This window comes from Oncorhynchus masou, chromosome 8 (assembly GCF_036934945.1).
Source record: "Oncorhynchus masou masou isolate Uvic2021 chromosome 8, UVic_Omas_1.1, whole genome shotgun sequence".
In the NCBI taxonomy this organism is placed as follows: Eukaryota; Metazoa; Chordata; class Actinopteri; order Salmoniformes; family Salmonidae; genus Oncorhynchus; species Oncorhynchus masou.
This window is the reverse complement of record NC_088219.1, coordinates 24490170-24553108: the sequence shown is the minus strand read 5'-3', so window position 1 is coordinate 24553108 and position 62939 is coordinate 24490170. Positions and strand designations below refer to the sequence as shown.

Genomic DNA, 62939 nt, shown 5'->3' with positions numbered 1-62939 from the left:
CACATCCTACCATACACTTGTCTGTACATTATGCCCTGAATCTATTCTACCACGTCCAGAAATCTGCTCCTTTTATTCTCTGTTCCCAACGCACTAGACGACCACATCTTATAGCCTTTAGCCGTACCCTTATCCTACTCCTCCTCTGGTGATGTAGAGGTTAACCCCTGTAGTCTCCAGTACCACACCTATTCCCCAGGCGCTCTCACTTGTAGACTTCTGTAACCGTAAAAGCCTTGGTTTCATGCATGTTAACATCAGAAGCCTCCTCCCTAAGTTTGTTTTATTTACTGCTTTAGCACACTCCACCAACCCTGATGTACTAGCCATGTCTGAATCCTGGTTTAGGAAGGTCACCAAAAATGCAGAAATTTCCACCCCAACTACATTTTCCGACAAGATAGAACTGCCAAAGGGGCGGAGTTGCAATCCACTGCAGAGATAGCCTGCAGAGTTCTATCATACTATCCAGGTCTGTGCCCAAGCAGTTCGAGCTTCTACTTCTAAAAATCCACCTTTCCAGAAACAAGTCTCTCACCGTTTCCGCTTGTTATAGACCCCCCTCATCCCCAGCTGTTGCCTGGACAACATATGTGAATTGATTGCCCCCCCATCTATCTTCAGAGTTCGTACTGTTAAGTGACCTAAACTGGGACATGCTTAACACTCCGGCCGTCCTACAATCTAAACTAGATCCCCTTAATCTCACACAAATTATCAAGGAACCTACCAGGTACAACCCTAAATCCGTAACCATGGGCACCCTCATAGATATCATCCTGACAAACTTGCCCTCTAAATACACCTCTGCTGTCTTCAACCAGGATCTCAGCGATCACTGCCTCATTGCCTGCGTCCGTAATGGGTCCGTGGTCAAACGACCACTCCTCATCACTGCCCTGCCTTTCTAAAATCTTCAAAAGCCAAGTTAACAAACATATCACCGACCATTTTGAATCCCACCATACCTTCACCACTATGCAATCTGGTTTTGGAGCTGGCCATCAGTGCACCTCAGCCGCACTCAAGGTCCTAAATGATATCATAACCCCCATCGATAAAAGACAGTACTGTGCCGCCGTCTTCATTGACCTGGCCAAGGCTTTCGACTCTGTCAATCACACATTCTTATCGGCAGACTCAATGGCCTTGTTTTCTCAAATGACTGCCTCGTCTAGTTCACCAACTACTTCTCAGACAGAGTTCAGTGTGTCAAATCGGAGGGCCTGTTGTCCAACCTCTGGCAATCTCTATGGGGGTGCCACAGGGTTCAATTCTCAGGCTGGTGACTCTCTGATCCACCTCTACGCAGACGACACCATTATGTATACATCTGGCCCTTCTTCGGACACTATGTTAACAAACCTCCTAACAAGTTCCAATGCCATACAACACTCCTTCCGTGGCCTCCAACTACTTTTAAATGCTAGTAAAACTACATAAATGCTCTTCAACCGATTGCTGCCCGCACCCGCCCGCCCAACTAGCATCACTACTCTGGACGGTTTTAACTTAGAATATGTGGACAACTACAAATACCTAGGTGTCTGGTTAGACTGTAACCTCTCCTTCCAGACACACTTCACTCATGCTGCCAAACATACCCCCGTAAAACTGACTCTCCTACCGATTCTTGACTTCGGCGATGCCATTTACAAAATAGGCTCCAACACTTTACTCAGCAAATTGGATGTAGTCTATCACAATACCATCCGTTTTATCACCAAAGCCCCAAAAACTACCCACCACTGCGACCTGTATGCTCTCATTGGCTGGCCCTCGCTACAAATTCGTCGCCAAACCCACTGGCTCCAGGTCATCTATAAGTCTTTGCCAGGTATAACCCCGCTTAACTCAGCTCACTGGTCACCATAGCAACACCCATCTGTAGCATGTCCACCAGCAGGTATATTTCACTGGTCATCCCCAAAGCCAACACTTCCTTTGGCCGCCTTTCCTTCCAGTTCTCTGCTGCCAATGACTAGAACGAATTGCAAAAATCACTGAAGCTGGAGACTTATATCTCCCTCTGTAACTTTAAAACTTTCAGAGCAGTTTACCGATCACTGTACCAATACACAGCCCATCTGTAAATAGCACACCCAACTACCTCGTCCCCATATTGTTATTTATTTTATTATTTTTTGCTCTTTTGCACCCCAGTATCTCTACTTGCACATCATCATCTGCACATCTATAATTCCAGTGTTAATGCTAAATTGTAATTACTTCACTTCTATGGCCTATTTATTGCCTTACCTCCCTAATCTTACTACATTTGCACACACTGTACAGTCGTGGCCAAAAGTTCTGAGAATTATACATATTCATTTTCACATTGTCTGCTGCCTCAGTGTGTATGATAGCAATTTGCATATACTCCAGCATGTTATAAAGAGTGATCAGATGAATTGCAATTAATTGCAAAGTCCCTCTTTGCCATGCAAATGAACTGAATCCCCCAAAAACATTTCCACTGCATTTCAGCCCTGCCACAAAAGGACCAGCTGACATCATGTCAGTGATTCTCTCGTTAACACAGGTGTGAGTGTTGACGAGGACAAGGCTGGAGATCACGCTGTCATGCTGATTGAGTTCAAATAACAGACTGGAAGCTTCAAAAGGAGGGTGGTGCTTGGAATCATTGTTCTTCCTCTGTCAACTACAGTTACCTGCAAGGAAACATGTGCTGTCATCATTGCTTTGCACAAAGAAGGCTTCGCAGGCAAGGATATTGCTGCCAGTAAGATTGCACCTAAATCAACCATTTATCGGATCATCAAGAACTTCAAGGAGAGCGGTTCAATTGTTGTGAAGAAGGCTTCAGTGCGCGCAAGAATGTCCAGCAAGCGCAGGACCGTCTCCTAAAGTTGAGTCAGCTGCTGGATCAGGGCACCACCAGTCCAAGATTGCTCAGGAATGGCAGCAGGCAGGTGTGACGCACAGTGAGGCGAAGACTTTTGGAGGATGGCCTGATGTCAAGAAGGGCAGCAAAGAAGCCACTTCTCTCCAGGAAAAACATCAGGAACAGACTGATATTCTGCAAAAGGTACAGGGATTGGACTGCTGAGGACTGGGGTAAAGACATTTTCTATGATGAATACCATTTCCGATTGTTTGGGGCATCTGGAAAAAAGCTTGTTCGGAGAAGACAAGGTAAGCGCTACCATCAGTCCTGTGTCATGCCAACAGTAAAGCAACCTGAGACCATTCATGTGTGGGGTTGCTTCTCAGCCAAAAGAGTGGGCTCACTCACAATTTTGCCTAAGAACACAGCCATGAATAAGGAATGGTACCAACACATCGTCCGAGAGCAACTTCTCCCAACCATCCAGGAACAGTTTGGTGTCAAACAATGCCTTTTCCAGCATGATGGAGCACCTTGCCATAAGGCAAAAGTGATTACTAAGTGGCTTGGAGAACAAAACATCGATATTTTGGGTCCATGTCCAGGAAACTATCCAGACCTTAATCCCATTGAGAACTTGGGGTCAGTCCTCAAGAGACGGGTGGACAAACAAAACCCCACAAATTCTGACAAACTCCAAGCATTGATTATGCAAGAATGGGCTGCCAATGTGGCCCAGAAGTTAACTGACAGCATGCCAGGGTGGATTGCAGAGGTCTTGAAAAAGAAGGGTCAACACTGCAAATATTGACTCTTTGCATCAACTTCATGTACAGTGGAGCAAAAAAGTATTTCGTCAGCCCCCAATTGTGCAAGTTCTCCCACTTAAAAAGATGAGAGAGGACTGTAATTTTCATCATAGGTACACTTCAACTATGACAGACAAAATTAGAAGAAAAAAAATCCAGAAACTCACATTGTAGGATTTTTAATGAATTTATTTGCAAATGATGGTGGAAAATAAGTATTTGGTCAATAACAAAAGTTTATCTCAATACTTTGTTATATACCCTTTGTTGGCAATGACAGAGGTCAAACGTTTTCTGTAAGTCTTCACAAAGTTTTCACACACTGTTGCTGGTATGTTTGGGATTATTGTCAGATCTGCTCTAGAGCAGTGATGTTTTGGGGCTGTTGCTGGGCAACACGGACTTTCAACTCCCTCCAAAGATTTTCTATGAGGTTTAGATCTGGAGACTGGCTAGGCCACTCCAGGACCTTGAAATGCTTCTTACGAAGCCACTCCTTCGTTGCCCGGGCAGTGTGTTTGGGATCATTGTCATGCTGAAAGACCCAGCCACGTTTTATCTTCAATGCCCTTGCTGATGGAAGGAGGTTTTCACTCAAAATCTCATGATAAATGGCCCCATTCATTCTTTCCTTTAAACGGATCAGTCGTCCTGGTCCCTTTGCAGAAAAACAGCCCCAAAGCATGATGTTTCCACCCCCATGCTTCACAGTAGGTATGGTGTTCTTTGGATGCAACTCAGTATTCTTTGTCCTCCAAACACGATGAGTTGAGGTTTTACCAAAAAATTATATTTTGGTTTCATCTGACCATATGACATTCTCCCAATCTTCTTCTGGATCATCCAAATGCTCTCTAGCAAACTTCAGGCGGGCCCGGACATGTACTGGCTTAAGCAGGGGGACAAGTCTGGCACTGCAGGATTTGAGTCCCTGGCGGCGGAGTGTGTTACTGATTGTAGGCTTTGTTACTTGGTCCCAGGTCATTCACTAGGTCCCCTTGTGTGGTTCTGGGATTTTTGCTCACCGTTCTTGTGATCATTTTGACCCCACGGGGTGAGATCTTGCGTGGAGCCCCAGATCGAGGGAGATTATCAGTGGTCTTGTATGTCTTCAATTTCCTAATAATTGCTCCCACAGTGGATTTCTTCAAACCAAGCTGCTTACCTATTGCAGATTCAGTCTTCCCAGCCTGGTGCAGGTCTACAATTTTATTTCTGGTGTCCTTTGACAGCTCTTTGGTCTTGGCCATAGTGGAGTTTGGAGTGTGACTGTTTGAGGTTGTGGACAGGTGTCTTTTATACTGATAACAAGTTCAAACAGGTGCCATTAATACAGGTAACGAGTGGAGGACAGAGGAGCCTCTTAAAGAAGAAGTCACAGGTCTGTGAGAGCCAGAAATCTTGCTTTTTTGTAGGTGACCAAATACAGTGCCTTGCGAAAGTATTCGGCCCCCTTGAACTTTGCGACCTCTTGCCACATTTCAGGCTTCAAACATAAAGATATAAAACTGTATTTTTTGTGAAGAATCAACAACAAGTGGGACACAATCATGAAGTGGAACGACATTTATTGGATATTTCAAACTTTTTTAACAAATCAAAAACTGAAAAATTGGGCGTGCAAAATTATTCAGCCCCACTTTGTAGCGCCACCTTTTGCTGCAATTACAGCTGTAATTCGCTTGGGGTATGTCTCTATCAGTTTTGCACATCGAGAGACTGAAAATTTTTCCCATTCCTCCTTGCAAAACAGCTCGAGCTCAGTGAGGTTGGATGGAGAGCATTTGTGAACAGCAGTTTTCAGTTCTTTCCACAGATTCTCGATTGGATTCAGGTCTGGACTTTGACTTGGCCATTCTAACACCTGGATATGTTTATTTTTGAACCATTCCATTGTAGATTTTGCTCTATGTTTTGGATCATTGTCTTGTTGGAAGACAAATCTCCGTCCCAGTCTCAGGTCTTTTGCAGACTCCATCAGGTTTTCTTCCAGAATGGTCCTGTATTTGGCTCCATCCATCTTCCCATCAATTTTAACCATCTTCCCTGTCCCTGCTGAAGAAAAGCAGGCCCAAACCATGTTGCTGCCACCACCATGTTTGACAGTGGGGATGGTGTGTTGTGGTTGATGAGCTGTGTTGCTTTTACGCCAAACATAACGTTTTGCATTGTTGCCAAAAAGTTCAATTTTGGTTTCATCTGACCAGAGCACCTTCTTCCACATGTTTGGTGTGTCTCCCAGGTGGCTTGTGGCAAACTTTAAACAACACTTTATGGATATCTTTAAGAAATGGCTTTCTTCTTGCCACTCTTCCATAAAGGCCAGATTTGTGCAATATACGACTGATTGTTGTCCTATGGACAGAGTCTCCCACCTCAGCTGTAGATCTCTGCAGTTCATCCAGAGTGATCATGGGCCTCTTGGCTGCATCTCTGATCAGTCTTCTCCTTGTATGAGCTGAAAGTTTAGAGGGACGGCCAGGTCTTGGTAGATTTGCAGTGGTCTGATACTCCTTCCATTTCAATATTATCGCTTGCACAGTGCTCCTTGGGATGTTTAAAGCTTGGGAAATCTTTTTGTATCCAAATCTGGCTTTAAACTTCTTCACAACAGTATCTCGGACCTGCTTGGTGTATTCCTTGTTCTTCATGATGCTCTCCGCGCTTTTAACGGACCTCTGAGACTATCACAGTGCAGGTGCATTTATACGGAGACTTAATTACACACAGGTGGATTGTATTTATCATCATTAGTCATTTAGGTCAACATTGGATCATTCAGAGATCCTCACTGAACTTCTGGAGAGAGTTTGCTGCACTGAAAGTAAAGGGGCTGAATAATTTTGCACGCCCAATTTTTCCGTTTTTGATTTGTTAAAAAAGTTTGAAATATCCAATAAATGTCGTTCCACTTCATGATTGTGTCCCACTTATTATTGATTCTTCACAAAAAATACAGTTATACAGTTATATCTTTATGTTTGAAGCCTGAAATGTGGCAAAAGGTCGCAAAGTTCAAGGGGGCCGAATACTTTCGCAAGGCACTGTACTTATTTTCCACCATCATTTGCAAATAAATTCATAAAAAATCCTACAATGTGATTTTCTATAGATCTTTTTTTCTAATTTTGTCTGTCATAGTTGAAGTGTACCTAAGATGAAAATTACAGGCCTCTCTGAGGCTGGTTGGACGTACAACCAAATTCTCTAAAACAATGTTAGGAGGCGGCTTATGGTAGAGAAATTAACATTCAATTCTCTGGCAACAGCTCTGATGGACATTCTTGCTGTCAGCATGCCAATTGCATGCTACCTGAGAACTTGAGATATCTGTGGCATTGTGACAAAACTGCATATTTTAGAGTTACCTTTTATTGTCCCCTGCACAAGGTGCACCAGTGTAATGATCATGCTGTTTAATCAGCTTCTTGATATGCCACACCTGTCAGGTGGATGGGTTACCTTGACAAAGGAGAAATGCTCACTAACAAGGATATAAACTAATTTGTGCACAACATTTGAGAGAAATACGCTTTTTGTGCACATGGAACATTTCTGGGATCTTTCATTTATGCTCATGAAACTTGGGACCAACACTATACATGCTGCATTTATATCTTTGTTCAGTGTAAATACATGTAATTTTGTCCTTGAAGCATTTAATTGAAATACTGTAGCATTCCATTCATTCCAATGGAGAACTGCTCATACTGGGGAGTGGCTATATGGGCGACCGGTGGCTTCAAAGTCTCTCTCAAGGGCCAATACATAGCATCAGCAATATATAATTGGCTAATCTTACCTAAAAAGTGTACACCTTGTTATGTAGTTATCTCAGTGTATAATAAAGAAAATACCCTCAACACAATCTGCATATGCATGTTGAACCATTTTTAAACCTGTTCCACAACAATAATAGGCAAATTCCATCAAATACTAAATTAAATCATCAGGAGTAAAAGGCTACAGAGAAAAATAACTACGTTCATTCCAGTATGTATTTGTAACCTTGTTGATTACCTGTTTTATAGTCACTGTTGAAATGGAGCCAGAGCAATCGAAGCCAGGCTCCTGCACCTTGGGTCAAAGGGGGAGCCGAGTTCCAGCATCTTATGGGTCCAAAGAGAAAAGGATGATAAACTCTTAGGGTTATTATTTCCAAGGTGTGGACATGAAGCTAGAGTTATGGCTAGGGTAAGGGTTAAGCCAGGGTGTGGACATGAAGTTAGGATTATAATGTATTACCAGTCTCGGGTTGAGGTTGTTGCTACAGCTATAAGTACAATATTTCCAGTCTAGGGTTAAATTTAGGGTAATGGTTGGCTCTACAGCTGTACATGTATTACCAGCCTAGGGTTAGAGTTATGGTTTGGTTGTTTCTATAGCTTTAAGTACAATGTATTACTAGGGTTATGGTTTTGGTTTGTGCTACAGCTCTAAGTACAATGTATTACTAGTCTACTTTTAGGGTTGAGGTAAGGGTTAGGGTTGAACCGGGGTGTGGACATTAAGTTAGGGTTAGGATGGACATTTGCCTGGCTGATGCGACCCATGTGGTACACAGCAGACTTGGAGGAGGACTTCGAGTTTGTATCAGCCAGACTAGCTGGACATGGGGCAAGAGGAAAGTGTGGAGAGATGGCAGCTGACAGGGCATGGCTCAACCCTAATCTTAACTCTACACCTACAAATAGAGGCTCCTCCACTCCCCCTCTGAATTCCCAATCCAGTGGAGACTGCTGAGGGGAGGATTACTCATAATAATGGTTGGAATGGAGTCAGTGGAATGGTATCAAACAAGTGATTTCCATGTGGTTGATACCATTCAATTGACTCCATTACAATCATTATTATGAGCCACCCTCCCCTCAGCAGCCTCCACCCATGTTTATATTGCTACAGTACCTTGTATGGATACTTCATATCAACCACTATTACATTATGAATACGGGATACTTTGTAACATCAAGCAATTAATACTGGTTATCACAATAACCACAGCCAATAAGTAAAATTTGGCTATATCGTAAAAAATGAATGAAAGCAAAAATGTGCTCTATGATCAAACTTTAAGGTTAGGCATAAAGAAACACTGTGGTTAAGGTTAGGGTTACTACTTTGTTGTTACGGTAACATGTAACATCAACCTATGAAGACTGGAAAATGAACATTTTACCCTGCACCATCTGAAGAAACTAAGAAAATACATTAACATTAACTGTATTTTTTGTGTATAGCATCCAGAAACAGTTTTGCATTTATTTTGACATTGTCTCTTTGTAAAGAAATTATGGCAAGATATTCATTGTTTTATAATTGTTAATATTCTTGATGACTTTTGTTTGTTATGTGAGAATGTGCTGCTCGGTTTCCTTAACTATAATAAGTATAAAGAAAAAAAAAATTACCTCATAAATGTAATTGTGCTAATGGAAAATATGAATAAATGTAAATTCACTAATAAAAAAAAACATATTCCATGTTTTGTATAAGACATTCGAGCAGTACATTAAGACCACTCTACATTCTTCGAACAAGAAAGCTGTTAAAACAATCAATACGTGCGTATATTTTAAGGTCTTTGTATAATCTGTAATTTGTTGTAACCCCTTGAATATTGTATCATTGTCTTTTTGTATACTTCTTGTATGTATACAGGTGTTTCTGCAATAAAAAAAAATACAAAACATAGATCATTGACATTTCCTTTGTTCTCAAGCACTTCCTTCTTAACAGCAGAGGTCACTGTAGATCTAGGTTAACATATCTGAGGTTGTTTTGAATAAAGCTTTGGATTTGAAAGAAGCGTGGGGGTTTGTTATTAGTTCGTCGTTTGTTGTTGTTGTCAAAGCAAGCGTAGGAAAGAAGTAGCCTTACGTCGCCAGATATCGTTTTGATACTCAGGCATTTAACGTTAGCTTTATTTTTGTATAATTATTGTCGTTACGGCTATCGAATAATTTCTGGAAACAATGGCAGAAAGCGACTGGGACACCGTGACGGTTTTGAGGAAGAAGGGTCCGACTGCTGCGCAGGCCAAATCTAAGCAGGTAGCTAGCTGCTAGCTAGAGCAGCTAGCATTAGCCACTTAGCATGTGAACCTGAGAAACAACTCGATATATTGTAAATAAATATGCGATTTAATTAATCAAACCACTGAGCCCATGTAGGCTGCACACTGTCACTGGCAGGGAAGCTTGCTAATAAATCCCGGGGATTTGATTGTGACCTCGCCTCTCCCTGGCGTTTCCTGCTCGGTAAAACGGTCGACGTTGACAGAAATAGCAACTATGTGGGTTGGCGTCTAATCATTTGACTGACGTCGATGAATTGGACTTTTATCAAACATTTTCTGCGTTTTTCGTAGCCTGTGTTTTGATTCTGTGTTGGATCAGCCCCCCTGGCCTGCTTACTCGTCAGCTGTACAAGCTAACTAAATATATCCCTGTGTTATGGAACGACGTAGAGTACATTTGAATAATATGCCATGTTTTGTCTAGGCTATCACAGCTGCACAGAGACGTGGAGAAGACCTCGAGACTACTAAGAAATGTAAGCCTTGCTCTATACAGCAATCCATGCAAGGTGCAATCCACCAACTCCCCTACTGGAAAGTCAGGGACATGAAAGATTGATTTCTGAATTAAATTATGTTATGGCTTGTTTATGCTTACCATGCCAATGAATGTCTCCACAGGGTCTGCAGGGCAGAACAAGCAGCACCTGATGACCAAGAACACGGCCAAGCTGGACCGTGAGACGGAGGAGCTGCAGCACCAGCGGGTCTCCCTGGAGGTGGGAAAGGTCATCCAGCAGGGCCGCCAGAACAAGGGCCTCACCCAGAAAGACCTAGCCACTGTGAGTAATGCTACCGCAAACCCATATGACTCATTAAGATATTGGTGCATTTCTGTGGCTTCCTTGTTTCCTCTGCACTCATCTAAACACAGTGTAGCTGAAAATTATGTCCAATACTTTCACATCAGTAAATATGAGGATGGGAGGACACTTTGAAGATGCCTCCAATGTATGTGTACCTTAAAAGAGATGGCCTCAGTGATGACTGACATTTCAACAGTTTGACTGTACAGTGCATTTGGAAATTATTCAGACCCCTTCCCTTTTTCCACATTTTGTTACATTACAGCCTTATTCTAAAATGGATTAAATTATTCCCCCCCCCCCCAATCTACACACAACACCACATAATGACTAAGTGAAAACGGGTTTCTAGAAATTGTAGCTTATTTATTCAAAGTAAAAAATGGATACCTTATTTACTTAAGCATTCAGACCCTTTGCTATGAGACTCGAAATTGAGCTTAGGTGCATCCTGTTTCCATTGATTGTCCTTGAGATGTTTTCTTAAGTCCATCTGTGGTAAATTCATTTAAATGGACATGATTTGGAAAAGCACACACCAGTCTATATAAGATACCACAATTGACAGTGCATGTCAGAGCAAACACCAAGCCTAGAGGTCGAGGGAATTGTCTGTAGAGTTCCGAGACAGGATTGTGTCAAGGCACAGATCTGGGGAAGGCTACCAAAACATTTCTGTAGCATTGATGGTCCCCAATAACACAGTAGCCTCCATTTTTCAATAAAAGAAGTTTGGAACCACCAAGACTCTTCCTAGAGCTGGCCGCCCGGCCAAACTGAGCAGTCGGGGGGAGAAGTGCCTTTGTCAGGGAGGTGACCAAGAACCCAATGGTCACTCTTAGAGTTCCTCTGTGGAGAGGGGAGAACCTTCCAGAAGGACAAGCATCTCTGCAGCACTCCGCTAATCAGGCCTTTATGGTAGAGTGGCCAGACGGAAGCCACTCCTCAGTAAAAGGCACATGACAACCGGCTTGTAGTTTGCAAGAAAATACCTAAAGGACTCTTAGACCATGAGAACAAGATTCTCTGGTCTGATTGAACTCTTTAGCTGGAATGCCAAGCGTCACGTCTGAAGGAAACCTGGCACAATCCCTACAGTGGCACATGGTGGTGGCAGCATTATGCTGTGGTGATGTTTTCAGCGGCATGGACTGAGAAACTAGTCAGGACCAAGGAAAATATAAAGGGAACAAAGTACAGAGAGATCCTTGATGAAAACCTGCTCCAGAGCACTCAGGACCTCAGACTGGGGCTAGGATTCACCTTCTAACAGGACAACGACCCTAAGCATACAGCTAAGACAAAGCAGGAGTGGCTTTGGGATAAGTCTCTGAATGTCCTCGAGTGGCCCAGCCAGAGCCCGGACTTGAACCCTATCGAACATCTCTGGAGAGACCTGAAAATAGCTGTGAAGCAACACTCCCCATCCAACCTGATAGTGCTTGAGGATCTGCAGAGAAGAATGTGAAAAACTCCCCAAACACAGGTATGCCAAGCTTGTAGCGTCATACCCAAGACGACTCGAGGCTGTAATCACTGCCAAAGGTGCTTCAACAAAGTACTCAGTGAAGGGTCTGAATACTTATGTAAATGTGATATTTCCAATTTATTTTTAATACATTTGCAAAAATTCTAAACCTGTTTTTGCTTTGTCATTATGGGGTGTTGTGTGTAGATTGAGGGGGGAAAAAGCAATTTAATTAATTTTAGAATAAGGCTGTAACAAAATGTGGGAAAAGTCAAGGGGTCTGAATACTTTCTGATGCACTGTAGGTCTAAATAGAATAATGTTTTTAGGTCACAGATTTTTACTGACATCTCTTTTGGCTTTCAGAAAATCAATGAGAAGCCTCAGGTCATTGCTGACTATGAGTGTGGGAAAGCAATTCCCAACAATCAGGTCATGGGAAAGATTGAGAGAGCAATCGGTGAGTGGAATCTGGGAAAGACTCACACTGAAATTTTTCCTAATCAACCCCTATATTTAATCAGGTCTCGGAGTAGTATGCCACCTTATTCATCTGTACTTTGGATTTTACCATTGGTACTTTTTTTGTCTGACAACTTTTTGTTCACAGGTTTGAAACTGCGCGGGAAAGATATTGGACTGCCCCTGGAGGCAAAACCCAAGAAGAAATGAGGACAAAGCCTCGAAATCAGCCCCCCTTCCCCATGTACCCCACTTTCATCCCCACGTCCCCTTCCATTATCCCCACCTCCCTACTCTGCTATGACCCTGCCTCCCTCACCCCCCCTCCTCTACCTGGGCTGATCTCCACCTGTCCTGCTACAGGACCTGGTGATCCACCACGTTACAAGCTGCATATACTGACAAGTCATCACAAAATACTTCTTATAAACAATGATTGAATGCATTGTAAAACTTGCAAACCAAAAGTGCTGTGAAATGTAATTTTTATTTTGTTCGCTACTGCTTTGGCATTAACTTATTTTGGGATGTTTGAAACAGACTAGGTGAATTTTACCATGGCCATGTGCATCGATTTTACTTTTTCTTGGAGCATGTTCTTTATCCATTTCGTAAGTGCTTGTTTGCGGCCTTTTCAGGCACATTGTATATTAGGTCATTACAATATGAACATGTCCTCCTGCTGTAGCTTGGTTTTGAATTTAAAATAAAGTTTGGCAGTCTACTTGTCATCTGATGGTTATTTAGAATGTTTTCTTCAGTTTTACATTAGAGAAGGCCTTGAAATAAGATATTTTGGTGTCCTATGTTACTAACAGTAATAAAACCAGTCTGACACTGGCCCTGTACTCACTCAGGTTCTACAATTTAATGTACAACCCATTTGATACAACCAATATTGTTTTATGAGTTTGCACAAAAGCACTATGCCAAGTAAAGGGAAGTGAAACTATTTGTATGGATGAGTTGTATGGGTTAGATGTACAATGTTCGCATAGAGGTTGAACTGCATTAGAACTGTCGCAAGTGGCTCCCCACTATACCTAAAGTGGACATTGCCATTGGCTGTACGGAGTTGTATTAACAGAAATCGAATGCAGCCTTGTTTACAAGTTTGAACACTGGAACGTGATGTAATCTACAACTTGATTAGGATGCTTTTTCTATTTGAGTAATTATTTCTATATAGCCTACACTTTCTCGTTGTCAACATTAACGCGGGAGTGGCTTCGTGACAATGATCGCAAGAGCAGCTGCTCACCGATTTGATGGTTTCAACTCAGTTCCACCTAGACATCCACTATGCTGGTGTCTGCTACGGCCGGTTAACGCTAAATCTGATTGAGGGCTCTGTTCAATCTGTAAAAGTGAAGCGTTACAGATTGTGTAAGGTCATTTCCAATTAAGCCGACATAAGCAGTTTAACGTGAACGCAGTCTGCTAAAGCGGGAACATTGCCTTTAAATTTCAATCATGCTGTAAAGCTGAACTTCTGCAATGCGGATTGAATAGAGCCCGTAAAGCGGCAATAAGCAGAAGAAACAATAACAAAGCAACCTCAACTGTTGGGTACCACAAGTTGAATTAAGCTCATGAGGCATTTATAAGTTATGTTCTTTAAGAACCAATGGGTACATATTAATTTTTAAGTCCAAAAGTGGATGTAGCAACTGCTGATTGCCCCTTTAATCTAGACCTTAGTTTAATTTAACATTGTTATATTTCTTGTTGTGCCAAAAGCAAGGACAATATTGATATTGTATCTTGCTCTGTGACCTGGGGCCTGTTGCACAAAACTAGGATAAGGGATTAAGCCAGGATATCTTGGTGATCCTGGCTCAATTGATCCGTAATCCGGTTGCACTAAAGATGGATAGGGGGCAGGAGGATATGTTATGGTATAAATTACCATGGAGATTTATTCTGTGGAGCTAGCCTGCTCCAGACCAGGCTAAATTCCAGGATCTATTTAATCTCATCCCTAATGTCAGTCAGCAGTCACCACAAATGGAAACCAATAGTTATTTCACTGCTCACTATACATTGTTATCACATAACTAGACCCACTATTATTTAAACGTTTGTGATCATTAATTTCAATGATTTTGGATAAAAAATGATTTTTAGATGATGTTGCTATCATTAGATAATTTACAGTTTCCCATAGACTAGAAGGCTATATATAAAATGATAGAATATTAGGGCCACAGAGGGAAAAAAACACAAGTCATAATATTGTAACCAGTTGTTTTAAAGGAGGACAGTTGTTAAAATGACAGATGTGGGGCATTTCGTGAAATTGTACTTCAGTATGGTTTCATAAACAAAGACATGCTGATGTGCCAGAATATTAAGTATCACATTGTCATAAGTATCAAAACTGTAAAAACAAATGTAGCTTTTCTGCAGAAAGAACCAGCCTCATAAATGTATGACTTTATCCTTTTTCTTCAGTGTGGCCCTAGTACTCTGTCATATAAACAAATACGCATTCCATATGAATATAAAAACACAATGTGTAACATTATGTTCCTTTATTGAATAAGGACAAAACAGGTAAACCATCAGCTCCTTTCGAAACTGAAGTCACAGTGACTCTACAAGATGGAAAGCACAGAATCCAAGCATATTATACAAAATGATACATACACATTCAAAGGTCTGTATATAACACACCCTGCATGTCTGCACACTAAAATAAATGCAGGACAAATCCATACACATCAACTGAACAGACAAATGAATGGATGCAGTAGCCTCCCTGCAGCCTTGTATTACACACAGTATACCGCACAAACATCATAAGAGGCCAAATTCGTCAAAAAACGAACCCAAAAAACCCAAATTCCTCTACCACCGCAGGACATATTTAACCAAAATTGAAAGCACACATACTAACTAAAATAATTCAACACATATTGGTCCCTCAGCAGCCGACCACTGTCGTCATCAGGGAAGATTGCCGGATTGTCCCAGTCCATGGCTGGTGGCACTCTGGGGGCCCTCTCCTTCCTCAGGCAGGCCACATTGTGGAGGACAGCACAAGCCACAGTAATATCACATGCCCTAACAGGGCTGACCCTTAATTTGTGAAGGCAGTGAAAGCGTGCCTTCAGGAGGCCAAAGGTCATTTCAACTCTGGCCCTGGTCCTGGCATGGGCATGGTTGTAGGCCTGCTGTGCTTCCTGGGGGTCTGTGAAAGGTGTCAGGAGAAAAGGCTGGCAGCCATACCCCCTGTCTCCCAGCAACACACCAGAGAATTCACCTGTCAACACAAAATCTCATCATTACTACCTCATAAACACAGTGATATTCTTGACACAGCCATGATGGTTATAAATAGGGGTTGTGTGGCTTACCTTGTGATAGATTTCAGAGGCCCGAAAGATTCTGGAGTCATGGACTGAGCCAGGCCATTATGCCACAACATTGCTGATCACACAGTCAGCATTGCAGACCATCAGAAATCATAAGATGAGGAATATTACACCAATCAAAGCACATCACTGGCAATGCAGAGTGTTTCAATGGACAATATCAAAATGTTATGTTCACCTGAACATTAATGCTGTGAAAGGATTTCCTATTCACAAAATCGGCCTCATGGGCACCTGAGGGGGCTTTTATCCTTATGTGTGTGCAGTCCACTGCACCAATGACATGGGAAACCTGTCACACAAAGTAATGAGTATCCTACTATGTGTTAACAGTTGTCCTGTAATTTGTAGATCCTCTTACCTGCAATCCTATAGAACTCCTCTTTGATGTCACAGAGTCTTCTGTGGCCAGGGAAGGAGATGAAGACATCTGCTAATGCTTTGATAGCCAGACACACACTCCTTATTGTGCGACAAATTGTGGCCTTGTTCAGCTGTTCTGCATCCCCCACTGAGTACAGGAAGGCTCCACTAGCAAAAAGCGCAAGGCCACACAAACCATTTGCTCCACACTCAGTGCATGGCTCCGTGCAGTGCGGTGCTTAATCCTGGGACCCAGTAGTCTGCATAGATACCTGATGCCATCTGCAGAAAACCTGTATCTTTCATATAGATGGTCATCAGGGAAGGCCAGTGGGTCCAACCGGTCCCTGAAGACCCTTTCTCGCCTGAAGGCTCTCCTCAGCACAAGTGCTTCTTCATCCACCACATCTCGCACGAATGGGCATGCCATTGTCAGAGCAGAAAGGAACACACAATTTTGGGCCTTCTATAGGCTAGTGGCCACACCTGGTGCTGGGGGGTGGGCAAAAGAGGGCGATGCCTTATAACGATGACTTGGTTGTACTGATTGCTGGGAAAATAAAAAAAACCTTAGAAAGATGCCACCGTCCTGTGTGCTCACAATAAGAGCTCATATGTCATGGCTCACTTGACTTTATGAGAATATACCTAATTTTTATTTTGAGCTGTGTCATCTTCTTGGAGCTGGGGGAGGAAAGAAAAATAATGATTAATACATTTGTGTTACAGTTAGCATACAGTGTACATTGAAGGCATATCTCACCTCCCTCTCAAGTTTTTTTATTTCAAGGTCCAGTTTCCTAATTGTCCTCTTTTTATTTCGGACTCCAATGCAAGATTTTCCATCTTTTTCTTCTTGTACTGAATGTCTATGTCTGCCAGTTCTATTTGGCGCCGGAGGTGGTTGCCATACAACTTTCTGATAGCTTGTGAGCTCTGTGAACACAATACAATTAGCGCAGCTGGAATTTGGCAGGATGTGGTGTCCTTTTATTAATACGCACTATGTTGCCAGGCTGGTTTTCCCACTGTATAGCATCTGGGTCCTGTAAAATAAATTAGATTTTTTGATTTTGATGAGGACTCCTCACCATTGTAGAGTAAATAGTACTTTCACAGTCTTAACATGATACCTCATGCCTTCTGGAATCCGAGAGATGGTCTCCTCCTCATCATCGTCTCCATCATGTGCTGTTGCTGCTGCACTGGGGCCTTCACCCTATCACATTTAATCGGATTCATATTGAAGCTAGTAGACAAGACATGCCAGGCCTACAGTATGCCTTTGATGGAGTACTCACTGGATCAGCATCGTCTGGTGCTTGTGCTGGTGGCTCTAACAGGAACACAGTGCTGCCAGACACTGCAAGGCAATAGGTAAACCAAAGTCAGACAGTCCAAATTGATTCAATATGAATGTGGTTGTATCCCATGTAGAGATGGAAGGACATACCTTGAATGAAGCGGGTGGCATCTTGGGAGGAACCTATGCTCGTCTCTTTCCCCCCAGGGATCCCCTCTAAGACGGGCCTGCCTTTATTTAGCTCCAAGGCCATGTCCTCTGCTGGGGTAAGGTCAGCCTTTGGTGACCCACCACCCGTGCCTTGTCTGTGGGTATTCTTTTTCACTGCTAAAACAGTACAGACAATGTGTGAGCAGGCACCTTCTGGGTACAATATATGCTTGTGCTTTGTTAAATATTAGTCAGGGACCATACCATTCTGCAGAATGTTCTTGTATTTGATTTTGACCTGCTGCCATGTCCGTTTTGGCCCGTTCATGTTTAATCTACACACACACACACACACACACACACACACACACACACACACACACACACACATTTAATGGAGTCACACTGCAAAAAATTACTTGGTATTTTTGTCTTGTTTTCAGTAAAAATATCAAAAAAATTATCATAGCTTTATACAGTGTGATGGAGTTACTTTACACAATTTCACTCATATCTGCAGTGCATTTCAATTAAAAATTTAACCGTTTCATAATTACAGTACAACTGCATTTTTGGAGATGTGAATTAAATATTTGAATTGTAATTGTGATGTTTCAGCGGAGCGGTGAGTGTGTAATTGTGCACTACTTACGCATTCAGGCGGTCTGCAATACTTTGCCACGCTTTTTCTCTTTGCTTTATCAAGGCGGTGTTGCCTTTCTTCTTAATTATATATTTTACCTCCTCGTATGCCTCCATGAGGATTTGTGCTTCCGACGGGGAAAAGTACGCGGCTCTAGTTGCCATGGTAAATCAGTTAATCTGTGATCTGTGGCGGGGTCTATTTGAGTGAGCCGTGAGCGCGCACCTATCCAGGATTGGTTTCACCTGGCTTAATGAATCCGTGTCTGCTCATCCTGGCTTGGTCTTTGTGCAACCAATTAAGCCTGGACGCACATGTTTTGGCTTCATTGAGCTCAGCTGAGTCATTTATCCCGGATGTCTTAATTCTACTTTTGTGCAACAGGCCCCTGGTAACTGAGCCTACCTTAAGGCTAAATAATATTGATCAGGCATCATTTGGCTTCGGTGGCTTATAATGCCAGTCCTTGATTGGTTTTCAGACAAAAGGCAGCCCTGCCAGTGCCACTCTATAATGCCGAGGGATGGGAACCTAGACAGTAGGCCCTTAAAACTCAACTCTGGACCATTTTTTTGTTGTTCACCTGTAATCAGGGACTGATTTAGACCTGGGACACCAGGTGGGTGCAATTAATTATCAGGTAGAACAGAAAACCAGCAGGCTCTGGACCTCGTAGGGTAAGAGTCAGTGGAGGCTGATGGGAGGAGTGCTCAATACTTGTTCAATACTGCCCCTTGAGGGTGCTGTTCCAAGATTTGAGTTTACATTCTTTCTTAAGGTACAGCCAACAATTGGTTTTGGCCTAGGGCTCAATTAAATCAGATCAGGTGAAGCCAACATCTGCATAGCGGTTGTTTTGGAGGTGGAACTGCTTTAGAACTGTTAAATCCACAAGTGGTTCGCCACATTATACCTGATGTGTGCAATTAATTATCAGGTAGAACAGAAAACCAGCAGACTCTGGACCTCGTATGGTAAGAGTCAGTGGAGGCTGGTGGGAGAAGCTATAAGAGGACGGGCTCATTGTAATGTCTGGAATGGAAGGTGGTGGTTTCCACGTTGATAGCATTCCATTTATTCCATTCTAGCCATTACAATGAGCCCATCCTCCTATAACTCCTACCACCATTCTCCACTGGTAAGAGTTGAATAACCCCTCGCCCCAACCTGGGCTTGAACCATTCATCCTCAAAGTATTCGTTGCCTATCACTCCACAAAAGCTGCTGTCCTTGCAGAGCAAGGGAATCAACTTCTTCCAAGGTCTCAGAGAAAGTGATGTCACCGATTGAAATGCTACTAGCCTGCCTTGCTAGCCATTTCACACCGGTTACACCGACAGGCTATAGATAGCAAACAAATGCTGTTTTTTTTTGTAGGCACTAACTCCGCCATGGTTAGTTGGACAAAGCCTATGGGAAAATGAATGGAGATCTTATACATTTTATTCTTTGAGATAATCTTCATCAACTGTCACATTTTGTGAATTTTGGAGCATTTGTGTAATCGAAAAAAAGCATATCAAGGCTACATAATTCATAAAGGTCATCTTAACTAACAATGTATAGGGTGGTGCGTAATTTAAAAAATATATATAATTGTAACTCATAAAACAAAACGTATAAGATCTCCTAAGCCTCTTAACCGAGTTTATCCAACCTCCCTATTATTTCTACATTCATTTCCCCATAGGAATGGCTGAATAAACCAGTGGTAACTCATTACATTTTTTTAGGACTACAAACTGCCAAGCGCTTTTGCCATGAGGCATTTATAAGCCATTGAACAGCGGTATATCAACTATGCCATCGTATGGGAGGCCATTGAACAGCAGTAAATATAGCATATTTTACTAAACAAAATGTCTACTTTTATTATGCTATCCTAATGAACTTATTTCCCAAATTCCCCATGCTACTTGGGTGAGAAACCTGGATGCGATGTTTCACCGACCACAGATTGTCCCTCAATAATTGAAGGGCTGAATGTATAACATGAAGTAGTTAACCATTTCAAACTTAAATTAAACAGATAAACCTTTCATTTCATGTTCAAAATATATTTAAAATATTTATTAGATAGAGGGAGGCTGACCCGACACCCTTGATTTACACACAAAATATTATATTATTTCAACACATTGGAAACCCACTAGCATACAAAGAACAACAGTAACAAAAACTGGATTCTAAAGCTCCGTACAATGGTAGATCGCCCTGTTTAAACCTAACTGAGCCCTGCAAATCACATGTCCAGTCCACATCAAGTCAGCTTCTATGATTGGTCAATTTGACAGAGAGATCCTAGGTCAACCAATAGTTTCTACTGAAGAAATGGGTGCTGGTGCCACAATAGTCAAAAACACAAATTCCCTGGAAGTGACAGCATCAATGCCATACCTCACCAGTCATCATTGAAAGAATGCATGTCCACTTATTGACAGCTGACTGTCTCTTCAGTGAAGTATCAGGGACTCTTGCAGAATAGTCAACATTCATGGCAATATATAATTCCCAATATATATTACTTTGCATACCAGTATACAGTTTGTTTTATAGGAACTCTGTAGGTTCAGTCTGAAATTGCCCTTAACTCACACATTTTTTTCATGTGCAAAAAAAAAAAAAAAGCATTTAATCTCATTTAAGAAAAATGTCACTAACACCTGAAGGTGAGCCCTTATTCACTCAGATTGAAACAACTGCCTCCATACAATGTTGTATGGCTGGATAGTGTACTGTACGTACTCTCCCTCATCAACTGTCCATGCAATAGTACAGTATAGATCTATGGTGTATTCCTGGTAAAACTTGAGAGTATCCTGCATATTTCATCCAAGTCCCTTCTCTCAGGTTCTCCTCTCTTGGTTCTGCTTTTGGTTGCCCACATCATTCCCGTCACTGTATGACACACAGCTCAGTACTGTCTTGATTACGTGGATCTCCGGTCCTGTCTAAGTGTTCCTCAATGTGGCGTGTGTCATAGACTCCTTCTGGGCCCCTCTCCTGTACCTCCTCTGGGGGCAGCAGACTCTGTCTCAGCTCCATCAGAAGGTCCCGTCCCTCGCTGGACGGCAAGTTGCCTAGGTAGTACAGAGGGGCCAGCTCCACCAACCTGCACAGGAAACATTAATAGGCCAAGGTTACCAAAGTAATGCACTTAAATGCCTAGTTATCCTCAATGTAATGACATGTGCACATCTCAGAAGATTGCTATATCATATTGACCTGGTTCCAGAGAGGTTTAATGCTTCTCGTTGTGCGATCTGATCATGTGCGATCTGATCACAAAAGACAACCTGGTATGCACCACTATCCTCTGACAGATAGTACTGTTTATCAGAGGACTAGTATGCCAAAAGGAAGTAAAGACACTAGAGGTCGACCGATTAGGATTTTTCAAAGCCGATACCGATTATTGGAGGACCAAAAATCTGCTACCGATTAATCGGACAATTTTTATTTATTTATTTGTAATAATGACAATTACAACAATACTGAATGAACACTTATTTTAAATTAATATAATACATCAATAAAATCAATTTAGCCTCAAATAAATAATGACACATGTTCAATTTGGTTTAAATAATGCAAAAAAACAGGGCCTCCCGGGTGGCGCAGTGGTTAAGGGCTGGGTTCACGCCCAGGCTCTGTCGTAACCGGACGCGACCGGCCTGTAGGGATATCCTTGACTCCTGTGGTGGGCCGGGCGAGGTGCGCGCCAACCAAGGTTGCCAGGTGCACGGTGTTTCCTCCGACACATTGGTGCGGCTGGCTTCCGGGTTGGATGCGCGCTGTGTTAAGAAGCGGTGCGGCTTGGTTGGGTTGTGCATCGGAGGACGCATGACTTTCAACCTTCTTCTCTCCCGAGCCCGTACGGGAGTTGTAGCGATGAGACAAGGTAGTAGCTACTAAACAATTGGATACCACGAAATTGGGGAGAAAACGGGTTAAAATTCCCCAAAAATAAAAATAAATAATACAAAAACAAAGTGTTGGAGAAGAAAGTAAAATATGTGCTAAGTAAGAAAGCTAACGTTTAAGTTCCTTGCTCAGAACATGAGAACATATGAAAGCTGGTGGTTCCTTTTAACATGAGTCTTCAATATTCCCAGGTAAGAAGTTTTAGGTTGTAGTTATTATAGGAATTATGGGACTATTTCCCTCTATACCGTTTGTATTTCATTAACCTTTGACTACTGGATGTTCTTATAGGCACTTTAGTATTGCCAGTGTAATAGTATAGCTTCCATCCCTCTCCTCGCTCCTCCCTGGGCTCGAACCAGCAACACAACGACAACAGCCACCATCGAAGCAGCGTTACCCATGCAGAACAAGGGGAACAACTACTAGAAGGCTCAGAGCGAGTGACGTTTGAAATGCTATTAGCTCGCGCTAACTAGCTAGCCATTTCACTTCAGTTACACCAGCCTCATCTCTGGAGTTGATAGGCTTGAAGTCATACACAGTGCAATGTCTTGATGCACAACGAAGAGCTGCTGGCAAAACGCACGAAAGTGCTGTTTTAATGAATGTTTACGCATCTGCTTCTGCCTACCACCTCTCAGTCAGATACTTAGATACTTGTATGCTCAGTCAGATTATATGCAACGCAGGACACGCTAGATAATATCTAGTAATATCAGCAACCATGTGTAGTTAACTAGTGATTATGATTGATTGTTTTTTTATAGGTTTAATGCTAGCTAGCAACTTACCTTCACTTACTGCATTCGTGTAACAGCACGAGAGAGAAGCAGTTCGTTATTGCGTTGGACTAGTTAACTGTAAGGTCGCAAGATTGGATCCCCCGAGCTGACAAGGTGAAAATCTGTCTTTCTGCCCCTGAACAAGGAAGTTAACCACCGTTCCTAGGCCGCCAGTGAAAATAAGAATGTGTTCTTAACTGACTTGCCTATAGGTAAATGTTTTTGTTTTTTTATTCAAATCGGCGCCCAAAAATACTGATCTCCGATTGTTATGAAAACTTGAAATCGGCCCTAATTAAAATCGGCCATTCCGATTAAATCGGCCGACCTCTAAAAGACACCACTATGAGGATTTCCCAATGAAGTTAAAGTCGGAAGTTTACACAGACCTTAGCCAACTACATTTAAACTCAGTTTTTCCACAATTCCTGACATTAAATCTTAGTAAAAAATCCCTGTCTTAGGTCAGTTAGGATCACCACTTTATTTTAAGAATGTGAAATGTCAGATTAATAGTAGAGAGAATTATTTATTTCAGCTTTTATTTATTTCATCACATTCCCAGTGGGTCAGAAGTTTACATACACTCAATTAGAATTCAGTAGCATTGCCTTTAAATATTTTAACTTGAACGTATCGGGTAGCCTTCCACAAGCTTCCCACAATAAGTTGGGTGAATTTTGGCCCATTCCTCCTGACAGAGCTGGTGTAACTGAGTCAGGTTTGTAGGCCTCTTTGCTCACACACGCTTTTCAGTTCTGCCCACAAATTTTCAATAGGATTGAGGTCAGGGCTTCAAATCAAATCAAATCAAATTTATTTGTCACATACACATGGTTAGCAGATGTTAATGCGAGTGTAGCGAAATGCTTGTGCTTCTAGTTCTGACAATGCAGTAATAACCAACAAGTAATCTAACTAACAATTCCTAAACTACTGTCTTATACACAGTGTAAGGGGATAAAGAACATGTACATAAGGATATATGAATGAGTGATGGTACAGAGCAGCATAGGCAAGATACAGTAGATGGTATCGAGTACAGTATATACATATGAGATGAGTATGTAAACAAAGTGGCATAGTTAAAGTGGCTAGTGATACATGTATTACATAAGGATGCAGTCGATGATATAGAGTACAGTATATACGTATGCATTGTTTAAAGTGGCTAGTGATATATTTACATCATTTCCCATCAATTCCAATTATTAAAGTGGCTGGAGTTGAGTCAGTGTCAGTGTGTTGGCAGCAGCCACTCAATGTTAGTGGTGGCTGTTTAACAGTCTGATGGCCTTGAGATAGAAGCTGTTTTTCAGTCTCTCGGTCCCAGCTTTGATGAAACCTGTACTGACCTCGCCTTCTGGATGATAGCGGGGTGAACAGGCAGTGGCTCGGGTGGTTGATGTCCTTGATGATCTTTATGGCCTTCCTGTAACACCGGGTGGTGTAGGTGTCCTGGAGGGCAGGTAGTTTGCCCCCGGTGATGCGTTGTGCAGACCTCACTACCCTCTGGAGAGCCTTACGGTTGAGGGCGGAGCAGTTGCCGTACCAGGCGGTGATACAGCCCGCCAGGATGCTCTCGATTGTGCATCTGTAGAAGTTTGTGATGGCCATTCCAATACCTTGACTTTGTTGTCCTTAAGCCATTTTGCCACAAGTTTGGAAATATGCTTGGGGTCATTGTCCATTTGGAATACCCATTTGCGACCAAGCTTTAACTTCCTGACTGATGTCTTGAGAGGTTGCTTCAATATATCCACATAATTGTCCTCCCCCATGATACTATTTTGTGAAGTGCACCAGTCCGTCCTGCAGCAAAGCACCCCCACAACATGATGCTGCCACCCCTGTGCTTCATGGTTGGGATGGCGTTCTTCGGCTTGCAAGCCCCCCCCTTTTCCTCCAAACATAACTAAGGTCATTATGGCCAAACAGTTCTATTTTAGTTTCATCAGACCAGAGGACATTTCTCCAAAAAGTACGATCTTTGTCCCCACGTGCAGTTGCAAACCGTAGTCTGGCTTTTTTATGGAGGTTTTGGAGCAGTGGCGTCTTCCTTGCTGAGTGGCCTTTCAGGTTATGTTGATATAGGACTCATTTTACTGTGGATATAGATAATTTTGTACCTGTTTCCGACAGAATCTTCACAAGGTCCCTTGCTGTTGTTCTGGGATTGATTTGCACTTTTCACATCAAAGTACGTTCATCTCAAGGAGACAGAACGCGTCTCCTTCCTGAGTGGTATGACGGCTGCGTGGTCCCATGGTGTTTATACGTGCATACTATTGTTTGTACAGATGAACGTGGTACGTTTGGAGATCGAGGCGTTTGGAGATTGCTCTCAAGGATGAACCAGACTTGTGGAGAGCTACAATTTTTTTCTGAGGTCTTGGCTGATTTCTTTTGATTTTCCCATGATGTCAAGCAAAGAGGCACTGCGTTTGAAGGTAGGCCTTGAAATACATCCACAGGTACACCTCCAATTGACTCAAATTATGTCAATTAGCCTAACAGAAGCTTCTAAAGCCATGACACCATTTTCTGGAATTTTCCAAGCTGTTTAAAGGCACAGTCAACTTAGTGTATGTAAACTTCTGATCCATTGGAATTGTGATACAGTGAATTATAAGTGAAATAATCTGTCTGTAAACAATTGTTGGAAAAATTACTTGTGTCATGCACAAAGTAGATGTCCTAACCGACTTGCCAAAACTATAGTTTGTTAACAAGAAATTTGTGGAGTGGTTGAAAAACGAGTTTTAATGACTCCAACCTAAGTCTATGTAAACTTCCGACTTCAACTGTACATGGATTTTCTCAACAACAAAAGTGCACAAAACATTTTAGGGTTACTCACATGTGGGGGTGCACCTCGGAGGCGGTGCAGATGCAGTTGTCGTGGGAGATGGTGAATTCATGGTAGAGCACCCAGGAGGGGGGGTTGAGGCGCGGCCGGCGACACAGATAGGAGGAGAAGGGGTGGAGGTGAGCCACGTGACGGTGAGTCAACAGGAGGTAGTTACCTGAGCCGTCCACATCATGAGCCACCTGAAAAAGACAGGAGAGGAGAAGGGAGAAGATGAAATCGAATGAGATCGAGGGAAACAAATACAGAAAGGAGACAGGAGAGACTTGGGGGGGCGGGCAAAAGACAGAGAGACACACCAGAATGGAAAGAGAGGAGAATGTGAACATTTTGACAGACAGTAAGAGAAGGACAAAGAGAGGAGGAAGAAATAGGGGGAGGAGAAAGGTTAAGGTCTATATTTGTAGACAAAAACAAATGTTAGACACGTATAAACTAAATTACATCTTAAATGGAGAAGTGGACTGATGAGTCCTTTTACCTTGAGGAAGAACCCTGAGATGAGTGCACGCTTGATATTAGTGCAGTTGTCTTGGCAACCAAAGGAAGGAGGCGAGACGGGCAACTCTATTCGCTGCATCACCTCCAGCAGCTCTGCCCTGATCACCACAGCCAATCGTAATGAGGCGGGGTTCAGGAAGTTGGTAGTACACCAGGCATCATCCTCATTGTCTGAAATGTTAATCAGAGAAACACACATATTAATATTCAAGGAGTAGAGATAGTGTGAAATGGATGTCTGTTCCATGCCTATGTGTGTAGATCCATGTGTGTGTGTGTGGTATATGGTCTCACGCTGTATGTAGGCGTTGTAGATGTTGATGAGGGTGAGGTGGTCTCCCTCGTTGTGCAACAGGGGGCGTCTGTGAGTGGCTGCTGCCTCCTCTCTCTGGGGTGTGGGGGTCACAAAGCAGGGGGAAGCTGGGAACACACACGTGTAGAATTTAAATGAAGAAACAAAACAAAGCAATATTCTGTAATGCATGTAAAAAGGGTTAGTTAAGGCTCATTTTACAGCCAGTACTAAGTGCCTTGGACAGTGTATGTGTGTGCAGTGTGTACCTGTGAGCATGGCAGCGATGGTGAGCAGCTCATTGACACAGTCAAACTCGCAGGCAGCGATGAGGGCCTTAGCCAGAGGGGGCTCCAGGGGCAGCTCTGACATAATGATGCCCACCTCAGATAGGTTCCCATCATCATCCAGTGCTGCCAGGTAGTCCAGGTCCTCTAGAGCCTGCATCAGAGCCTCTGGAGCTGGGGGGGGGGGAGAATAAAAGAGAGAGTGAATAAAACAGAGAGGGAGGGTTGAAGAAAGTGACGGATATGGAAAGATCTTATATTTTGTCTGATATAGAATACACCTAGTAAAAACATGAATGCTACATGAATCCCATGAATGCAAGGCAGACCTGGGTTCAAATGTATTTAAAACAAATCTCAATTACTTTTACATACATTCAAAGTAAATATTCAGATATATTTTATTTGAAAAGACAAGTAGTTGAATTACTTTATGTATTTGCAAATACACTTGGAAAGTATTTGAAAATACTAAAATACACTGAGTCAAATGCATTTAAGCTAGGTATTAGAAAATAGTATTTGAAATAAGCATTTGAAAATACAATTGTGTAGACTATTTGGCTTTTACAAATAACCATTCAAATACTGAAATAAAAGTACTTGTTTTTGTGCAGTGTAATTGAAAATAGTCAAATACAAAGAAAAAAGTATTTTAAATACCATATACTCAAAAACACACTTATTTGAACCCAGGTCTGGTTCAAGGTCCACTTTATTCATTCAAAGAAAACAGGGCTGAAATAGCTTGATGACGCACGGCCCTCCTTACCAGGCCTGTCCAGGAACTTGCACTGGCCCATGTCGGCGATGTCCAGCCTCTTGAGCAGCAGCACCAGGTGACTGAGGTTCTCCTCCACCACCCCCGGGCTGCGGGTCTCCGCCATGCCCTCCTCATACAGAGCCTGGGGGTACAGACGTAAACACAGACCTGGAGGGACAGGAGAGAGGGTTCAGAAGAATACACAGAGAGAGGAAATTAGTCCCGTAACAGCTTTGTATGTCCCTTCTGTCCATGATGATTTCTTACAACAGATTTGATTGACCTTAACCTACCTGGTAGGTCACTGTTTACCCTCTGCGTCCGCATGTCTGCCTGCTGCCGGCTGATGGGACGCAGGACCTGGGAGTCCGCTCTAATTTGAGGGTTGTAAACCTATGAGACGGAGGCAGGAAGAGTGGGAGGTTCTGCATGGCACTGGGACTGGGTGCACCTCAATAATCTATTGAGGTTATGCAGCATTGTGGTTATTGTGGCCACACACAGAGATTCATACAAAGCTCGCCCTCCACATGGCAAATCTGAAGACATGGATTACAGACAGCAGCCGCACTGAGCTAAAGGCTAGAGCTGCCGCTTTCAAGGAGCGGGACTCTAACCTAGAAGCTTCTAAGAAATCCCGCTATGCCCTCTGACGAACCATCAAACAGGAAAAGCGTCAATACAGGACTAAGATCGAGTCGTACTACACTGGCTCTGACACTCGTCGGAAGTGGCAGGGCTTGCCAACCATTACAGACTACAAAGGGAAGCACGGCCGAGAGCTGCCCAGTAACACGAGCCTACCGGATGAGCTAAACTACTTCTCTGCTCGCTTCAAGGCAAATAACACTGAAACATGCATGAGAGCACCAGCTGTACCGGAAGACTGTGTGATCATGTTCTCCGCAGCCGATGTGAATCAGATCTTTACACAGGTCAACATTCACAAGACCACAGGGCCAGACGGATTAACATGGACGTGTACTGCGAGCATGCGCATACCAACTAGCAAGTGTCTTCACTGACATTTTCAACCTCTCCCTGTCCGAGTCTGTAATACCAACATATTAACCTGTTGAGTGTAGGGGGCAGTATTTTGATGTTTGGATGAAAAACGTACCCAAATGCCTATTTCTCAGGCCCATAATCTAGAATATGCATATAATTGTCAGATTAGGATAGAAAACACTCTAAAGTTTCCAAAACTGTCAAAATATTGTCTGTGAGTATAACAGAACTGATATTGCAGGCGAAAACCTGAGGGAAATCCAACCCGTTTTTCCCTGAAAGCTCTCTGTTCCATTGCCAGTCTTCACGCCATTTAAAAGGGATATCAACCAGATTCCTTTTCCTATGGCTTCCCCATGGTGTGAACAGCCTTTAGACATATTTTTCAAAATAAAAACCTGAAACTAAGTGAGAAAGATCACATCACGTCAATGTATGTCTGGGTGCCAGCAGCGTTTTGCATGCGCAACAGCTTGGAGCAGACATTTTCTCTCTCTCTCCTATTGAAGAAGCTACAGTCCCGGTTGAAATATTATCGATTATATATTGTAAAAACAACCAGAGGATTGATTATAAAAAACGTTTGACATGTTTCTACAAACTTTAAGGATACTATTTGGAATTTTCGTCTGCCTGGTCGTGACGGCTTAAAATTAAGTGTATGTAAACTTCCGACTTCAACTGTAGTCACTTTAATTTACTCTACCTACATGTACATACTACCTCAACTAACCGGTGCATTGACTCTGTACCGACTGTTTATATTGTTATTTCTTACTGCTACTCTTTACTTACTTGTTACTTTTATCTCTTATTCTTATCCGTAATTATTGAAACTGCTAGGTTGGTTAGAGGCTCGTAGTAAGCATTTCATGTGACTAATAAAATTTGATATGTGCCCGCTATGTAGGACAGTGCCACACATACTCCTCCTCCTTCCTATCTCTAATAAATGAGTACTCACTGTCTTGAGTTGCATGCCTGTGTCTATGACATAGCGGACTCCAGATAGAGAGAAGGAGGCCTCCCCCAGGGTGTCTGTGAGGATGACCCTGCGCCTCGCTCCCGTCCCCGCCCCTATCCCTGACCCTTCCAGTCCTTCAGACCCATTGGACCCCTCCGTGTCCCCAGAAGGCACTTCTGGCTCGGCTTCATAGACGCGCTGCGTAGCCCCTCCAAGGCCTGCATGGAGGTGCAGAACTCTGAGGGTCCCCAGCTGAGGGCTCAGTGCAACAGACTCCTTCTCCAGCAGAGAGCCACACTCGTCAATCTCCTGAGAGAGGAGGAGAGAGAAGAAAGGTTTGAGAATACATACTGTCCTATCCTGGGCACTTAGTCAATCTCTTGAGAAATGTTAAGTCTTGGCATTCTAAAAGTTGTCCAGCCATAAAAAAGTGAATGAGTGGACAAGTAGAGAGAGTAATATAAATGAAATGAAAACATGCTATTTACCCTACCAACATGCAGTGAAATGTAGTGTGTAAAGGACACATGGTCCCAAATGCATCCACTCTTTCCTCTCTCCACTCTGCCCCTCCAAGGCTATCATTTTTTCCCTCCATATGGCAGGAGAGTGGGAGTGGCTACGCTAACCAGTTAAAGGGATTGCACATAGGGCACAGAAAGGAATTTAAAGGGGAAGAGTGGAACCAACTTCTCATCTTTGCCCTTACCCCACCCACTGCCTCCTTGCCCAAAGTCTCCATACTTTGTAATGGCTTCTTCTACTTAATATAGCTACACCAATGGGTTAACATTTTTTTTTTAAGTTAAAAAATTATCTATTTGAGCGTATTGGGACCTCTGTCCCTGTGTCTGTTCTACTTTCTCATGTCTCTCCCCCTCTCACACCCCCCTCTTCGTTTCCCTCTCCCTAAACAGACAGTGCTTATCTGTGTCCTTGTTTACTTTGTTTACAGTGAGTCTTAACCAGATCCATCCTCCTGGCTAGCTAGCTAGCTCTGTGTTTTGCAGCCTTGGCATCAACTACTGTACTGAAAGTCCTGGTCTGCCTCAGGATTTGAAACCATATCCAGGAATCAGGCGAGGAGCTAGGGTGTGGTGATGTTGACATAGTGGCAGTGTGTGTGAGAGAAGTGGATGTGAATATGATGGGGCTCTGTGCTCTCTCTCTCTGCACGGCATGTACAGTTGAAGTCGGAAGTTTACATACACCTTAGCCAAATACATTTAAACTCAATTTTTCTCAAATCCTGACATTTAATCTTAGTAAAAATCCCCTTTTATAGGTCAGTTAGGATCACCACTTTATTTTAAGAATGTGAAATGTCAGATTAATAGTAGAGAGAATTATTTATTTCATGTTTTATATCTTTCATCACATTCCCAGTGGGTCAGAAGTTTACATACACTCAATTAGTATTCGGTATCATTGCCTTTAAATATTTTAACTTGAACGTTTCGTGTAGCCTTCCACAAGCTTTCCACAAGCTTCCCACAATAAGTTGGGTGAATTTTGGCCCATTCCTCCTGACAGAGCTGGTGTAACTGAGTCAGGTTTGTAGGCCTCCTTGCTCACACACACGTTTCAGTTCTGCCCACACATTTTCTATAGGATTGAGGTCAAGGCTTTATAATGGCCACTCCAATTCCTTGACTTTGTTGTCCTTAAGCCATTTTGCCACAAGTTTGGAAGTATGCTTGGGGTCATTGTCCATTTGGAAGACCCATTTGCGACCAAGCTTTGACTGATGTCTTGAGATGTTGCTTCAATACAGCCACATAATTGTCCTTTCTCATGTAGACATCTATTTTGTGAAGTGCACCAGTCCCTCCTGCAGCAAAGCTCACATATTCACATCCACTTCTCTCACACACACACTGCCACTACGTTATCACCACACCCTGTTGCTTCAATACCCCCACAACATGATGCTGCCACTCCCGTGCTTCACAGTTGGGATGGTGTTCTTCGGCTTGCAAGCCTCCCCTTTTTTTTAATGATGGTCATTATGGCCAAACAGTTCTATCAGACCAGAGGACATTTCTCCAAAAAGTACGATCTTTGTCCCAATGTGCAGTTGCAAACCGTAGTCTGGCTTTTTTATGGCGGTTTTGGAGCAGTGGCTTCCTTGCTGAGTGGCCTTTCAGGTTATGTTGATATAGGACTCGTTCTACTGTGGATATACATACTTTTGTACCTGTTTCCGGCAGCATCTTCACAAGGTACTTTGCTGTTGTTCTGGGAATGATTTTCAGGCATTTGGAAATTGCTCCCAAGGAAGAACCAGACTTGTGGTGGTCTACAATTATTTTCTGAGGTCTTGGCTGATTTCTTTGGATTTTCCCATGATGTCAAGCAAAGAGGCACTGAGTTTGAAGTTAGGCCTTGAAATACATCCACAGGTACACCTCTAATTGACTCAAATTATGTCAATTAGCCTATCAGAAGCTTCTAAAGCCATGACATAATTTTCTGTTATTTTCCAAGCTGTTTAAAGGCACAGTCAACTTAGTGTATGTAAACTTCTGATCCATTGGAATTGTGATACAGTGAATTATAAGTGAAATAATCTGTGTTATGCACAAAGTAGATGTCCTAACCGACTTGCCAAAACTATAGTTTGTTAACAAGAAATTTGTGGAGTGGTTGAAAAACGGGTTTTAATGACTCCAACCTAAGTGTATGTAAACTTCAACTGTATGTGTATTCTGGATGCGTTAAACAGGACACCTGACCCACCCTGGTGCTATTCAGTAGTCTAAGATTACAGTGTCCCTGTTTCTCTGTCCCCAGGGTGAGAGGCAACAACAGACAAGGAAGATGGCATTAAGAAACAACACATTTCAATAGGGATTTACATGTAGAAGGAAGTCTAGCAGAAACTGACAAGAAGAGGTGGGATAGAAAGGAAGGTAATTTAGACACTTTTATCCAAAACGACTTACATTTAACTCATAATATATTCATATACTGTGTGGCCCGTGCGGTAAAATAACAGCACAAGTCTGCTGTTGCATGCACCAACTAATCCTAACTAACTCGACCCAAAGTAACCCACTTAGCCTTCTGAACCATTTCTGTGTTACCAGCAGTAGGACTACTGGGCATCTATTGTCTAATGACATGATAAGACTAAAAACTGCCCCAGTAGTTGATAAGACTAGCTATATATATTTAGTATAATGTGTGTGTGTGTGTGTGTGTGCATCTACCTGGGCACTGGAGAGAAAGACCATGACATCCCCTTCCTCTCCCCTGCGGTGGAGATCCAACACCATGTAACATGCCGCTGCCGCAGACTCCCTCCCTCCAGGATCCCTGTACACCGTTTCTACGACAACCGGTGCCCTCCTCGTCTCTGTGTAGGGTGTATCTCTGGCGGGCCGTTCCTCATCCGCGACAGGCTCATCCAGCTTTAGAACCGGAACTCCCTCACCCAGGAAGGTGGCGAGGCTGGAGGCAAGGGAGGGGTCGGTGAGGAGGACCACACGGAGGTCGTTGGGGCGCTGGCAGCACACGTCCAGCAGCAAGCCCAGAAGAACGTCAGAGGGCACAGTGCGCTCCTGGACCTCATCCACCACCAGCACCCCATACTGACGCAGCAGGGGGTCCGACATCATCTCCCCCAGGAGCAGAGAGTCACTGACGAACCTGAGAGAGGGAGGGGAGAGAGAGGGTGAGGGGGGGGGGATCAGGGAGAGAAACGACCCCATCCCTTAATCCTATTGTCTTGCACTGTTGTAAACCTCAGGGGAGAGAAAGAGAGAGGAGGAAACAAGGACTACAATATTCTTTCCCAGGTCGGGGAGAGCTTAAAGAGGGTGGATAAATGAGATCGAAGAAGATGAGTATGAAACGTGCCATCAGATTGGGTGATGTGTGTGTACCCAAGCTTAAACCAATGCGGTATGTGTGTGTACATACACATGCGCTAATGTTCATGCACACCTGGGTGTCTACATCTCTCCTCACCTAAGTAGTGTATCAGGGGTACAGCCATCGTCGTGGGGGACCCAGTAGCCCACCTCCAGGCCCAGACTCAGGTCCATCTCATCAGCAACCCTGAGGGCCAGACTCGCTGCAGCCACAGCATAGGGCTGGGAACAGCACACCAAGCCCTGAGAGAAGTCATGGGACAGGGCATACTCCACACACCACTGGGGCACCTGGGAGAGAGAGGATGAGGGAGAGAGAAAGAGGGAGACTAAGTGAGAGACTGATATGCACACAAAGTCAGTGTGTATAGCGTGATAGCCTGTGTGCTTAGTTGCTTGAGTTAGTTCAGCGGTCTGTCTATATTCAGTGTCTGAATATTGTGTACATTTGGAGAGTCCCTAGCCATATGTGTGTACGAGTGTGAATGTGTGCATCCTATGCCTACCTGTATGTTTGGCATGTTTCCCCACCTTTGCTTTCTCTGGGCTCTTCATCACCAGTACTAATGTGTGTGCCTATACCTGTGTGTGTGTTTGTATGTGCTTACATGCCTCTTACCTGTGTGCTCTTGCCTGTGCCACTGGGGGCACTGACCACCACCATGCTGTGTGTCTCCAGGTGCTCCAGCAGGCGGTACTTGAGGCTCCACAAGGGAAGCGTTTTCCTCTCCTCCAGCAGAGAGTAGTAGCGTGACGAGAAGGGCAAGCCATCATACGGGTTCACCTCCAGGTCCCCCAGGCCCCCTCCTCCCCCTCTCCATCCCCCATCTCATCCTCTAGGTCCCCGGACAGTAGAGAGGACATGGAGAGAGAGTCTAGGGCGGAGGGTGGGTGGAGGGTGGGGGGGGACGTTGTCAAGGGGGTGGCCACAGAGGGTGACGACATCATCGCAGGGTGGGTTGTGGAGAGGGGATGAGGGGTGGTAACGGAGTGAATGGAGATTACCTGGGAAGAGGATCAGAGAAGAGATGCTGTTGTGTTGAAAGTTGTATAGCAAGTTTTAGATTTCACCCAACTTAGTTGATTGACCCCTGTCACTGAAGGAAATGTAATATACAGTATCAGTCAAACGTTTGGACACACCACCTCATTCCAGAATTATTATTATTTATTTTTTTACTATTTTCTACAGAATTAACATATGGGATCATGTAGTAACCAAAAAAAGTGTTAAACAAATCAAAATATATTTTATATTTGAGATTCTTCAAAGTAGCCAGCCTTTGCCTTGATGACAGCTTTGCACACTCTTGGCATTCCCTCAACCAGCTTGATGAGGTAGTCACCTGGAATACATTTAAATTAAAAGGTGCCTTGTTAAAAGTTCATTTGTGGAATTTCTTTCCTTCTTAATGCGTTTCAGCCAATCAGTTGTTTTGTGACAAGGTAGGGGGGTGTACATAAGATTTGGTAAAATACCAAGTCCATATTATGGCGAGAACTGCTGAAATAAGCAAAGAGAAACAACAGTCTATCATTACTTTAAGACATGAAGGTCAGTCAATCCAAAAAGTGTCTAAAACTTTCAAAATTTCTTCAAGTGCAGTCGCAAAAACCATCAAGCGCTATGATGAAACTGGCTCTCATGAGGACTGCCACAGGAAAGGAATACCCAGAGTTACCTCTGCTGCAGAGGATACGTTTATTAGAGTTAACTGCACCTCAGATTGCAGCCCAAATAAATGCTTCACCGAGTTCAACAGACACATCTCAACATCAACTGTTCAAATGACACTGCGTGAATCAGGCCTTCATGGTGGAATTGCTGCAAAGAAACCACTACTAAAGGACACCAATAAGAAGAAGAGACTTGCTTGGGCCAAGAAACACAAGCAATGGACATTAGACCGGTGGAAATCTGTCCTTTGGTCTGATGAGTCCAAATTTGAGATTTTTGGTTCCAACCGCTGTCTTGTGAGACGCAGAGTAGGTGAACGGATGATTTTCCATGTGTGGTTCCCACCATGAAACATGCAGGAGGGGTCATGGTGCTTTGCTGGTGACACTGTCTGTGATTTATTTAGAATTCAAGGCACACTTAACCAGCATGGCTACCACAGCATTCTGCAGCTATACGCCATCCCATCTGGTTTGCGCTTAGTGGGACTATCATTTGTTTTTCAACAGGACAATGACCCAACACACCTCCAGGCTGTGTAAGGGCTATATGACCAAGAAGGAGAGTGAATAAGATGTATAAACTGAAGGTAGAAGTCTAAGTGTTTTTTATTATTTTACTGCAATTGGGAGAGGGGTGGTATGGTTTGCGGGGAATAATAAAGGTATATTCTAAAAAAAAAGTACAGTGGGGCAAAAAAGTATTTAGTCAGCCACCAATTGTGCAAGTTCGCCCACTTAAAAAGATGAGAGAGGCCTATAATTTTCATCATAAGTACACTTCAACTATGACAGACAAAATGAGAAAGAAAAATCCAGAAAATCACATTGTAGGATTTTTAATCCTATGTACATGTATGTACATAGGATATATATATATATATATATATATATATATATTTACCAAAAAAAGATGGGGGATTGGAAATTATGCAGACAATTACATTGATGGAAGCAACAATCTTTCCGCAATATTAAGCTGATCCACCCCTATAGAAAAAAAAGGAGAGTGATGGCGTGCTGCATCAGATGCTCTGGCCTCTACAATCACCTGACCTCAACCCAACTGCAGAGGGAAGGAAAAGCAGCCAACAAGCTCTTAGCATATGGGGGAACTCATTCAAAATGGAAAAGCATTCCAGCTGAAGCTGGTTGAGAGAATGCCAAGATTGTGCAAAGCTGTCATCAAGGCAAAGGGTGGCTACTTTGACAAATCTCAAATATAAAATATATTATGATTTGTTTCACACTTGTTTGGTTACTGCATGATTCCATATGTGTTTTTTCATAGTTTTGATGTAAAGAAAAACACTTGAATGAGTAGGTTTTTCCAAACTCTTGACTGGTATTGTATATCATATGTTATTTCAAAAATATGATGTATGATTCTGAGAGAGAAAGTTTGATGTACTGTAAGAAGCCTCAAACCTTTCACAGGGGTAAGGGCAATGTCAACCTTGACTAAATACGTATATAGTAACAGTTGTGCTATACAGAGTGCATAATTTCTAGTTTAGTCACTGAAGGCCTAGGAAGTCAGACAGCTTCAGTCAGAAAGCACAGAGCAGCTGTAGCTCTGTACAGCAGCTGTGGGCCTGTGCTATCCCATTCACTCTTGGAATGTCTGCATTTGCCCAGTAGGCATTTAGCAATACACATAAGACCATTATCACACACACACACACACACACACACACACACACACACACACACACAACACAGACTTGCACTTACTGACACATGTAATCACTTATGGTTAACACCCACTCTAGACTGAGGCTGTCTTTGTACATTCACAAGAAATCTCTGAAAAAAATGGTATAAGAGTAACTTCACTAAAATGATGGATAAAATAATTGATATGACTTTAAGATGGATGGGATGGGTACAATATGAATATACTGCATGAAATAAGTAGGCTACGGTTCTTACATAAGGTAATAAGAGCTTGGGTATATTTTGGCAAGAGATTTGGCCTAGCTACACTATATACACAAGAATATGTGGACACCCCTTTAAATTAGTGGATTTGGCCAATTCAGCCACAACCATTACTGACACACACACAGCCATGCAATCTCCATAGACAAACATTGGCAGTAGAATGGCCTTACTGAAGAGCTCAGTGACTTTCAATGTGGCACCCTCATAACTTTTCAAACAAGTCAGTTTGTCAAATTTCTGCTCTGCTAGAGCTGCCCCAGTCAACTGTAACAGCCTGACTACACCGCTCGGGTCATGTGTGCGAACATTGCAAAACAAATTTAGAAATCTATGTTATTCAATTATTGCACCCACACTGCTCGCGTGCACCAACGAGCGTCTGCGTTGCCAAGAGCTAAAATAGAATTCAGTTCTATTTCTGACGCAGATCGCGCAGCAAGTTCTGCCTCTCCCATCTCCTCATTGGTTTATAGAAGCAGGCACCCACGTGCCTTCTCCTCATTGGTTATACCCAGTGGGTGACTGAAAGACGAATGAAGCCAGTGGCGGTAATGCACCCAATTTATGAAAGTTTCCAATCGCAATATAAAGTCAAGAGAAGAAAAAGCCTGGAAGGAGGAGAGATAACAAGAAACGATTCAGTTGACCATTTTATGTGTGGATTAATTGGCAGAGTAGAGGACCTTGTGCATTTCAGGTAAAATCACAACTCAATGTTTATATCCCAGGACAAATTAGCTAGCAACAGCAAGCTAGCTAAAAAGTACAAATTAGCTAGCAAGTGCAAGCTAGCTAGCTATATTGCCATAAATGTTTCATGCTTTTCGACCTGTCCCCAAATTAATACAATTGGTTCAGTGTTTGTTTTGATATTTTAACCTATGTGTCATGATCGCATTTGGTGTGGGGGGACAAAATACATTTATGCGCGATGGCGCATACGCGCAGCCGGTTTGGGTTCCGTGTAAGTGCCGTTATTGTGAAGTGGAAATGTCTAGGAGCAGTGTTGTGTTCGAGAACACCTAAAGCGAGACCGATTCAAGACCCAGACCGGAGCGAATCGAGTCCGAGTCAAGACCAAGACCGGAGCGAATCGAGTCCGAGTCAAGACGAAGACCGGAGGGGGGAGCGAGACCAAGTCAAGACCGAGACCGGGAGGGAGACGAGGGGTCCGAGACCAAGTCAAGACCAAGATCAAAAAAATGCGAGTCCAATTCAAGAACATGATTGTAATTTTGTCAAATAGCCACCATAATAAGAGTTTAAAATGTCCAGTATGTCTGTGTTCATATTTCAGAAGAACACATATGGTTTCTTTAGACATTCAGAATGGTGGGACAAATGCTTGCTGAAAGGCAAATTGAGCCACTTTACACATTTAAAAAAAAACACACAAAAAACCACTTTAAATGTAATTTTAAAAAATTATATATATATATATATCACTTTTATTTAACCAGGTAAGACAGTTGAGAACAAGTTCTCATTTACAACTGCAACCTGGCCAAGATAAAGCAAAGCAGTGTGACAAAAACAACAACACAGAGTTACAAATAAACAAACGTACAGTTTAACATAAAAGAAAATAAAAATAGAAAAAAATTCTATGTACAGTGTGTGCAAATGTAGAAGAGTAGGGAGGTAGGCAATAAATAGACACAGGAGGCAAAAATAATTACAATTTAGCATTAATACTGGAGTGATATATGTGCAAATGATGCATGTGCAAGTAGAGATACTGGGGTGCAAAAGAGCAAGAGGGTAAGTAATAATATGGTGATGAGGTAGTCGGGTGTACTATTTACAGATTGGCTGTGTACAGGTACAGTGATAGGTAAGCTGCTAAGACAGCTGATGCTTAAAGTTAAGGAGGGAGATATAAGACTCCAGCTTCAAAGATGTTTGCAATTCGTTCCAGTCATTGGCAGCAGAGAACTGAAAGGAAAGGTGGCCAAAGGAAGTATTGGCTTAGGGGATGACCAGTGCAATATACCTGCTGGAGAGTGTGCTATGGGTGGGTGTTGCTATGGTGACCAGTGAGCTGAGATAAGGCGGGGCTTTACTTAGCAAAGACTTATAGACGACCTGGAGCCAGTGGGTTTGGCAACGGATATGTAGCGAGGGCCAGCAAATGAGAGCATACAGGTCGCAGTGGTGGGTAGTATATGGGGCTTTGGTAATAAAATGGATGGCACTGTGATAGACTACATCCAGTTTGCTGAGTAGAATGTTGGGGGCTTGAGTGAAGCATGAGTAAAGGATGCTTTGTTTGCGAAATAGGAAGCCAAATCTAGATTAAATTTTCGATAAGGGGATGCTTAATGTGAGTCTGGAAGGAGAGATTACAGTGTAACCAGACACCTAGGTATTTGAAGTTGTCCACATATTCTAAGTCAGAACTGTCCAGAGTAGGGATGACAGTTGGGTGGGAGGGTGCGGGGCAGCAATCGGTTGAAGAGCATGCACTTCGTTTTAATAGCATTTAAAAGCAGTTGGAGGCCACGGAAGGGGTGTTGTATGGCGTTGAAGCTCATTTGGAGGTTTGTTAGCACAGTGTCCAAAGAATGGCCAGATGTATACAGAATGGTGTTGTCTGCGTAGAGGTAGATCAGAGAACCACCAGCAGCAAGAGCGACATCATTGACATATATAGAGAAAAGAGTTGGCCTGAGAATTGAACCCTGTGGCACCCCCATGGAGAATGCCAGAGGTCCGGACAACAGGCCCTCCGATTAGACACACTGAACTCTGTCTGAGAAGTAGTTGGTGAACCAGGCGATGCAGTCATTTGAGAAGCCAAGGCTATTGAGTCTGCCGATAAGAATGCGGTGATTGACAGAGTCGAAAGCCTTGGCCAGGTCGATGAAGACGGCTGCACAGTACTGTCTTTTATCAATGGTGGTTATGATATTGTTTAGGACCTTGAGCATGGCTGAGGTGTTGCTGCAGGGGTGCTGAGATGTTGGCCAGGGTAGGGGTAGCCAGGTGGAAAGCACTGCCAGCCGTGGAAAAATACTTATTGAAATGATTGATTATCATAGATTTATCGGTGGTGACAGTGCAGTGGGCCGCTGGGAGGAGGTGCTCTTATTCTCCATGGACCTTACAGTGACCCAAAACTTTTGGGAATTAGTGCTACAGAAAGCAAATTTCTGTTTGAAAGAGCTAGCCTTTGCTTTCCTAACTGACTGAGTGTATTGGTTCCTGACTTCCCTGAAAGGTTGTATATCGCGGCAGCTATTCGATGTTAATGCAGAATGCCACAGGATGTTTTTGAGTTGGTCAAGGGCAGTCAACTCTGGGGTGAACCAAGGGCTATATCTGTTCTTAGTTATACATTTTTTGAATGGGGCATGCTTATTTAAGATGGAGAGGAAAGCACTTTTGAAGATCAACCAGGCATCCTCTACTGATGGGATGAGGTCAATATCCTTCTAGGATACCCAGGTCAGGTTGATTAGAAGGGCCTCCTCGTTGAAGTGAGATTTAAAAAATAATACAAGTATATACAAAATATATATGAAGAAAAACAATATATACAAGGGACGGGACAAGACAATCAAACCAGACATCCCCACTGCTTCGCCATCTTGGAAAGAAGACGGCAGGATGATTAGTTAGTCATAAATGATGACTCACCCAAACACAGTAAGGAACAATGAGGACTAAGGATTTATAAAATAACAAATATTAATAATTATTTTCAATGATGTTCTGATTTAATCTCTTCAGTTTTTGTTAGAAAGGGAAAGTGTTAACACCGAAGATAAAAAAAAAAAATCTAATCAGGATTTTTCTTGGGTGGTCTCTGGGGAGATAAATCTACCTCGCTAAGTCAGCCATTGGCTAGGCCATCAGACGCTTGATATAAGGCATCTGCCATTCAACTGTGCTATAGCAAAATTTTGGAGTGATGGTGGAATCAACCAATCACATTGACCTGTAACCCTTTGCTATGATAATCGAAATTGAGCATCCTGTTTCCATTGATCATCCTTGAGATGTTTCTACAACTTGATTGGAGTCCACCTGTTGTAAATTCAATTGATTGGACATGATTTAGAAAGGCACACACCTGTCTGTATAATGTCCCCGTCACACCCTGACCTTAGTTATCTTTGTTTTCTTTATTATTTGGTTAGGTCAGGGTGTGACAAGGGTGGTTTGTGTAGTTTTTGTATTGTCTAGGGTTTTTTGTATGTTTATGGATTTTCCCTGGTCTAGGTATTTATATATGTCTATGGTTGCCTAGATTGGTTCTCAATCAGAAGCAGCTGTTAATCGTTGTCTCTGATTGGGGACCATATTTAGGTAGCCATATGCCTTGGATAGTTTGTGGGTTGTTATTCTATGTTTAGTTGCCTGTTTTTCACTAGTCATACAGCGTCACGGTTCGTTTTGTTGTTTTGTATAGTTTTGTTCAGTGTTCGTTCTTTTCATTAAAAGAGTTATGTACGCTTATCACGCTGCGCCTTGGTCTCCTCATTATGACGACTGTGACAGTCCCACAATTGACACTGCATGTCAGAGCAAAAACCAAGTCATGAGGTCAGAGGATTTGTCCTTTAAAGCTCCGAGATAGGATAGTGTCGAGGCACAGATCTGGTGAAGGGTACCAAAAAATGTCTGCAGCATTGACGATCCTCAAGAACACAATGGCTCCATTCATTCTTAAATGGAAGAAGTTTGGAATCACAAAGACTCTTCCTAGAGCTGGCCGCCCAGCCAAACTGAGCAATCGGGGGAGAAGGGCCTTGGTCAGGGAGGTGACCAAGAACCCGATGGACACTGTGATAGAGCCCTAGAGTTCCTCTATCGAGATGGGAGAACCTTCCAGAAGGACAACCATCTCTGCAGCACTCCACCAATCAGGCCTTTATGTTAGAGTTGCCAGATGGAAGCCACTCCTCAGTAAAAGGCACATGACAGCCGGCTTGGAGTTTGCCAAAAGGCACCTAAAGGACTCTTAGACCATGAGAAACAAGATTATCTGATCTGATGAAACCAAGATTCAACTTTTTGGCCTGAATGCCAAGCATCACGTCTGGAGGAAACTTGGCACCAGTCAGGATCGAGGGAAAGATGAATGGAGCAAAGTACAGAGAGATCCTTGATGAAAACCTGCTCCAGAGCGCTCAGGACCTCACACTGGGGAGAAGGTTCACCTTCCAACGGGACAACGACCCTAAGCACACAAAGACAATTCAGGAATGGCTTCGGGACAAATCTCTGAATGTCCTTGAGTAGCCCAGTCAGAACCTGAACTTGAACCTGATCGAACATCTCTGGGAAGACCGGAAAATAGCTGTGCAGCAACACTCACCATCCGACCTGACAGAGCTTGAGAGGATCTGCAGAGAAGATTGAGTGAAACTCTACAAATACAGGTGTACCAAGCTTGTAGCTTCATACCCAAGAAGACTCTAGGCTGTAATTGCTGCCAAAGGTGCTTCAATAAAGTACTGAGTAAAGGGTTTCAGTTTTTTTACTTGTAATAAATTTGCAAAAAATATATAAAAACCTCTTTTTGATTTGTCATTATGGGGTATTGCTTTGATGCACCTGTACTGACCTCGCCTTCTGGATGATAGTGGGGAGAAAAGGCCGTGACTTGGATGGTTACCTTTGCTTTCTTGGGTACAGGAACAATGGTGGACATCTTGAAGCATGTGGGGACAGCAGACTGGGATAGGGAGAGTTGAATATGTCCGTAAACACTCAAGCCAGCTGGTCTGCGCATGCTCTGAGGACACGGCTAGGGATACCGTCTGGGCCGGCAGCCTTGCGAGGGTTAACATCCTTAAACGTCTTACTCACGTTGACCAATAAGAACGAGAGCCCACAGTCCTTGGGAATGGGCCACCTTTGGTGGCACTGTGTTGTCCTCAAAGTTGGTGAAGAAGGTGTTTAGCTTGTCGGGGAGCAAGACATCAGTGTCCGCGATGTGGCTGGTTTTCCCGATGTGGCTGGTAATCCGTGATTGTCTGGAGTCTCGTGTCTAAGCCATTGAATTGCGACTCCACTTTGTCACTGCACTGACGTTTTTCCTTTTTGATTGCCTTACGTAGTGCATAACTACACTGTATGTATTCAGCCATATTCCCATTCATCTTACCATGGTTAAATGCTGTGGTTCGCGCTTTCAGTTTTGTGCGAAGGCTGCCATCTATCCACAGATTTGGTTTGGGTAGGTTTTAATAGTCACAGTGGGAACAACTACCGTATACACTTCCTGATGAACTTAGTCACCGTGTCAGTGTAAACGGCAATGTTATTCTCAGAAGCAAGCTGGAACATATCCCAGTCCTCGTGAGCAATACAATCTTGATGCATGGATTCCGATTGGTCAGACCAGCATTAAATAGACCTTAGCAAGGCTACTTCCTGTTTGAGTTTCTGCCTACAGGAAGGAAGGAGCAGAATGGAGTCGTGCTCTTATTTGCCAAAGGGAGGGTGGGGGAGGGACTTGTAGCCTTCACGGAAGTGAGAGTAACAAGGGTCGAGAGTTTTTGAAGTGTGAGTACTACAGGCAATTTGTTGATAGAACTTTGGTAGTATTTCCCTCAAATTTGCTTTCTCACCAGCTATAATAAATGCAGCCTCGGGATATGTGGTTGCCACATTGCACAAAGTCCAGAGTAGTTCCATGAGGGCCGTTGTGGTATCGGCTTGAGGGGGAATATACACGGCTGTGACTATAACTGAAGAGAATTCTATTGGGAGGTAATACGGTCTGCATTTGATTATGAAGTATTCTAGGTAGGGAGAAAAAAAGGAATTGAGTTCCTGTATGTTATCACAATCACACTATGAGTAGTTAATCATGATCAATCATACACCTCAACCTTTCTTCCTCCCAGAGTTTTATATAATAATAATAATGCTAAGTTTGTTAGATGCTAGAAGCAGAGCTGCCATGTCTGTCGCGCCAGCTTCACCATCTGGCAGTCCGATGGACTAATCTGGGTTTGGTGGATGCCAGGAGAACGCTACCTGGCCCAATGCATAGTGCCAACTGTAAAGTTTGGTGGAGGAGGAATAATGGTCTGGGGCTGTTATTCATGGGTTCCGGCTAGGCCCCTTGGTTCCAGTGAGGAAAAATCTTAACGCTACAGCATACAAAGACATTCTAGACGATCTGTGCTTCCAACTTTGTGGCAACAGTTTGGGGAAGGCCCTTTTCTGTTTCAGCATGACAATGCCCCCGTGCACAAAGCAAGGTTCATAAAGAAATGGTTTGTCGAGATCGGCATGTAAGAACTTGACTGGCCTGCACAGAGCCCTGACCTCAACCCCAACAAACACTTTTTGGATTAATTGGAACGCCGAATGCAAGCCAGGCCTAATCGCCTAACCACAGTACCCAACCTCACTAATGATCTGGTGGCTGAATGGAAGCAAGTCTCCGCAGCAATATTCCAACATCTAGTGGAAAGCCTTCCCAGAAGAGTGAAGGCTGTTATAGCAGCGAAGGGGGGGGGAATCAACTCCATATCAATGCCCATGATTTTGGAATGAGATGTTAGATGAGCAGGTGTCCACATACACTACATGCATCCATGGTTACCTGCAACTCGCCTATGTTTAATGAGCACACTGACATAGGCCTGCTTACAAAAACAAAGCATACACAGGGGTTATATTGGCTATGGGGAAAACATTGGAGCTCATCTCATAAGGTGAGTCCATGGGGAAAGAGAGGGGGGGGGGGGTTGGTTGGTGTTGTTCAACATCATGTGGGAATCACGTGGGAGGGGTCTAATGTCAGCTTGGAGTTTACAGTAGACAATAAGAAACAGCACTGGATGCATGACATCACGTGTTGTAACCATGTTATAACGTTAGCAAACAATGACTAGTTTTTTTTACATCTATTATTTACTATCATGCAAACAAAATCATTGTAATATTGGCATGTAGCCGATTTGGGATTATGCTCAAATGCATCACAACTGTATGGCCATGACAATATATGACTGATCTTTATACTGTTTTTGGTAATTAGAAACTACGGATGACGACACCTGTATCAGTCAACTCACAATAACTACAATAACTCCCCCTGCCTTCGTTCTCTTCTTTCCTTATATGCCCCCTTTCCTGCCCACCTCGAGTCCAGTAGGCCTATATCGACCTGCCAGGAACTACGTGTCAGCTGACAGTCACACACGCACGATAGGAGGTAAATATAATGAAGATCACTGGGAGAGTCGAAAACAACCACGTAGACAAATGCCATTGCCATCTTACCTTCGACACATTTCTCTGGAGTCTCCTAAAATCCCAACCAAGGCGCGGGATATCTAGCGAAACAATATAACCCGCTGAGCTGTCAGTGAAACGTTCTACTGCTCACTGTTGTTGCACACACATTTCTTGGAAGAGACAATATGCGGATACAATGTTTCATTTTTTTTGCAACCATTCACAGATTCTCTCTTCGCTTCTTCTCTGCCTCTGGTTTCTCCGTAACCGTTGACATTAATTAATAAAATAGAGCTCGTCGTCCGCTGTTGATCTATCGAATCGCTTGCCTGGCTAAGCAAACTCCTTGCTCCGGTCAAACGCTTCGCCACGCCCACAGACGTTAGTTTCTGGAGTATGTTGTGAACATAGAGCCACAGAGCTTCTAAACCCAGATGCGCAACATCGCAAGACTTCCGGGAACGCTTGAGAAACAGACCATTTGCGGTTTGATAAGTCAATGAGAGAAGTGATAGGGTATTCCTTAGTTGTGAATTTTTTCGAAATCTAAAATCACAACCTAAATTCGAGTCAATGTCTTAAGTATTTGAGCTTGTTATTACTTCAACCTCGTGAGAGTGACAAGGAATGCCATTGAGGTGACGGCGTGCACATGCGTAGTTTGGCGCGAGACTACCCGTTAGACCCGATTACGTGTTTCTACGCATGAGTTTAGCTAGCCAACGTCGCCATGACATCGCATACAAGTGTGATCGGGGATTTCTATTGTAGAAGCAGTTTTAGGCTGTCTTCATGCTGTACTGTCTTCGATCGAGCAGTGTAAGAATTCAATGGCAGTTTCTTTTGGGTTGGGGACAACAGTTGTTGACAACTGTAGCATTGTAGCTAAATTTAATCCGAACCTCAATCTCCTAACCTGACACGCTAATTCACCTAGCCTAGTGGTTAAGAGTGTTGGGCCAGTAACTGAAAGGTCGCTGGTTCGAATCAACCAATTCGAAGGTGGAAAATTCTGCTTTTCTGCCCATGAGCAAGGTAGTTAACCCCCAAAAACAACTGCTCCCTAGACGTCGCTTATGGCTCTGATTCAGAGGCTTTGGGTTAACTGCGGAAGACACATTTCGTAGAATGCATTCAGTTGTGCAACTGACTATGTATCCCCTTCTCTAATTCATCTAACCTGCAACATCAGTTATCCTAACCTACTATGTAAACAAAGCATCTCTGTTGAGAAACCATCAGTCTCATAACACCAGAAGTGACTGATATCAGGGATAAATTACATCATACTGGCCAAGTTTCGCCAACTCACTGTGCACAGGTGGAGTCAGCATTCAGAGGAGGAGGAGCTGGCTCTTTGTCAGTGGTCAGAAATATTTTGCCAAGCCAAATCTCAAATGTACTCTTAAAGATGCAATATGTAACTTTTTGGGCGACCCGACCAAATTCACATGGAAATTAGTGAATTATAGATTTGTCAGTCAATTAAAGCAAGTCTAAGAAGTGGTAGATGTTTATAATTATTAGATGCATTAAATATGGCCACAAAAGGCCTTTCAAAATGTCTGCCTCTTCGCACAAATATAATTTTTTCTCATGTCATTTTTTTTTGCATTATCATGTAGGGCTTTGACGTCAATTGATGTTTTAATTTTATGTAATAATTGGTGTAGGCCTAAATATAAAAATTAAGTTGGGGTGGAAATAGGCCTAACAATGTCCAGATAATGACTTGAGTTAAATTCACAGGATCTGTCCAGGTTAAAACGTAATGAGAAATACATGATTAACACATGGTGAGGTCAAGGTCAACCGTGCTCTTGTTATTAATAAGGACAATGAGAACCTTTTAATCATCCCTTGAGCCATTTCTCTATTTATCTTAAGTTCTCTTTTCCTCTTATTACAATAGTTGTTACATAGCCAATACAGGCTGAGTGAAGTCATACATACAAACACACACACACACACAATAATAGATTGTAACGTAATCTTTTTAAATTAATGTGTTAATTTTATAAATAAAGGATTCTTCATAGTCTGTGGCATATTGTGGAGAATTAGGGGGCAACCCCGGCCACGCCTCGAACCCTGGTCCAGAAGAGGGAGCACGCTCCTATCCACATCAACAGGACCACAGCGGAGAAGGTGAAAAGCTTCATCTTCCTCTGCGTACACATCACTGACAATCTGAAATGGTCCACCCACACAGAAAGTGTGGTGAAGAAGGCGCAACAGCGCCTCTTCAACCTCAGGAGGCTGAAGAAATTCAGCTTGACCCCGAAGACCCTCACAAACTTTTATAAATGCAAAATTGAGAACTTCCTGTCGGGCTGTATCACCGCCTGGTACGGCAACTGCAATGCCCGCAACCACAGGACTCTCCAGAGGGTGGTGCGGTCTACCAAACGTATCACCAGGGGCACACTGCCTGCCCTCCAGGACACCAACAGCCCCCAATGTCACAGGAAGGCCAAAAAGATCATCAAGGACATCAATCACCCGAGCCACAGCCTGTTCACAACGATACCATCCAGAAGGCTAGGCCAGTGCAGGTGCATCAAAGCTGGGACGAGAGACTGAAAAACAGCTTCTATCTCAAGGCCATCAGACTGTTAAATAGTCATCACGAGCCTGCTACCACCCAGTTACTCAATCCTGCACCTTAGATGCTGCTGCCATATATTCATACTACATACGTACTATATACATATACATGGAATCACAGGCCACTTTAATAATGGAACACTGGTCATTTTAATAATGTTTACATACTGCTTTACTCATTTAATATGTATAGACTGTACTCTATTCTATGTTTTTCCGACATTGCTCGTCCTAATGTTTATATATTTCTTAATTCCATTCTTTTACTTTTAGATTTGTGTGTATTGTTGTGAATTGTTAAATACTACTGCACTGTTGGAGCTAGGAACACAGGCCTTTCGCTACACCCACAATAACATCTGCTAAATTTGTGTATGTGACCAATATAATTTGATTTGATTTGACAAACAAATCAACTCGGAAGTCATAGCTCCCTCCTGTTTTACCCTTTTCATCCCCCCTTCCCTCCTACCCTTGTTGTTCATCCCATAACATTTATAAACATAACGTACTGTAGAACGAGTGTTGTAGCACTCGAGACCGGTCTCAAGACAATATTATGAGTGTCTCGGTCTTGTCTCGGTGTCAGATACATTTGTACTCGGTCTTGACTCGATCTCGGACTCGTAATTTCTTTCAGAGACCAGCCGAGACCAGCGGAGAAAAAACTCAGAATTATCAGCTTCCATTTATTAAGTGCATAAAACTGCTTCACCAGGTCCAATATATACACTCATTTCTTGATACCTTAATTCCTGAACAGTCTTTATATCTATTCTAGAAGTTTGCGCAGTGGCGAACCTATTGGACCTAGTGTGTGACAACTTCGTCAGGACAGCAACAGTAATACTGACAGCAACAGTAATAGCAGAGTGCACTTTTTGTAAAACACAAAAAGTCCACAAACAATTATTATTGTTATTATTTTATTAATCCTTAGAAGCGTAGAGGGCCCTCATTGTTCCCCACTGTGTTTGGGTTAGTAATACTTTGTATAGTGGCTCTGTTTTCTCTCAGCATGCATTTTGTCACCATTCTGAATGTCTAAAGTATTCATATGTTCTTCTGAAATATGAACACAGAAATCCTGGACATTTTGAATTGTTATAACAGGTGGTGATTTGACAAAATTTACAATCATGGTCTTGAATTGGACTCACATTTTTTCTGGTCTCAGTCTTGACTCAGGCTCGGGCTCGTCTCCCCCCCCCCCTAACCAGACCCCCCATACCTCTTATGCATGGTCACGCCTGATATGCCCTTTTCTTGTCCATCTCAATGTCCATTCCCTTTACTAATCAGGTCACACAATTAGGAATAACGTCTTGATTGGACTTAATTGGTGGTTTTGAGGCCATGTCACAGCCTAAGAGATGGAGCAAGAGGTATAAAAGGGTACCTTTTGGCAAGGAACATGAACAAAGACAATCAACCTTTACCAAGATCAACCATCGACAAATTCGCAGATCATCCTCACCAAAGCCTCAACCTCAACACAGTAAGTGTGTCTTCTGTATCTCATACAGTGTTTGTATTTTCTCTGACAATCTTAAAATGACTTTATCTTAAAAAAACATGTTTCTGTAACAGACTTTGCAAGAATTATTGCGGCAATAAACTGTCTATGATTGATAATACCATCTTATCTCTATCCTGAGACAAGTAGCATCAACTTAAATCAATTTTTCCTTCTTTCTCAGTGGCTATGTTTGGCACCTCAGTGTCTGCCCTCTGTCTGCTGTTCCTGCTATCTGTATGCACTGCCTGCTACATCTCCAACTGCCCCATAGGAGGCAAGAGATCAGCCCTAGCTTTCCCATCCAGAAAGGTAACAAGTAATTCTGAGCAGTTGCTCTTTGTTATTGTCTATTGTTATAGTGTGTCTGTTATAGAGTTAGATTTGTGGCTGCATATAGGCTTGCATCTTAGCTTTGAAGGGTTGAGATTGCACGTTCAAATCAAAGGTTATTGCATGTCAATACTGTATATCCTCCTCCTTTCCCCCCCTTTTCTTTAGACTACAAAAACACTCTTATATATATGAACAAAAACTTAGACACACAAATAATGATGCTCATCTTCCCAGATCTGCATGCTCACTAGTGCCTGCATAATTGTTTGCCACTTTGTTGGCCTTAAATTGTACCAATTAGTTTTTTCTTGGACGCCTAGACTATTTCAACATTTAAATAATAAATCATTAATTTTTTTCCATTGTGTGCGGATTGATTGACTTTCAAGTTTTTAGTATACGTCTTTTCAAATTGAGTGATGAGAAGAGAATCGTCCAGCCCATTGGGTACACTACACCCCATATACCTGTCTTGAAATATGCAGACAGATTAAAAGTATCTTTACATTGTAATACTTCTGACAGACAACTCCGTCCACAATTTCCAGACTTTATAGCATTCCCAGAAAGAATGGATTATTGAGTCATTATTAGTTTTGCACTTGAGACATGACTCTGCTGTAGAATTGATAATTTTGTCTCTTGTATAATACATTCTATACATACGTTTATACTGAATTAAGCATACATTTTGGTCTTGGTTTTCTAAGAGATTGTCAGTTGAATATGCTCTCTGCAAGGTTTTGTACATCTTCCTGATCATATGAACCATTCTCGTTGGACTCAAATATGATTCCCTCAAGGTTGCGCTGATGTCCAAAATATTTAAAATCAACATTTTGTGATATGTAACTTTTAAGTTGCATGTATTTGAAACTATCTACATTGGTCAGTCCAAAATTACTTTTTAATTCACGGTTTCTATGCCTTTAGTTTTCAATGTGGACCAAATTATCGGTGATGTCTCAAAAGCTATCCAAGGATTGGTCCATAAGGTTGTGTTTTTAGGGAGTGATATTGGTTCTTGTAGAATACTTTTCATTTTCTTCCATATTGTTAGTGTTCTTCACTATGAAGTTCTTAATGTTCTAAGTTTTATCCTTTGAAAATAGACACGTAAAAATATTCTGCGGATGAGCATGCACATCTTCCATACATATCCATTGTTCCTCTTTAGTGCATTTAACTTAATGTCACAAGTAGTTATTATATTACATATTACATTATATCATTTCAAGTCTGAAAGGTTAAAATCACACTCAGAATTAGGAAGATGTAAAACGGTTTATTCTATGAATTTTATTTGCCCATATGAAGTCTGTTATGACCGAGTATACCTTTATAAAGAATGTCTTCAGTGGGTAATTGGTATTACCATAAATAAATACAAAAACTTTGTCAGCCATTCCATTCTAAGAGGTTTATTCTACCTGTGAGATTTATGGGAAAATTATTACATTTAATTAGATCTGCTTTCATATTGTTGCTTTCATAATGGAATAAAGTTCAAATTAAATTAAATTTGTCACATGGGCCAAATACACCATTACTGATATCTTACCGTGAAATGCTTACAAGCCCTTAACCAACAATGCAGTTCAAGAAATAGAGTTAAGAAAATATTTACCAAATAAACTAAAGTAAAACATTTAAAAAGTTACACAATAAGTTATATTTATATATTTGTTGTTTGTTGTCACTTATTAAGCAAACAAAGTATTTAATATTTTCTGTGGTCCACTTAAAGCATTGCTGTAGATTGTGAGTTATTATTTTTCTTGGCATTGTTCATTTTTTTCCACATTAATTTTATAACCTGACATTTGAGTATTTTGAAAAATATTTTTTAGCAAAGGGGGCATTGACTTTTCAATATTGGTCATATCAGAAGATCATCTGCAAATAAGTTTAGTTTATATTCATGTTTACCATTACTGATACCTGTTACGTTAACTGGATCCTGACTAATTCTTTCTGCATGCGGTTCAATTGCCAGTGCAAACATGAAAGGGGAGAGGGGGCATCCCTGTCTTGTGCCTCTTTCTAAAGCAATTTCATCAGATAATGCGTTATTTGTGTATATTTTTGATTTAAGACATTTATACAATATTTATATTAAATGTAAAAGTTTTGAATAGAAAAGGCCATTAAAGATGGTCGAAAGCCTTTTTGGCATCAACAGCCATTATTGATAAATCTATATCTTGTTGTTTTTGTTGGCGTATGGTATTAAACTGAAACATGTTCTTGTATTTGTTTGAGTTTTTTTTAGAAACCCTATTTGATTATCAAGTCTGTAAGACTTTTGCCATCCTATTGCCTATAAGCTTTGGTATAATTTTATTGTCACAATTTATTAACCTTATGAGTCTATAATCAGCAGGGGACAGAGAGTTTCCTGGTTTTAATATAACTGAAATAACTGTTTGATATTGAACTAGGAAGTACTGAATTGAGTGACGTGTGTTGTCATTTGTGTAAATAGTGGGGCTACTTTACCCCAAAATGTTTAATAGAATTCTATGGGAAAGCCATCTATTCTTGGTTCTTTTTTGTCTGCTGATAGTTGCTTCAGAGTTGTTGCGTCTAGGAAAGCTATAAGATCTATCCAACTGTTCTTTTATTTTGATTTATTTACATTTTCAAAGAAGCTTTTAAAATGGTAATTAATTAAACTGTTTCTAATTAATGCTTTTGTATCTTTATCTTTTACAATTATAACTGGTTTAGAATGTATTTGTTTATCAATACTGTATATTGTATTGTACTGTTATGAAATAACTAAATGTTCTATAAATATATAACTTGTTTTTATATTAACAATATAACTATTACTTTCTTTTTCCTATTATCTTTCCAGTGCATGTCATGTGGCCCCGGGGACAGGGGTCGCTGCTTTGGCCCCAATATCTGCTGTGGGGAGGGGATGGGCTGCTACGTGGGCTCTCCAGAGGCAGCTGGCTGCGTGGAGGAGAACTACCTGCCCTCCCCCTGTGAGGTCGGAGGAAGAGTGTGTGGCTCTGAGGAGGGACGTTGTGCTGCACCGGGGATCTGCTGTGACGTGGGTAAGACAAAGACTATACTCCTATTTTCATATATAGCAAATGTTTCCGTTCACACTGAATGATTCTGCAAAGGAGCAAAACACATTGTATGCAGTAGGGTTTGTTTTTCTATGGATTGCTGGTTGTGGCAATTTAAATAGACAATTGAATTGTTAATATCATGTGCCAAGCTCTTGTGGTATTGAATACTTTGTCATTGTCAGCAACCAAACTATTTGTTCCACAATTACTTAAGAGTCTAGGAATAAATGTGGTGTTGTGTTAGCCAATGGTAATAATGTACTATTTACATGTATTACTTGTTGTGAGTTCATACAGATTCAGTTTAATATGACAGTTGTGTGACAGATTGTCTATTTTGGTCTTTTCTCTTTTAGAGGGTTGTAGTATTGACCAATCCTGTACTGAGGAGGATGAAGCTGAATACATAAGCCAATCAGTGAGCAGTAGCCATGGCCATGATCTGCTGATGAAGCTTCTGAACATGATTAGCCACACCCCTCCCCACAGAGTCCACAAATAAAACAGCCTCTAATTCAGGGGCAGTCCTGAGTTGAAAGACAGTGTAAAAAATCTGTCACATCTCAATGTCAGAGGCATACCTATGTACATACATTTTGTACAGAAGACAGACATAGATGTAAAGGATTAGTTTTGCTTGTAACTGTTTGTGTAATCGCTTGTGTTTCAAGAGTCAAATAAAGCTTACTGTACAAAAACAACTGTCAGGATAGTCAAGAACTAGGTTTCCATCCAATTTGTGACAAATTTTTATGTGAATATTCTCAAATCTGCATAAATCAATATGCATATTTTCCCATCAGAGATTTTTCCATCAAGCAAACTTTTTCTGGATAAAAGGCTGTGCATGATGACAAACTACACACAAAAATAACCTTTGACAATAAATTCCTATGTGCCGAATTAAAAATACAAGTTAAATGGGTTTCCATCGCATTTTCAACTACTGATGGTTTTGCAACAAAAACTGTTGCGTAATATTGCAAATGTGCCCACCATGGTCTTGGCACATGAGCTCTAGCCAATAGCTCACAGATACAGTGTGGGTAGGCTACCTACAATATGAGATTATCATGGATAAGAGCGATATATTTTTTATTTGTCAAACAGCAGCCAAGCATCGATCACCAGAATAAGACCCTCAATATTTATTGCATCAAGCTCATCACATTGCACATTCACCACCCTGTGAAGTTCATCATCATTTATTTAATCTGTAGCCTAATAAACTGCATGGTTTCCCTTGTTGTAGTGGGAGGACCACTCAACATAAACTCAGCAAAAAAAATAAACGTCCTCTCACTGTCAACTGCGTTTATTTTCAGCAAACTTAACGTGTAAATATTTGTATGAACATAACAAGATTCAACAAATGAGACAAACTGAACAAGTTTCACAGACATGTGACTAACATACATGTAATAATGTGTCCCTGAAAAAAGGGGAGGTCAAAATCAAAAGTAACAGTCAGTATCTGGTGTGGCCACCAGCTGCATTAAGTACTGCAGTGCATCTCCTCTTCATGGACTGCACCAGATTTGACAGTTCTTGCTGTGAGATGTTACCCCACACTTCCACCAAGTCACCTGCAAGTTCCTAGACATTTCTGGGGGAATGGCCCTAGCCCTCACCCTCCGATCCAATAGGTCCCAGACGTGCTCAATGGGATTGAGATCCAGGCTCTTTGCTGGCCGTGGCAGAACACTGACATTCCTGTCTTGCAGGAAATCACGCACAGAACAAGCAGTATGGCTGGTGGCATTGTCATGCTGGAGGGTCATGTCAGGATGAGCCTGCAGGAAGGGTAACAAATGAGGGAGGAGGATGTCTTCCCTGTAACGCACAGCGTTGAGATTGCCTGCAATGACAAAAAGCTCAGTCCAATGATGCACCACCCCAGACCATGACGGACCCTCCACCTCCAAATCGATCCCGCTCCAGAGTACAGGCCTTGGTCTTTGACAATTGCCTCCACACCTTTTATAGTCAACATTAATAGTCAGGCAATAAATTGCAGAGGTTTGATTGCAAAAGGATTTCACATTTAATTGACAATCACACAATTTGATCTAAATTCAGATAAAACATATACAATAAACAATCATACTGTAATATACACTGAGTGTAAAAAACATTATGAACACCTGCTCTTTCCATGACATAGACTGACCAGGTAAATCCAAGTGAAAGCTATGATCCCTTATTGATGTAACTATGTAACTATGTAACTAGCTATGATCCCTTATTGATGTTAAATCCACTTCAATCAGTGTAGATGAAGGGGAGGAGACAGGTTAAAGAAGGATTTTTAAGCTTTGAGACCATAGAGACATGGATTGGGGATGTGTGCCATTCAGAGGATGAATGGGCAAAACAAAATATTTAAGTACCTTCGAACGGGGTATGGTAGTAGTTGCCAGGAACATGACACAAACCACACACTAACAATTAGGGGTTCAACAAGGATTCTTCTAAGATCCTCAAAGTTTGATAAGACAGCAGCTGCAGGCTTATCAAAGTTTGATAAGTTTGGTGCAAGATCTCCTCAATTTATGGTAAGGTTTGTCCCTTGCATGAACTAAATGGATATTGTTTTATGATGATACCATCTATATTTTCATTTTTGTGCCAATCTTTCTAAATCAGAAAATGGACACAATTCAATGGATATCAACCAACAAAGAGGTAAGAGACTATGTAGGCTATAAGAATATGTTGAAGGCTGGCTGTATTGGGTGCAGATGACTGAACTGCTCACTTTTGTGTCTGCAATTGACATACAAAGGTATGTCAATTGGGTATGTTATGCTGATCACATTAACCATCCTCCTCCCTGACCTCTTCAATGAATATCCCATAGGCCTCTACATTATGGACAAGATATGTTTATGAAAACCATTATCAAAACAGTTTTTTTTCATTCACATTCACCTCAAAAGCCAAGGTATGAATTCTCCCCTGTGCAACGTTTTATCATCTGAAAAATTAATATTTTTGGGATTCACAGACTTCACTCTCCCTACACCTCTGATGAATAAAACAGGAAACCTGTTAGATCACCATGCACTTCAAAATCATTCTGGCTATGGATACAGAGAACATCTATACATTAACATCAACACGCCAGAGGATATACCATTGGACTTGAGGCTCTGCTTGGAGTTTACCTAATATTTAAAAAATGTATTCTGCTTTGCCACTAAAATCATAATAAACACTGAGAAGTAAAATATTGTGTTGTTATGCATAATAATAATAATAATAATAATAATAATAATTAGGGGAGGGGGGATAGTTAAATTAACCCCAAAAGGTTCTTCAAAGGTTCTGAGGATCCATTAAAAGGGGTTCTTTGAAGAACCCTTTTAAAGGGTTCTTCGAATAACTTATAGGGGTTCCCCCACATTTTCAATTTGAAGAACCCCTAAAGGATACTCAAGGAACCTTTTCTTTTTAGAGTGCCTGAACTGCAATGCCATAGCTGCGGAAAGTAGTTTGGTGGTGCTGTGATTTTGCTATCGGGGATGGGGATGAAGATTTTTTTTTTTGCTTGTGCTGAAGACGTCTATATTGGTTCACTAATACAGAACTAGTAAAGGCACCGTGCACTACATTTGTGAAAAAAATTCAAAATGTATTGGAGTGTTTACCAGTATTTGTAACTGGAGTCTGATAATTATCTGTACAAAACAGTTTAGTAGATGCACTTATCCAGAGCAACTTTTTGTACTGGTCCCCCGTGGGAATCGAACCCACAACCCTAGCATTGCAAGTGTCACACTCTACCAACTGAGCCTCAATTCACATCATCACAAACCACTTGATGTGTCAATATACTACTGTATTGTGCATTAAACAACCAATGTTACTGGGCACCTATCTATGTGTTTGTTGAGAGCTTCAGGCAGAGTGTGTCTGTGAGAGTGCAGAAACTCCTCCCACATGCCCTTTATCAGGGCTCCATCTCTACCAGATAGCAGCCAGAACACACACTCCATTTTATAGGGGTGCTGGGGAGAGAGCACAGTGTTATCCAAGGCATACACACACTTCTTAAACCTTAAAGTGGCGAGCCATCATGCATCATTCGCTACATATTCGTCGCCAGACCCACTGGCTCCAGGTCATCTACAAGTCCATGCTAGGTAAAGCTCCGCCTTATCTCAGTTCACTGGTCACGATGGCAACACCCATCCGTAGTACGCGCTCCAGCAGGTGTATCTCACTGATCATCCCTAAAGCCAACACCTCATTTGGCCGCCTTTCGTTCCAGTACTCTGCTGCCTGTGACTGGAACGAATTGCAAAAATCTCTGAAGTTGGAGACTTTTATCTCCCTCACCAACTTCAAACATCTGCTATCTGAGCAGCTAACCGATCGCTGCAGCTGTACATAGTCTATTGGTAAATAGCCCACCCATTTTCACCTACCTCATCCCCATACTGTTTTTATTTATTTATTTTTCTGCTCTTTTGCACACCAATATCTCTACCTGTACATGACCATCTGATCATTTATCACTCCAGTGTTAATCTGCAAAATTGTAATTATTCGCCTACCTCCTCATGCCTTTTGCACACAATGTATATAGACTCCCCTTTTTTTCTACTGTGTTATTGACTTGTTAATTGTTTACTCCATGTGTAACTCTGTGTTGTCTATTCACACTGCTATGCTTTATCTTGGCCAGGTCGCAGTTGCAAATGAGAACTTGTTCTCAACTAGCCTACCTGGTTAAATAAAGGTGAAATAAATAAATAAAAATAGCACCTGAATGTCTATAGCCTGGGCCAAGGTCTGCATGACATTAGTTGCCATGGAAAAGTCGCCACTCATTTTTGTAAATGATTTATTTTCATTTTTTATTGAACCTTTATTCAACAAGGCAAGTCAGTTTAGAGCAAATTCTTATTTACAATGACGGCCTACCCCCATTAGCGTTTGTCATGGCAACGAGGTGCAGCGGTATCCCTATCTGATTCACAATGCTGCAAAGAATGAGGAGAGATTAAGGAAAATCTGAGAAAAACATGAGCTATCAACACTCTCAAATGGATTAGTTTCTTTTAGAAATGTTCTTCCCAAAGGCCTAAATAAGTAATGTGAGCAAAGGAATATGTTAAACTATCAATCAAAAAAGGGGAACATATTGGGAAAAATAAACACTGTTGCATGGTCACACTTCTCGCCGGCGATATTTCCAGACCCTCCTGTGAGCACTATCATCTCCAAGACGAGTATGGGTGCCCTTGTCTCTGCCTGCTTCAGCCCGCCTACATGAAGGTAGGCATAGAGGAAGTGTGCCAGCTGCATCATTACAGGAGGCCTGTTGACTGAATGGATTAAATTGAGATTTTGGATCACTGAGCCTACACACAATACCCGATAATGTCAACGTGGAATTATGTTTTTAGTAATTTTTACAAATTCATTAAAAATTAAAAGCTGAAATGTCTTGAGTCAATAAGAATTCAGCCCCTTTGTTATGGCAAGCCTAAATAAGCTCAGGAGTATCAAGTCACATAATAAGTTGCATGGATTCACTGTGTACAATAATAACGTTTAACATTATTTTTTAATGACTACCTCATCTCTGTACCTCACACATACAGATACTTGTAAGGTCCCTCAGTTGAGCAGTGCATTTCAATCACTTTACTCTAGATTCAACCACAAAGACCAGGGAGGTTTTCCAATGCCTTGCAAAGAAAGGCACCAATTGGTAGATGTGTAAAACCAAAAGCTGACATTGAACATCCTTTTGAGCATGGTGAAGTTATTAATTACACTTTGGATGGTGTATCAATACACTCAGTCACTACAAAGACACAGGCGTCCTTTCTAACTCAGTTGCAGGGGAGGAAGGAAACAGCTCAGAGATTTCACTATTAGGCCAATGGTCACTTTAAAACAGTTACAGTGTAACGGTCTTCGTCGTCTGAAGAAGAGGAATCATCGGACCAAAGCGCTTCTTGATAAGTGTTCATGCTTGTTTTATTAAAACTGAACACTATAACAAAAATAAACAAGCGCATAACCGAAACAGTCCTGTAAGGTGAAAACACTCAACAGAAATTAACTACCCACAAAAACAGTTGTCATGTCTGATTGCCTTGAGATAGAAGCTGTTTTTCAGTCTCTCTGTCCCAGCTTTGATGCACCTGTACTGACCTCGCCTTCTGAATGGTAACGGAGTGAACAGGCCGTGGTTCGGGTGGTTGATGTCCTTGATGATCTTTTTGGCCTTCCTGTGACATCAAATCAAATTGTATTTGTCACATGTCCCGAATACAACAGGTGTAGACCTTACAGTGAAATGCATACTTACAAGCCCTTAACCAACAATGCAGTTGTAAGACAAATAAGTGCTGACATCGGGTGCTGTACGTGTCCAGGAGGGCAGGCAGTGTGCCCTCTGTGATGCATTCCGCACCACCCTTTGGAGAGCTCTGCGGATGCAGGCGGTGCTGTTGCCGTACCAGGCGGTGATACAGGCCGGTAGGATGCTCTCAATTGTGCATCTGTAAAAGTTTGTGAGGGTCTTATGGGACAATCCGAATTTCCACACTGTCTGTGTGGGTGGACCATTTCAGATTGCCATTGATGTGTACGCCGAGGAAGCTTTCCACCTTCTCCACTGCGGTCCAGTCAATGTGGATAGAGGCGGGCTCCCTCTGTTGTTTCCTAAAGTCCACGATCAGCTCCTTCATTTTGTTGAAACTGAGGGAGAGGTTATTTTTCTGGCACCACTCCGCCAGGGCCCTCACCTCCTCCATGTAGGCTGTCTTGTCATTGTTGGTAATCAGCCTACTACTGTTGTGTCATCTGAAAACTGGATGATTGAGTTGGAGGCGGGCGTTGGCCACGCAGTCCTTGGGGGAACAGGGAGTACAGGAGGAGGCTGAGGACGTACCCTTGTGGGGACCCTGTGTTAAGGATCAGCGAAGTGGAAGTGTGGTTTCCTACCTTCACCACCTGGGGGCAGCCCGTCAGGAAGTCCAAGACCCAGTTGCACAGGCTGGGGTTCAGACCCAGGGCCCGAGCTTAAGATGAGCTTGGAGGGTACTATGGTGTTGAAAGCTGAGCTATAGTGAATGAACAGCATCCTTACATAAGTTGTTCCTCTTGTCCAGATGGGATAGGGCAGTGTGCAGTGTGATGGCAATTGCATCATCTGTGGATCTATTGGGGCGGTATGCAAATTGATGTGGGTCTAAGGTGTCAGGTAAGGTAGACGTGATATGATCCTTAACTAGCCTCTCAAAGCACTTCATGATGAGAGAAGTGAGTGCTACGGGGCGATAGTCATTTAGTTCAGTTACCTTCCTTGGGTACAGCAACAATGGTGGACATCTTGAAACAAGTGGGGATAGGGAGAGATTGAATATGTCCGTAAACACTCCAGCCAGCTGGTCTACTTATGCTCTGAGGACGTGGCTAAGGATGCCGTCTGGGCCGGCAGCCTTGCGGGGGTTAACACGCTTAAACGTCTCACTCACGACGGCCACGTAGAATGAGAGCCCACAGACCTTGGGAGCTGGCCGAGATGGTGGCACTGTGTTATCCTCAAAGCAGCGAAGATTGTGTTCAGCCTGTCCGGGAGCAATCCGCGACGAGGCTGGTTTTCCCTTTGTAATCTGTGATTGTCTGTAGACCCTGCCACATACGCCTTGTGTCTGAGCCTTTGAATTGCGACTCCACTTTGTCTCTCGACTGACATTTTACCTGTTTGACTGCCTTACGGAGGGAATAACTACACTGTGTGTGTTCGACCATATTCCCAGTCACCTTCCCATGGTTAAATGCGGTGGTTCACGTTTTCAGTTTTGCACATCCTGTTTGCAGTAAGGCACTAAAGTAAAACTGCAAGAAATGTGGCAAATAAATTAACTTTATGTCCTGAATAGTGTCATGTTTGGGGCAAATCCAACACATCACGGAGTACCACTATTCATATTTTCAAGTATGGTGGTGTGTAACAATTCTCGTCTGGTGAAGGAGAAGCGGACCAAAATGCAGCGTGGTATTCTTGAGACATGTTTAATCATGAAGAAAACGAACAATACAAAAACAACAAACGGAACGTGAAAGGCTGTATAGGTTATCTGGTGACAATAAACACATAGACAGGAACAATCACCCACAAACACACAGTGAAACCCAGGCTACCTAAATATGGTTCCCAATCAGAGACAATGACTAACACCTGCCTCTGATTGAGAACCATATCAGGCCAGACATAGAAATAGACAAACAAGACATCCAACATAGAATGCCCACTCAGATCACACCCTGACCAACCAAAACATAGAAACATACAAAGTAAACTATGGTCAGGGTGTGACATGGTGACTGCATCTTGTCATCAGGAAGGTCTACTTTCAGCAGGACAATAATCTAAAACACAAGGCCAAATATACACTGGAGTTACTTAAAAAGACGACATTGAATGTTTCCGAGTCGCCTCGTTACAATTGACTTCATTTGACTTGAAAATCTATGGCAAGACTTTAAAATGGCTGTCTAGCAATGATCAACAACCAACTTGACAGAGCTTGAAGAATTAAAATGTGTGCAAATATTGTACAATCCAGGTGTGCATAGCTCTAAGAGACGTAACCAAAAAGACACAGCAGTAATCGCTACCAAAGGTGATTCTAGCAAATATTGAATAGCAAATATTGAATATTGACAGGGAGGTTGAATACTTATGTAATCAAGATATATTAGTGTTTTATTTTTTCATGATTTTTAAAATAAATGTTAGAACTTTTCTTCAACTTTCACATTGCAGAGTATTTTGTGTAGATCTTTGACCTAAAAATGAAAACTAAATCCATTTTAATCTTACCATGTAACACAACAAAATGTAGAAAAAGTCAAGGGTTGTGAATACTTTCTGAAGGTACAGTAAGCGTAATAGACAGGCCATGCATGTAACTAAACATGTAAACACACCAAATGCTGCCCAAAGTGCCCCTTCTCAGCCACGACTACCATGACGCGTCAGCTTTCTTTGCCAAGAAAGTAAAGGCAGCACAAGGTGCAGGTCATGGCCAGGTCCTTGAAGGCCAAGGTCACAAAGTGGAAGAGCTCTAGCACACACAGCCCTGCCTTCAGCCTTGGATTAAAAGCAGAAGTAACATTTCGGTTGGAACATGGGTATAGGCTAATTGATGATAAAATAAATGTAATCCTTGAATTTAATTATTTTAATTGGACTATAATGTAATAAAATATTATTATGCTGCAACAGTGAGCAGTTGCAAAAACGTGTTTGTTTTTCATTATGGGATACGACCATTTTAATTCGTAGCATGATATAAAAAACATAACAGTAAGCTTTCAATAAGCTACTGTTGCAAAAAACACATTTGTATCCTATTTGTTTGATAGAAATTCAGGTCAATTCAATGCTACTGACTATCGCATTTAGTCTATTGGCAACACTGGAGTTCGAAGTAAAGAGGTATTTTTTGTATTTCGAAGTGGTGTGAAAGAGTGGTTCTCCTATGGCCAATGGGGTGCCCAAAGAGGAAGAGTCAAAGCGCGATGTTTTACTCTGCCCCAAAATCTCACGAAAAATTATCCAAAGACATAAGGCCGGACTGCACTAGCATCAAATAGTCCCCGCGATATGCAACTTTTCAGGGAAGTCAGTAACCAATACACGTGGTCAGTCAGGAAAGCAAAGGCTAGCTTTTTCAAACTTTTCAAATTTGCATCCTGTAGCTCTAACTCCCAAAAAATGTGGGACACTGTAAAGTCCATGGAGAATAAGAGCACCTCCTCCCACACTGAGGCTAGAAAACACTGTCACCACCATTAAATCCACGATAATCGAGAATTTCAATAAGCATTTCTCTGCAGCTGGTCATGCTTTCCTCCTGGCTACCCCAACCCCGGCCAACAGCTCCGCCCCCCCCCCCCCCCCCCCGCAGCTACTCGCCCAAGCCTCCCCAGCTTCTCCTTCACCCAAATCCAGACAGCAGATG

At 42.3% G+C, this 62939-nt stretch overlaps 3 protein-coding genes and 1 pseudogene across 3 annotated transcripts; 2 read left to right on the top strand and 2 right to left on the bottom strand.

Annotated features, from left to right (window-relative positions):
- The first annotated feature begins 9414 nt into the window (after positions 1-9414).
- LOC135544437 (endothelial differentiation-related factor 1 homolog) lies at positions 9415-13193 on the top strand. Its single transcript, XM_064972035.1, has 5 exons — positions 9415-9707; positions 10158-10209; positions 10355-10515; positions 12374-12467; positions 12618-13193. Exons 1-5 carry the CDS (start codon positions 9630-9632, stop codon positions 12677-12679), a joined length of 447 nt encoding a protein of 148 aa, XP_064828107.1. The 5' UTR covers positions 9415-9629; the 3' UTR covers positions 12680-13193.
- A 2638-nt stretch (positions 13194-15831) lies between these two features.
- On the bottom strand, positions 15832-18365 carry LOC135544436 (putative nuclease HARBI1; annotated as a pseudogene).
- Positions 18366-20341: 1976 nt separating this feature from the next.
- On the bottom strand, positions 20342-45967 carry LOC135544434 (ATP-dependent RNA helicase DQX1-like). Its single transcript, XM_064972033.1, is given in 13 exon segments — positions 20342-21417; positions 25875-26065; positions 26365-26555; positions 26679-26804; positions 26946-27137; positions 27736-27894; positions 28020-28119; positions 29699-30007; positions 32911-33349; positions 33671-33864; positions 34193-34377; positions 34380-34578; positions 45445-45967. Coding segments are annotated over 12 exon segments (2445 nt in total). The 5' UTR covers positions 34522-34578; positions 45445-45967; the 3' UTR covers positions 20342-21200.
- Positions 45968-49254: 3287 nt separating this feature from the next.
- On the top strand, positions 49255-53865 carry LOC135544435 (isotocin-neurophysin IT 1). The gene is made up of 4 exons (XM_064972034.1): positions 49255-49504; positions 49707-49834; positions 52719-52923; positions 53301-53865. The coding sequence occupies exons 1-4, from the start codon at positions 49363-49365 to the stop codon at positions 53444-53446; spliced, it is 621 nt and encodes a 206-aa protein (XP_064828106.1). The 5' UTR covers positions 49255-49362; the 3' UTR covers positions 53447-53865.
- Positions 53866-62939: the final 9074 nt, after the last annotated feature.

Excerpts from the sequence above, each read along its gene's own strand:
- LOC135544437 (XM_064972035.1), top strand. The coding sequence starts at position 9,630 with ATGGCAGAAAGCGACTGGGACACCGTGACGGTTTTGAGGAAGAAGGGT. Across the intron at positions 9,708-10,157 it reads CGCAGGCCAAATCTAAGCAG|GCTATCACAGCTGCACAGAG; the intron begins GTAGCTAGCTGC and ends TGTTTTGTCTAG. Across the intron at positions 12,468-12,617 it reads AAAGATTGAGAGAGCAATCG|GTTTGAAACTGCGCGGGAAA; the intron begins GTGAGTGGAATC and ends TTTTGTTCACAG.
- LOC135544435 (XM_064972034.1), top strand. The coding sequence starts at position 49,363 with ATGTCACAGCCTAAGAGATGGAGCAAGAGGTATAAAAGGGTACCTTTT. Across the intron at positions 49,505-49,706 it reads AAAGCCTCAACCTCAACACA|TGGCTATGTTTGGCACCTCA; the intron begins GTAAGTGTGTCT and ends CTTCTTTCTCAG. Across the intron at positions 49,835-52,718 it reads TAGCTTTCCCATCCAGAAAG|TGCATGTCATGTGGCCCCGG; the intron begins GTAACAAGTAAT and ends TTATCTTTCCAG.